Source organism: Biomphalaria glabrata, chromosome 11 (assembly GCF_947242115.1).
Source record: "Biomphalaria glabrata chromosome 11, xgBioGlab47.1, whole genome shotgun sequence".
In the NCBI taxonomy this organism is placed as follows: Eukaryota; Metazoa; Mollusca; class Gastropoda; family Planorbidae; genus Biomphalaria; species Biomphalaria glabrata.
This window is the reverse complement of record NC_074721.1, coordinates 5,832,493-5,889,751: the sequence shown is the minus strand read 5'-3', so window position 1 is coordinate 5,889,751 and position 57,259 is coordinate 5,832,493. Positions and strand designations below refer to the sequence as shown.

At 36.0% G+C, this 57,259-nt stretch overlaps 2 protein-coding genes across 4 annotated transcripts; both read right to left on the bottom strand.

Annotated features, from left to right (window-relative positions):
* Positions 1 to 4,632: 4,632 nt before the first annotated feature.
* On the bottom strand, positions 4,633 to 7,919 carry LOC106072484 (uncharacterized). The gene is made up of 2 exons (XM_056004558.1): positions 7,759 to 7,919; positions 4,633 to 6,737 (listed from the first exon to the last, which is right to left on the bottom strand). Exons 1-2 carry the CDS (start codon positions 7,917 to 7,919, stop codon positions 4,931 to 4,933), a joined length of 1,968 nt encoding a protein of 655 aa, XP_055860533.1. The 3' UTR covers positions 4,633 to 4,930.
* An 18,222-nt stretch (positions 7,920 to 26,141) lies between these two features.
* Positions 26,142 to 51,553, bottom strand: LOC106072493 (uncharacterized). 3 transcript variants are annotated; one of them, XM_056004360.1, is made up of 5 exons: positions 51,396 to 51,553; positions 48,830 to 48,972; positions 46,778 to 48,569; positions 31,180 to 31,351; positions 26,142 to 29,347 (listed from the first exon to the last, which is right to left on the bottom strand). In XM_056004360.1, the coding sequence occupies exons 2-3, from the start codon at positions 48,967 to 48,969 to the stop codon at positions 47,216 to 47,218; spliced, it is 1,494 nt and encodes a 497-aa protein (XP_055860335.1). In that variant the 5' UTR covers positions 48,970 to 48,972; positions 51,396 to 51,553; the 3' UTR covers positions 26,142 to 29,347; positions 31,180 to 31,351; positions 46,778 to 47,215. The 3 variants fall into 3 exon arrangements, with proteins under 3 accessions (XP_055860335.1, XP_055860334.1, XP_055860336.1); XM_056004359.1 differs by having other exon boundaries at positions 48,830 to 49,000; positions 51,396 to 51,552; XM_056004361.1 differs by lacking the exons at positions 46,778 to 48,569; positions 48,830 to 48,972; positions 51,396 to 51,553 and adding an exon at positions 34,260 to 34,794.
* Between the last annotated feature and the right edge of the window lie 5,706 nt (positions 51,554 to 57,259).

Here is a 57,259-nt window from a genome sequence, read left to right as displayed (position 1 = left end):
CTGCTTTGTTGTGTAATAGGTCTAGACTAGCAATAATAAAGCTGCTTTGTTGTGTAATAGGTCTAGACTAGCAATAATAAAGTTGCTTTGTTGTTGCGACCGTTGTAACATTCATCTGCAATTCCTTTGCAACTACCCTTCCCCTATTCTCCCCCCCCCCTCTTCATCATCTATTTAGGCAAAAAATGTAGGTCAAAGCTGGGGCTGCGCAGCCAAAGGAAATACTGCATTTCTCACAAATCTTTGGACTCGAAGACAAGCCTTATTAGTATTATTAGTCTAGCTGTAAGCCCAGATTGAAATTGCTTCCCTGTGTGTAATTGTAACCCTTGACTAGAACAACAAATGGTCCCAAAAGCGATTGTGAAGATTTTTACAACTGAGACAGAACCTTCTGTCTAAATGCATGAGATAAACAAGAAAAACATAAGAAATACTAAAAAAAAAGCTTTTATTTAAAAGTAATTGTATCATATTAGTTTGGATCAGTCATGTAATGAAATTTGTAAGAGGTCTAGACTAGCACTAATAAATCTGTGCGATTATCAATATTTATACCAATAGTTTTTGTTTATCGCGATTTCATACATTTACGCCATGATTACATGACCTGCCTGGACCTGTTGGAAAGGGTTGGGGTACCTGAGTGATCGGTTTTTTAAATGCATTAAAAAAAGAAATTGATAGACGACCTGAATTCGAACTCGATGGCTAGATCAAAGTTTTTTTTTTTATTATCTGTTGTTAGTTTCAAACTTTTCTCTCCACAAAGCATAAATCGGACTAATTTAACTTATACTACTTTATCAGTCAAGTAGGCCTACTCTTTTTTATTCTTATTTTGTCATGTAAAAGAAATAATTGTGCGAAATTTTAGCTTAATACGAGATTGGTTGTGGGAGAAATAACGTTTACAAACTGTTAACCAAACAGAGTGAGTCATGGGCGTAGCCGGGGGGGGGGGGTTCTTGGGGTTCAAACCCCCCCCGAAATGAATCCCCCCCCCGCCCTGGGGGGGGGGGGACGGAATTAAGTGACTTTTTTTTGCTTTCATGTTTATGTTAGGTGAGATTTTAATACTAAATCATCACTTACCACAGCACAGCCGAGGCAGTTTTGAGTTAAAAACCCTCTACCAGGGGATTTTGAGTTTAAATCCCCCTACCAGGGGGTTTTGAGATTTTAAAAACCACTATCAGGTGGTTTTGAGATACAAATCCCTCTACCAGGGGGCTTTGAGTTTAAACCCCCCTACAGGGGGTTTTGAATTTTAAACCCCCTACCAGAGGTTTTTGCAGTTAAATCCCCCTCTTCTATAAAACAAAACAAAAAAATGCAAACAACAATCCCGAAATTCCAACAGCACAGTTGAGGAAGATTTTGATTTTAAAAACCTCATCCAAAATTTACGATAACCCCATCTTCAATATAAAAAAAAAAGCAAATTACACACTCAAAATTCTATGAGCGTAGCCAAAGGGGTTTTGAGTTTAACCCCCCTCCCCCTTCCAGTTGGGGTTTGAAGCTAAAAAGTACCTCTTCGATATAAAAAAAAGCAAATTACACACTAAAAATTCTATGAGCGTAGCCAAAGGGGTTTTGAGTTTAACTCCCCCTCCTCCAGATGGCTTTTTCTTTAAAGTTTAAAACCCCTCCAGATGGTTTTGAGTTTAAAATTCCCCTACAGAGCGTTTAGAGTTGAAAACCTCTCTCTTCAATATTATTTTAAAGCAAACTACAGTCACCAAATTCTATGATCGTAGCTAAATGGGGTTTTGAATTAAAAACAAAACAAAAAAAAAACCAGAGATTTTTTAGTTTAAAACCCCTCAGATGATTTTGACGAAAAAACTTTACTTTTCGATATAAAATCTAAAGCGAAATACAGGCATTTAATTCCAAGAGCGTAGTCAAGAAAGGTTACAAATTTCTACCAGTGGCTTGGGCTCCATTAATTAAGTGTGAATAGTCTTCTGCCGAAATTGAAAATCATTAAATGTGTCTCAACAAAGATGGCTAAGACAGATTTTAGGAGTCAGTCATAGAGATCGGGTCTAAATCAAAGAAATCCTATGCCGAACTGTGAGTCGAATCCTTAGTAAGGTTGTGACAGAGCGTCGCATGAGGTTTTGCGGGACATGTTTTCCGACAAAATGAATTACGCAAAATAAGAGTTGCGGAAACAGCTTGCCGGAAAATGCGCCCAACGGCGCGAGAGGGTCTAAGTCAGTAAGAATAGCACATTAGGTTTTTGAAATAAATCTTTTTAATAGCAAGATAATGCACTGTAGATACCTCAGAATATGCATTTTGTTGGCTTTCAATACCAGAAATAGTGCTCGGCGGCGCTGCGAACTCCCCCAGACCCCCTTGCTAGCAAGGGCGGGGAGTCTACAATAAACAATAAACGTCTTCCGATAAGGTCAGAATGTAATAAAGATTAATTATGTACACACACACACACACACACATATAAAAAAAATTTCCGCGGGGGGGGGGTAGGTAGGGGGGGTATCCCCCCCTAAAACCCTCCCCGAAAAGAAATCTTGGCTACGCCCATGGAGTGAGTTGATATAAGTTTTGTAAAACAAATAAAGGCAGAAACAGAAATAGGTACCACCGCGATGACCTCACAAGGCGAATACAAAACTGTAAAGCAGATAAGCCTATTGAAAGATTGTGCACGCTTACAATCTTCTAACTTCAATCCGCTTATTCGGAGCAAACCCTATGATAACCGAAACCAATCCTATTTTACACTACTATTATATAGTTAAATCCGGTTAATTGGTGTGATGTGATTCTATTCACTGGATTCAACTATTTATATTTGAAGGAGAAGAAATAGAAAAACTAAGTTTTCGAAAAAGACTTGTAGATATCGTGTATTATATATAATGACTTTGACAAACTTTGTAAGAGGCAGAGACTATTGTCAACAACTCCTGGCACTTTTACTCAGTAAAATTTAAATGTTCCGTATAGAGTCTATAAAACAAGTCCATTCTAATTTGTCATATATGTCCAGAACGTTATACAGTAAAGTTTCTCAGACCTGGTGTTCTATAGGGCAGATGACCATTTGTTTCTATGGCCAACGGTTAATAAGCAGGGTGCCATGTGGTCAGCACAACAACCAACCATCTTTAGTTTCCACAACTAAAATCAGGTACCCATTAGAGTTGGGTGGAGTGGGGCGCCCTAGAAATCCCGAAAATCACAATCCCTAATTTCACCGAGATTCAAACCCAGGACCCACGATTTCGGAAGGCAAGCGCTTAACCACTCAGCCAGCGTCCCCTTTCAAAACGTTCTAATCACTTTACATATTTGAGTGCCAGATTAATCTTGAGTCAATTGATTAGTAAGACTCGTGTTTAAATAATGATAATAAAACAGCTAACGTGATCAGTATAGTTTTAGTGACAAGCCATACAGCGAGGCAACTATAAGAGAAGACAAAACAAGAGTTGACACCAATCAAGTATTTATAGCAAGGCGGCAGGTTAATTTATAATGTTAGGGAAATAATAGACAAAGGGAAGTAACTGAAAACTGACTTGATTATCTGCCCTTTGCTTTCAATGACAGAGAGCTAATATATGATTATAGAAATGCATATTTACTTCCTTCCACCTTCCAAAAAAATGACCAAAGATCATAGTTTATGGGCTGGTATGGGCTTGTCTAATAAAGCCATAATGTATCTACAGGTCTAAAGAGGACATTTAAAAAAAAAAATCAATCATTACAAATGTTGCATCGCTTTGAAACAAACAAATATCAGAGGTATGATGAACATTTAAGTAAAACCTTTTTTTTTTCCTTGATGACTAATTGACATGGCAAGAGCTCGATCTAATTACATTGCACAGTGTACAGGTGGATTGGACACACACGCACACACAAACATACACACTTATCAAAGAAAATTAGACTAATATTATTCCCCCTCCCCTCTCTCTCTCTCTCTCTGTCACTCTCGGTACATATAAATTCAATAATGAGGTCAGGATTCTTACATAAAACATAATTAAGTAAAAGTCATGACTTCTTTATAAAGTCGAGGATTAAAAGAACAAATATGTCGTTAAAAAGGTAGTAACAATGGTTGTATACAAGATTTGTTATAAATCCTCTCATAAAAATGTAGACAAGCTCCCCTTTCAGACCTTATCATCTATAGCAGCGGTTCTCAACCTTTTATGCATGGCGACCCCTTTTTACAATCCCCCACTCTGCCGCAACCCCTCCCCCCCCCCACATACACACACAGCAATGGAAGAGTAGATAAAAACAATCCATATTTTCGATGGTCTTAGGCGACCCCTGGCAAATCGTCAATCGACCCCCAAGGGGGTCGCGATCCACAGGTTGAGAACCCCTGATCTATAGGGCTGTTGATATTAAGTAATACAAGATTTAATATATATCGTCTTATAAAAATGGTTGTGTACACAATTTGTTTTAAATCTTCTTGTTTGCATTACAATAGTGAATCTACTGCTTCTTCGTAATCAGATATGAGTACCATATCCATTCTTAAGTTGACCAAAATGAATTTGAAATCCAAATCTCGTCTGTGCATGCTTATATTCAGGGCGGCAGGTGGGTGGGGGGTAGAGGTAGAGGCTCGTTCAGTATCATTATGTTCCTTTTTTATTTAGCGAATCTTCTAGTCTTAGTCCTATACAACTCAAAAGCTTCAATGTTGGCAGCTCCACGCAATGAAATGTCACAACGCCTAATACAAGGGCAACAGCTTATTACATCCTTATTTTTCGAAATAATGCAATAAGTTGCACTCCCGATAGGTCTACAGTTGAAACTATTTTTTAGCTTTAAGTGTATCAACAATTCTAAATTAAACTCTTCATACGGTGTATGAAATGAAGCTCGCAGGTACGATTAAGATTATGTATTCACCTGGTCAACACATTTTTTCTTCACTTAATGACCTGGTCAGAGAGAACGCATCTTTTTCTTTCTCTAGCTCGAAATAAATGTGCTTTTTGTTCGGCAAACTGGATGCAGCTAAAGCATCACCCGTGAAACTGGACATTGACGAGGCGCCACCTTCAGCCTGCATAGACGTCCAATTAGAAACCTCCCTTATCTCTGGTGGCATCTCCACCAGCAGTGTCCCGTATTTAAAATTGACGTAGCCTGACCTCATTGCGCTGTCACTAAGCAAGTCCGGATTTACAAGTTCGTTGCTGTAGAATTCTTCGCCCACTATAGACACGGAGGATTGAGCATAAAGGTGGGTAATCGAGTATGGTTTTAACCTTCTCTTGGAAGGATCAGTTGTGTCCCTTTCACTCTTGAGTTTGTTGTATGGGTTTGTTAAAACGCGAACTGTTTCGTTAAGTCTCGAATATGCATGAGGGAGTACAGTTATTTTTTCGCCGACCGTAGCATAAGAAGCTGATGTTACTGGCCGAGCCTGGAGCTCTCCACTGAATGAACCATCGTCCGTTATTGCTTTGTATTTCGCATGATTTGAAAAATCATAATCATCGTACAATAGATCTGTTCGATTAGTATCCACTTTGGCGTAAATCATTCCGTCTCCAGTCATGGAGATAGGGGTAACACTATTTTGGAAGCAATTGAAATTCCCAGATCCAGAAATTGAAGAAACACTCTGGGCCTCTGCATTATTATTTGTGGTTATCGGAAAAGTACACCCTTCAAATTTTGACTTTGCATTGCGATGATTTTGCCGATGGTAAGTATTAAAGGTGTTATCATTAATGTCAAACAGGAAGCCGTTGTTGACAACGCTGACGCTCTCTTTCGTAGCATTGGCGGCTTTTCTCTTAGCGATGAGCCACTCTTGGGAAGAACTGTGAGAATGAAGGTCTGAAGAAAACTCTGACAGTGAAGAGCTATCCCCTTGAGATAGAGATTGAAGAATATTTCTATGCTGGCCTCTTTGGTTCCCAGAGCGTAGTCTGTATTGCAAAGTCGTATTTGGATCAGCAGTTACTGTCAGGGATGGAGTTTTGTGCTTGTCCTGATTCTTGCGTCGCTTCCTACAGATTATAATTCCAATGGTGATTAATCCAAGTGTTAATAACAGAATAGCTATAATAATAACGATTAGAATGATAATTTTCCCATCTTTATTTACGCCTGGAAATGGCTGGTTGTTCTCTGTGTGTAATTTAGGAACTGTGTTCGAGCCTCGCAGCGCTGCGCTTGTGCCACTTATGTTGAACGCTCTGGTTGAGGTGTAGACGAAGCTCGGAGAAGTGGATGTCGCTATTTGGTTGGTCGAAAGCGTTTTTACTGTCGTGCGCAGGAAGGGTGGAGGTGTATTGATGACATTTTTGGGCAAGGAAGCATTGGTGCATTCTTGACTGCACTGGGAGAAAGACACATATCTGTTATCTATTTTCTGACGGATCCTCCCTGGGTAGAGCCAGTAAATCCCTGCGAACCCCACCTCGCAGTGGTCTCCGTGGACCAGGTTGACAGACTCGCATAGCTCCAGGTTGTCGCAGAGGTTCTCGCTCTTCTTCAGCCTGATGCAGCCAATCATCTGGTCCAAGTTGAAGGAGGTGGGAATGGTGCAGACAAAGTTTTTGGAGAAGATTTGTCTTTGGGTGCTGTTTGCAGAGCTTGGGAACCTGGACACGCTGATCATCCTTGTGATGTAGGTGAAGGCAATGTCTCTCTCCAGTAACACAGTACAGCTTTGATCTTGGTAATCACATAGACAAGTGTAGAACCTATCCACAAAATTAAAAAAAAACACTTTCTAAAACGTTAAAGTCTAGGATATTTAAATATAAGAAAACTTAAAAACCTAATCAAACATATAGGTTAACATTTTGCTAGATTTAATTCTTATTTAATTAATAGAAATTTTTGTTTATGTTAAATTCACTTTCCATTTTAGAAAATTTACGTAATTATAAAGTCAAAAAATATATTTCAGCTAGCATTCCAAACTAGATAACTTATATAAATTAAAAAATACAAAAACAACAAGGTAGCATCTTTTTACAAGGCTTATGTCAACTCACTTTATTCGCCTGTCTGGTAAAAAGTTTGAGTAAGTTATTTCTCCCTCACCCATGGTCGGATCAAGTAAACAAAATGCAACATTTTTTTTTATTGGCGTAGACAATACATGAATAAATAAATAAAAATAAGCTGTTATTGTCGATTGATTACTGGTTATTATTCATTTTGTTTGATACCAAATAGGTAAATAATCCCGTTGGTATTTACAGGTATGGCCACGTAAGCTAGTCCGTGCGTCAGGGGTGTCCGGCCATTGGAAATGAGCTTGGACCTCTTCCTCTTTGTTCAATAAGGCTTCCAAGCGTGACCTCCGTGAAGGTGCCATTCCAAGCCTAGAGGTTCAAGAGTTTTGGCTCAACTCTATTGACAGTAAAACAGATTTGCTTTCTCTTGTAAGAATAAGGTGAAGAGTTACACATAAGAAATAGCTATCTGTTGTTGTTTTTTTTTATTGCGCTTCTGTTACGGTCGAGTGCTAGAAGTGAAACTCGCAATAATCTTCTAACAAAATGCACTGTAAAAAGTAACAACCACCTTGAGTAGGCGAACAAATTTAAATATGAAATATCTATGATACAAAAATAAAATATATATGTCAACAGTCTAAAAATTCAAAATCACTCTCTATAGGCATTTCTATGTTAAAAATCCACATCGAGTAAGCCCACAAAAATACAAAATATGAAACAACTGTGGTAAAACAATCAGGTATTTGTATCCTACTGATTTAACATCTCCATGGAGAATTCAATGGTGTACAATTCATTCATGTGTAACGTGAACACAGCATCTGTACATCTGACGTGATCCAGCCGTGATAGATACAGCAGAGTCACGAGAGACCACGTCGACAGTCTAACCATGCTTAGAGCTTTCAAACGCATTTCTGAAACATAATGAGGAAAAACAATTTTATTAGATCTGGGAGTGCTGATGCAAATAATTAATAATCAGTACAACTATTACATTTGCTATTGCTGTAAACCTGTTCCTGCTAACTCATCATTTTTTTCCACGTGGGAACTAGTCTGATATGTGTTTATGCTGTAGTGTGTAAAATGTTGCAACAGTCTGGAGTGTGTTAGTGTGCTTAGGGACATTTGTTTTTGGATTTCTCGATTGAGGATTGTGGCAAGGCCTGCCTCGGATAATCGGAGGCCATAAGTGAATTGAATTTGGTGTCACTAAATAAAATATAAATCGCGTGATTACTGTCAATTTGTGGGAGAGAACTAGACAAAAGCCCATAGCCCAAGACATCATAAAACGAAAATGGAGCAGGATAGGACACACCCTGCGAAAACCAGCTACTAATGTTGCAAGGTAAGCACTCGATTGGAATCCGCAAGGAAAGAGGAAAGTGGGCAGACCCAAGCAAACCTGGAAGAGGTCAGTCATCAGTGAAGCTGAGAGTACTGGAATGACATGGGAACAGATAAATAAAGTTGCTCAGAAACCGAGTTCGGTGGAGAGGTGTGGTTGCGGCCCTATGCTAACCTGGGAGTGCACAGGGTTAAGTCAATTAAGCCAGTCACGCAATTTATAAAAAAAAAAACCTGCCTGGTTCAATTTCTAAATCGACAAATAACTAAAATTTTGATAACACAGTTTCCGTATAAGAGACAGCGTTACACTAGAGAACATAAAAGTCACAGTACTCCACTTTATGTTAAGAGATCTGTTCCAAGTTTCGCAATTTTCTGTCTAGTTTCTCGTAGTTCTATGCAAGGCCCTCACTAATTGGAGGCCCTAGGCGGCTGACTAGTTTACCTATGCCTAAGACTGGCCCTGATTGAAGATTGTTTTCTTTTTGTGTTTGTTGATCACTGGATGTGAATTCGATTTGAAGTAATTTAAAGTATTTCTTTTAAAGGAATTATTGACTCATTTGGCTACAACTGGATAGTACTTCGACGAGAGGTCTGCAATAGGAGTGGTAGCGGCGTCCGAGGAATCGGTGAGTTATTTTTACAAAGCTTATATCAACTCACTCTGTCTATATGTCCCTCTGTCTGGTAAAAGATGTGTATACGTTATTTCTCCCACACCCATTCACGGATCTAGTTGAAACTTTGCACAACTATTTATTGGCATAGATCAGCGATGCCCAAAGTACGGCCCGCGGGCCAGAACCTGCCCGTGACGTGGTTCCATCCGGCCCGCTGAAACGTCGGCACAAAAAAGTAGAAAATCCCCCCCCCCCCGCTTTTTAAAAAAAGTTGAAGATGTATAATTACTTTCGTTAGGGCCCTCACTTTTTCTTTGATGGATTGGTACCGTAACCTTTAACGAGTATGCGACTATGAGTTAATGAAATGGAACTCTGAATGTAGAATCTACCAGGGAAAGTGAATGGATCTTTTTTTGTGGAATATGATAATAAGCCAACATATTTGTTTTGTAAATAAACTCTGGCTGTTTCAAACACAACAACATATACAGCGGCATTATAAAACAAATATGAAGGCCTTCTTGGTGTGTGCCACGTAGGCCTATAAAAGGTTGGTTCAACTACGCCCAAGAGATTGGAGGATCGATGGCAATATTTACCAAAAAGAGACAAGAAAATAAGTTGATGGTAAATGTTGCTCACATTTTAAGTAGAGAAATGAAGCCATTTTTAGAAGCGTAAAAAAAAGACAGACTTTAAATATCCCATTAATTAATGTAAGTACTAAATCCATTAGTTTCAAATAGTTGATGTCGCTTTTTGGACCTTTTTGTTGATGTGGCCTGCAACACGCATGTCTAAAGTTAAAATGGCCCCTCAGGTCAAATTAGATTGAGCATCACTGGCATAGATGATAAATGAATCAATAAAAAGTAACCAGTGTTGTTTGATACCAGCAAGAGAAACTAATCCATCAGCATTCGCAGATAGGGCTAACATTGTTGTGTTTAGTCCCCTTAAATAATTGTTAACGCAATTCTCCCTCACACATTCTCCGTTCTAGTTGATACTTTAAACAATTATTTATTGCAACTGACAAAACGTGAGTCAATAAACAAAAATGCTCAATTAGTCCATTAATTATTGGTAATTAATTATTTTGTTTGATATTGAATAAGGGAAATTACTGGTACCTTAATGATAGATATATTTTTAAGGGCGAGTTCTACCCCTATAGTTAAGCTTTTTTTAAACAGTGGATTGAATCTTGTTTTATTGTTTCAACCCATGGCCTAACAGTATTTCAAGTTAGTAATTCTCTTAAGGTTCTTGCAATCATACTGTTTCAGTCTTGCCATAATTGTGTAGGTAAAACTAATGAAACTCAAAATACTTTCATGTAGATTTATATTTAATGTTTTTTTTGTTTTTTTTTAAAGGAAATGTCAGAATTTGCGCTATTCAATTTTAGCTTAATCATCATTAGGCCTCTTTTCTTTGCCTCTTTTTTGGGCTTTATGTGCCTCTTTTATGGGCCGTCTTGCCTCTTTTGTGGGCTTTTTTTAATAGGTTTTTATTTGTAAGTTCTCATAATTCACAAGTATTAAATCATAAACAATTGAAAAGTGATTAACCTAAAAATATAATAATAGTAATAGAAATATTATTTCATATCAAAGACATACTACCTATCCATTGAAACCACTAGAGATAGAAAAATGATACAAGTATTCTCTACCCCAGAACAATCAACACAATATCAAATATCCCTGACCCCCAACACCCCATTTCTGGAATACTACCTGAGTATTGTACAAGTATATGAAAATCAAACTAGATAATTAATTACCCTAATATCCACTATTTACCTAAATGTCAATTCTAAGTGATTAGGATCAAACACCTTATTATTATGTAGAGCTTTGAGCCAGCTAGCCCAAACAAGATTCCTGTATTCGGAAACAGCCACGTTTAATTTTTTAGTTTTGGCAGCTTGTTTAAAACAATAGACTAGTTAACATTTACATAGTTGCCACAGTTAGCTTATAGTAAGTCCCTTACAGTACTTTTAATTTTAAGGAATAATGGACATTCCAAATACATGTTTCTCATTATCTGCATTTTCAAGATGGCATAATTTAATGTTACATTTGGAAAAGATTTTTTAATGAAAGAAGATTAAAATGCAATTAAAGAAAATTTGCTTAATAAACTAAAATTATTAATATTAATAAACTTAAAACAGGTATTTGAAATGACAACAAATTTCAATTTAAAAAAACTATCAAGGTTTAAGTGAAACAAAGCCATGACTTGTTAAGTAAATATTTGGATAAAGGTGTAATATAGGGCATCAGCGAAATAATGGTAATTGCATATTTATCAATGAAAGCTTTCTGTTGGTTTATAACTGCATTGTTCGTTTTGATTAGTAAGACCCAAGAAAATAGTTTTTCAGTTTAGAAAGAGATAATCCTATGAAATATAGAAAACAAAAATACAAACTTGACCATACAAATACATAGACTTACGTGACTGGTTTTCGAACTCTAAACATCTAAAAGCACCTTAACAACTTTATCACTCAAGTCTTGGTAACTTTGGGACATTTTCTAAACATCAGTCCTGCTAATTAAACAACAAACGGACATTTCTTTTTGTTTGGGACAAACTCGCTTCTGTTTGAAATACGCATTCTTTTTTTTTTTTTTTTTAACCCTCCCCTGTTTCTATACTTACCTGATGGAGTGAGGCGAAATAGGGTCACAGAGGGGAAGAGAGGGCCGCATGGGAGGACAATCCTAGGTACGTGACTTGAGACTGGGCCCTTCATCAGGTGAATGGTCAGCGGTGAATAGACCCTCACCCCGTGCTACTAGACGCGCTTTTTGTCTGGCCTACTTTGCTGAAAGATAAATAAATGGGGGTCTCTGATTTCGTGCACACTTCCTTTACATTTTTTTAACTCAAAAAGACAAGATGAATGAATTTGATAGAGGGGGCGCGTCTCGGGGAATAAGGGGGATATGTACAGACTACATTTTGTGACTTTCATTGATAGCCTCCAAGTCTATTTCACAATATTTCACATCCTTCACATTTTGTGTCTCGCTGTCCAAGGGGCGCGTCTCGGGGAATAAGGGGATATGTACAGACTACATTTTGTGACTTTCATTGATAGCCTCCAAGTCTATTTCACAATATTTCACATCCTTCACATTTTGTGTCTCGCTGTCCAATGCCACAGTCTTTCCCCTGACTATCACACCGACTCTGAAATGTTTACAGCCAATAGGTTATTGTTTGTAGACTCGGCAACAATCAACTGTAAACTTGTCTGACTTATTTAACATCTCGATCTAATAGAGCAGTGTTTCCCAAACTGTGATATGTGGAAGAGTCGTGTTCCTTGAGGCCTGAATAGGTGTTCAACGAACGACTGGAATAATGAATTAGTTTGGCCATCACGTGAATTAATCTCTCTAAAACATAAGCAAAGAGTACCACTAAATACTAGGAAGGTGCGAAGTGGTCCGTTAAGAAAAAGTTTGGGAAACACTGTCTTAGAGTATATAAGTCCCAAGATTAAGAAGGAGTTCAGTAATTAAAGAGCCTACCCAGTCCTAGCTGTGATTTACATGTTTGTACACATCCAGCAGAGACATTACCGTTGTCAGCCGGTGGTCGGTTTAGTTGAAAGCGTGTTCTAGTAGTCTATTTTTTTTTTTACAAAGATTAAATCAGCTCACTCTGTCTGTCTACCTGTCTGTCCGTCTGTCAGGTAAATAGTTTAAACACGTTATTTCTCCTGTTCTGGCTAGCATTTAGTGTAACTTCACTGCTATTTCATTCACTATTCCACATTAGCTAAACAACATTAAAGGTTAACAATATAAACTTGATCAAGACTTTCTACTGCTGTGAATGGTGTGGGAAGCGTGGTCGAGAGGCCAAGTGCGCTTGAGCTTGGCTTGGCTTGGCTACCTAGAAGGGGGCTCGAGGTTCGAGGTTACTGAGCTCCTAAAAGCAGCACGGAACACCAACTCCTAGATACCCCCTCCCCCTCCCCCCACTGGTCCACAATTGAGATTGGACCAAAAGCGCTCTGAGCATGCTATAAGCATTAAAGTAGCGCTATGTAAAAAGCTATAATAATGATACATTTATTCATAACTGGGAAGTATGTCTCGTCTTCTTATGAGTCGCTATTTATTTCTCTATACTCACTAAACAACCTTCCTCTACGCTATCGCCAAATTGTTCTTCTTGTTCGCCTAGTCTGCTACGTCATTCGTCTGTCTTACTACGTCACTACTTTTACCGTCGATAAAAACAATACACACTATATTTGTCTTCCGAAACTAAGATACTCTCTAACTGAACTAGTACACAACACTCCTACACCCAATCTCGGATCAAGCTGAAATTGTGCACAATTACATTTACCTGACAACACAAAAAATCAATAAGAAAATAACCAAACAATTAGTTAACTATTGGAAATTAATTATTTTGTTTAGTATCTCGAATAAGGGAAAGAAATTGTACTCGACTCTAGTGAGTATAAGCTGAATTAGTCCGATTAATTGGTCATCCTATGAGTCTTAGTGAACACAAACATGAAATTCAAACAATAAATAACTATTCATGTGTCCATGTTCATATGCTCCTCGCTAGCAGAGGGGTTACCGTAACGGCTTAAAAGGCATGAGAAGGCTTTAGCCCACGAGTTAAAATTCAGGTCGTTCATTTTTTTTTATAAAAACATTTAAAAACGATCTCTCCCCCCCCCCCCCCACTTTCAACTGGTACAGACAATCGTTGATGGAATCATAGCATATGTGATGATGTCTATGTGTCTTGTAGTTATTTGGTGTCTGTCTGACTTGGAGTTATTTTGTGTCTGTCTGACTTGTAGTTATTTGGTGTCTGTCTGACTTGTAGTTATTTGGTGTCTGTCTGACTTGTAGTTATTTGGTGTCTGTCTGACTTGTAGTTATTTGGTGTCTGTCTGACTTGTAGTTATTTGGTGTCTGTCTGACTTGTAGTTATTTGGTGTCTGTCTGACTTGTAGTTATTTGGTGTCTGTCTGACTTGTAGTTATTTGGTGTCTGTCTGACTTACTCTGGAGATGTCTGGGTTTTCTTGTGCGGGTGTATTTCAATGTGACTAACCAACAGGACAGATGACACTCACGATTAACAAGTAGAGAAACGAAGTCCAATTCATATAAAAGTTTAATCCAGCAAAAGGGACACAGTCGATGTCTCTGTCGATAAAATATGTTCTACCCTTATGAAATCGTATCCCCAACTACTTTTATGTCTCTAGGTAGCCTCTAACCCCAACTAAATCCTAACGTCACTATTGCGTTCAAAGTTCGTCAATTCTTGTTCGTCATTATACAAACTAAAAATACTAACTAAGTGTCTAACACATATTGAGAAATCTAAAAGCATGAAATTGCGCTAAACAAAAAAAAAATGGTAAAAATATTTCTAATCAAACAGATTTTTTATTATTAGTCTAGATCTATAAAAAAAATTTAATTACATGACTGATCCAAACTAATTGATACACTTTGATAGGCTTTTTTAAAAAGTATTTTTTTTTTGTATTTTGGTTTATGTACAGATTTGCGAAGCGTGAATGATATCTTCTTGAATAGTCTGCATCTTTGTCTTAGTTTCTCGTAAGTAATCTAACACGCATGTAATAAGAAACAATAGAAGAGTTTGAAGCATTTTTATTGCTTTTTCGCTGTTCTACTTCTTTTTCCTTGTTCCCATTATTATGTTGGAGTGTTCAGATGACTAGACCAATATGTGAGATGAACTGTTGGAGTGTTCAGATGACTAGACCAATATGTGAGATGAACTGTTGGAGTGTTCAGATGACTAGACCAATATGTCAGATGAACTGTTGGAGTGTTCAGATGACTAGACCAATATGTGAGATGAACTGTTGGAGTGTTCAGATGACTAGACCAATATGTGAGATGAACTGTTGGAGTGTTCAGATGACTAGACCAATATGTGAGATGAACTGTTGGAGTGTTCAGATGACTAGACCAATATGTGAGATGAACTGTTGGAGTGTTCAGATGACTAGACCAATATGTGAGATGAACTGTTGGAGTGTTCAGATGACTAGACCAATATGTGAGATGAACTGTTGGAGTGTTCAGATGACTAGACCAATATGTGAGATGAACTGTTGGAGTGTTCAGATGACTAGACCAATATGTGAGATGAACTGTTGGAGTGTTCAGATGACTAGACCAATATGTGAGATGAACTGTTGGAGTGTTCAGATGACTAGACCAATATGTGAGATGAACTGTTGGAGTGTTTAGATGACTAGACCAATATGTGAGATGAACTGCACAGTGGTTTCCAAATCAGGGATCTCTCCATATAGTTTTCTTTCTATTGGGGTGTTTTGGGGCCAGTGTCCTGTACGGGCCTCGTGGTAAAGAGAACAGCATTCTCTGGTGACACTCCGCATGGGTATATTTCACTGGTTTCAATTATGAGCTTCCAGTACATATGTTGTCTCTTTCTGTTGTGTATGGTACTGAGCCAAAGAAGCGGGCGATAATCTTGTCGGGATAGCTTATAATAGGTATTATCTTTCTTGTGATCTGGATGAGAGCTTGTCCATTTCTTATTTATTTTATTTACTATTAGTTTCTTCATTTCTTCTGGATAGTTGTGAGTTGTGAATTTTTCGCTGTGATAAATTCGTTTTTTATTTAAGAAAAAAAAATTACAGCAAATATGGGAGATAACTTAGATAAGATGTATGATACAAATAATACCTGGTTACTTCCCTTTATGTTGCATATATTGACTATGGTTTCATTTTCGTGAGTTTAGTATAAAAGTAAATGTGGGAGACTACTTAGAAATGAAATATTATATCATACAAGTAAGAATTTACTTGATTACTTCCCCTTATGTTTCATATTCGTGAGTTTAGTATACAAGTAAATGTGGGAGATAACTTAGAAATGAAACACGGTGTGATACAAATTAGAATTTTACTTATTACTTCCCCTTACATTTCATATTTGTGAGCTCAGTCGAAAAGTAAATACTAAATATATATTCAAACCTAATGGGAAGATGGTAAAGGTAGATATGATAGACAGCTAGGAGTGACATTGTCTAGCTATCTCAGTTATAGAAATGAACAAAATTATAATAGCGTCAAGATGATGTCTTTGATATATATTTTATAGGTACGAATAAGGAGTGGGAAAAAAAAAACGCGTGTATATATTAGACTTGCGAACGTCGATTTACATTAATCCTACCGCGATGTAAATATGGCCGCTCCTGCCACCCGATATATTACAAGGACCCTTGCAGCTCGGACATGCCTTCTTTTAAAAACAACATTTGAATTAGTACTCCATTCAATGTGTTAGTTAATAAATGGAAAATATATTTTATCATGGTCCATTGACACTTTTTCGATTATGACATTAGTTGCAAATATGGGAGATAACTTAGGTAGGCAACACGGTGTGATACAAATAATAATTTACCCAATTACCTCCCCCTTATGTTTCATTTCAGTGAGTTCAGTCTAAAAGTAAATACTAAATATATTCACACCTAAAGGGAGATGATAAAGGTAGATAACAAGGAAATGAAACACGGTGTGAATTGTCTAGCTCTGTTAGATATTTAAATGACCACAATTATAATAGCGCGATGTAAATCTTATCTTATCTTATCTTATCTTATATAATACAGACGTTACTTCAAAAAAGAAGATGATTACGTCCTACGCGTCATGCATTCAGTCATGCATATTAACCAATGACTTAAATTCTGCCAAGTCACTGGTTTTCCTGGCCACTCCTGCCACCCGATATATTACAAGGATGCTAGCAGCTCGGACATGCCTTATGTAGTTAAAAAAAAACAGATGAATGCAGTTTTAGGGCTCCTACACAGGACGTGGCTGGGATTAAGGTAGAATTTATAAAACTAGGAATCGAAAATAGGATATAAATATCACGTGCGCATTCGACCTTCTTTACGCCCACACCTTTACATATCTCGAGTGAAACAGTCAACAATATTTGTACTAGATTTGACCCTAGTGTCTCGTGTGCTATCTGTCATGTACTTTTGAGTGTGTCTGACGCAGACGTTATCTATGAGAAGGTTGACACAAATGGTCTGTGCAACGGACCATGACAATAACAATAAAGCATATTTTGGTAGCCTCGAGCGATTTTAGGATATTGTTATATTTAAGCCTAGAATGTAAATTGTATACACAATAATAATGCAATGGTAGACAATACAGACTTTCGGTTGATTTTAGGAACTATGCAGGCACAGTTTTAGCGGCCCCCGAAAGCGTAAAAGCCCCCAGACTTCGGCCTGGCCATCCGGTCTTTCTGTTACGTTTTGATATCAAAAAGTGACAGCTATAAAAGTTTGAAAATCCTTTTTTTTTGTGGCCCACAAAAGGGGAAAAGACGCTATTAGTTTTGTGTGGAATGTCTGTTCGTCTGTTCGTCCGTCATACTGTTTTGATTTCGTCAACTAGAAAAGATAGTGAAAATCTGACACCAGAATATTTTAGACCATTCAAAGTTCTGATGCAACGGATACTTTTTTCTTCTCTGAAAGCGAAAAATTTATTTAATTTTTTAAATCACTTATGGAAGTATTTTTTTTTTCATTAAAATACACCACTTTTACAACTATTCACTATTAATATTAACAAACACTGGATCTTCTTTAGAAGGGTAGCCGACCATCTATCATATTTTAACACATTTATGCAAATGGTTTAAGATTTTTTTGTCAACATTTTTTAAATTACATTTGTATTGCTAAGTTATGTAAGTTCTGTCATACTAACCACCACATTTGTGTTGACACAAACTCTCTCTGAAACCTTGTTAATTTTCAAATATAAAAGGGATTTCTTTTGTCAGTCACTACAAACAATATTGATTTTGATTTTCTGTAATGAATGTATAACATATGCAATCTTCCTCATACTGCAGTCCTTATTTTAAAACTAATCAAGCGTGGACAATTTTAGGTGGGGAAATAGAACCTCGGGGGTTCTCATTCTTTCGCGACGCAGCCCCATAGACTTAATTTTAAATATTCGTCCTCCTCTTATTTATCTTCGATGTAATATAACATTACGAAACACGTATAGAAATTATATGACGTATCTATCTATCTATCTATCTATCTATCTATCTATCTATCTATCTATCTATCTATCTATCTATCTATCTATCTATCTATCTATCTTTCTATCTATCTATCTATCTATCTATCTATCTATCTATCCATCTATCTATCTATCTATCTATCTATCTATCTATCTATCTATCTATCTGTTTATGTGGCCGCTAGTTAACGAGGGTGTTATTAGGCAAGAACAACGGCCGAATGACTAAACATTTCCACAAGAAATGTCAGCTACCCATTAGGGTTTGGTAGACTCAAAGACACCCAACAAAATCCGAAATAAAAATTCCAGTCTCTACCCGGATTCAAACTCATGACCGTCTCGGTTCGAAAGATAAGTTAAGAAAATATAAAATGAATATTAAAAGTCCTGCGATATTTGTTCACACTCTACCCCTGCTTTGCCACAAAATACGCGAGTTTTAGATGCATTTTTAAAACTATGTATAATACAAACACTAAAGTATGCTTCCTAAACGTAATCTAAAGTATTAAGATATATTACTGTAAATGCGGCGTTTTTCCCCTTACAAAAGCTTTGTTTTTTTTACAAAGTATTTTTTATTTTTATTTTGCTTATTATACATGAGATTACCAAACGCTACATAAGAAACTTGAGCACTAAAATGGTTCAGGTAATCTTAGAACGTCGTAAACATGTTGTTCCCTAGACCACAAATACACTTTTAAACACCGAGTAACAGCGAGTCTATCAGCGTTCCTTAAAATGGAACACACGTAGCCATTCAGCAGGATGTTTCGTGGTATATGACTTTTAAAGTAACAAAGACATTAAAGAATAACGATTGCAATAGAATAACAAGTTAAATATAACATAAATATAATTTTTATAGACCTCGCTAATATTAAGTAAAATTGCATCATTTATTTGGAATCTGTCAGGAATTTGATCAACTAGACCTGGAAGAAGGCTTTCATGTTCTGGCCATGCTCTAAACCAGTGATTCCCAAAGTGGTCTATATAGACCCCCAGGGGTCTACGAAGACTTCCAAGGGGGTCTACGAGACAAAAATGTTTGGGAACCACTGCTCTAAACCTTACTGGTAGTGTAACGATTGACTGCAGTCAACTTTTTTTTTTTTGATATGCTCAAGAAATATATAATTTCTTTTACAGTTTCATTTTCTCACAATCGGCATACTTCTTAAACCATGTAAATATCAGTAAATCATATTTCGTACTGGAGACGTGGTGGCTGAGCCGTAAAGCGCTTGGCTTCCCAATCGGAATTCCCGGGTTCGAACCCTGTTGAAGACTGGGATATTTAATTTCGGGATCCTTGGGCGCACCAGAGTCCACCCAGCTCTAATGGGTACCTGACATTTGTGGAGGGAAAGTAAAGGCGGTTGGTTTTTGTGCCGGCCACATGACACCCTCATTCAACACAGAAACGGATGAACTTTGCACCATCTGCTCTTTAGACCCCAATGTCTGAAATGGGAGCATAACTGCTTACATATTTTATACTGACTTATAATATCAGGAAATATAAAGTCCTCCTTATCTCGAAAATTTTAGGGCGTTCTCAAGTCCGTACCTGTCCTACATCTGGAAGAAGGTTTTCCTGCTGCATTTTCAAAAACAATTTAAAAGAAAAAAAAAGGTTTTCTCGAGTGGGAATTCGAAATCGAGCCTCCTTAATGAGAAGCTAATGTGTTTAGTAACTGAGCTATTTAAATACATATAAAGGTATTATTCCATTGTGGGTTTCAAATTTGTATCAGACGAATCAGTTCTTTACAGTAGCCCTCTGTTTAACTTTTATAATTTACTACATTTTCTGTATAAAACAAAATTAATTAATCACCACTAATTGATGAAGTAATTGGTTAATCTTTTTGATTCATGTGTTGCCATTGACAGCATGTAATTGTGCACAGTTTCTACTTGACCCCAGAATGGTGAGTGGGAAAAAAAACGTGCAAAAGAGTCTACCCAGACAGACAGACAGAGTGACTTGATATAAGCTTTGTAAAAAGAAGAATCCAGAGCTTTGCTAACAGATGCCTACGCCGGATATTAGGAATTAGGTGGCCAGAAAAGATAACTGCACTGTCAATCTGTGGGAGAGAACTAGACAAAAGCCCAAAGCCCAACATATCAAAAAGCGAAAGTGGAGCTGGATAATGCACACCCTGCGAAAACCAGCTACCAATGTTGTAAGGCAGGCACTTGATTGGAACCCACAAGGAAAGTGGAAAGTGGGCAGACCCAAGCAAACCTGGAAGACATCAGTCATCACTGAAGCTTAAGATACTGTAAAGACATAGGAGCAGAAGAAGAAAGCTGCTCAGAACCGAGTTCGGTGGAGAGGTGTGGTTGCGGCACTGTGCTTCCCTGGGAGTGCACAGGATTAAGTCAGGTAAGTCAAAAAGAATAATCTTTACGGTATGCACTGGACATTTGGAGCCCAGAATGATTCAGCTTTATTTTCCTCTATTGAAACACACACATCTAGTCTTAAAACATTAAAAAGCACAAAAAAAACAACAACGCCGTAATGAATCAACTTCAGTTTTTTTTTCTTTACATACACAACTATTTACACACACACACACACACACGCACAATGATCTCACTTTATTATCAATTGGAATATTTTCGTTCTAAATACTGCAAGTAAAATTATCAACGACACAGGAAATAAGCTATTCAATATTAAGTGGTTAGATTGCACAAGGCGATACTACTTCCTTCTCTAATCGTATGGTGCTTTCTAATGTTAAGCCTCTCAAATGAAGGAAATTAAGACATGTTTTGACTGAACGATTTTGAAAAAAAAATGTTTACAAACAAAATAACGAAACGGGGTGGCCAAGAGGTTTGAGTTTAAGCTTCCTTGTGCAGGGTTCCAGTACAATCCCGTATGAATCAGTGTATTATTTTGTATCTAGAGGTTGGGTATCATGACAAATAACTAAGGTGAGAACTTGGAAACTTAAGTTTGAATATTGCAATGAGCTTATGATACCCTCTTATCTTCTTATCTTATATAATACAGTATAATACAGACGTTACTTCAAAAAAGAAGATGATTACGTCCTACGCGTCATGCATTTAGTCATGCATATTAACCAATGACTATTGACCTCGTAGACATCTGGTCAAAATAAAATAATTCAATGGCTACGTTTATAGATACTTTATAGAAACTCACTGGTTAATAAATTGTTAGAATGCACTGGTTTATATACTTTAGTGTCTGCTGTCTTATAGATATTTTTGTCACTGGTTTATAGATTCTTAAAACTCAAAGGTTCATAGATATTTGAACTCACTGATTTATAGATATTTCAATTCACTGTTTTATAGATATACGAAAATAACACTCACTGGTTTATTGTCATTTAGGAGTCTCCGAATTAGATTTATAGGTAATATGTACACAATACCAGGTATATATATATATATATATATATATATATAATAATAATAATAATAATAATAATAATAATCTTTATTATCCGTAAGGAAATTTGTCTTACAATTTGTGCATTACACCAAACAAAAGACATTATAACTATAAGAAACCAAAGTGTACATTCACACCAGACTCACTCATAATTTACATGTGACAAAGTTTATACCAGATTGTTCTTATTTAATGATTTGATTGCCAGGGGAACAAAAGAGTGTTTGTGTCTGTTTGTCTTTGCTATCGGTGTCTTGTATCTCTTTTGTGATGGTAAAATCACAAAGTCCTGACACAAAGGGTGATTCTTTATTTCGAGGATCTTGTTAGCTTTTTTATAGATGTTTGTCTCAAACAACTGCCCAAATGGGGTTTGTTTTTTGCCAATGATTTTGCCAGCAGCATTTAGGATTCTATTAAGTTTATTTTTATTTTTAAATACTAATAGAATTTCTTTAAAAAAAAACTGAGAGTAACTTTTTGATATTTCTATTCTCTCAGTAGTCTCACCTTTATCGTTCATTTTCTGTCATTTTAGACTTTGGCGACTGATAAATAACTTTATTCACTGTCTTCAATCAACCTATAGCCTTGTTATTACAAAGAAAAGACTAAGATAAACTGCTTTATTTATCTCAAATGTAAATATATTGAACTAAACAGACTGTTTTTCAATTAAAAGCAACTTCGTCCTAAAGACAACATCAAAAGAAAACAGACACAAAAGACAATTCAATGTAATGCAAAGCCTCAGAGAAATTCCCTCAACGTTAAGAAATCTAGCAGCATATCATATGTGTAAAGCAACAAATAGGATACTTATGATTGAAATCTCATTTTTGCTCATTTTCTTATATTAAATATACACATTTCTTTTATAAAAGAATAGTTTTGAGTTTGCGGAGCCTTCCTGGTGAGGTCCCTGTCAATGACACAGTCTCCACAGACGTAAATCCGGCGCTGACCTAAAAGTAGTTAATCTTTTTCACGCTCCCCAGTCAATGAGCAGCGCTGATACAGTCTGAAAGACCAACAATATTTTTTGAGTTTTTCTGTAATGGACGATATGTCATCCTTTTTGTGGTCATATCCTCCGATCGGTTTTACCTGTGTTGTTAACCTTTTATTTTTTTTTTTGGGGGGAGGGGGGGGCCTTATGCCTCTTTTGGGGGCTTCATGCCTCAGATTATACTAACCTCATACCAATTTCTTTGGACACCTTGGACCCCTACTTTGATATTAATTTGTCCAATTAACGTTAGGGAAGTTAAAGTATGCTGTTTACTGCCACGACTATGTTATTGAGGAGTTCACTGTAGATGTCCATGATATCTTATAAATCAGAATCGTACATAAAACTTAATTTTTTATTTTTGTTTTTGTACCAGGGATCAGGCATTTTGTTTTCAACACAAACTGTCTTTGTGTCCACAAAATATCGCACACCCCCACCCAAAGATCTGGATCCGCTAGTGGTCCACACCTACCTAAACCCTCAGTAGGCTATCATCCAGCGGCTTACAGTAGATAATATGTCAATAAGTTTCTCAGGTTATTAAACATAATCCGTCACATATTTCTGTCATGTCCTGAAACACTTCTGTTTAGAGTGCATGGCTACTTAAGGTGTTCCAGGAACAATATACATAGGAGCGCTAGTCCCATATCCTATTATCACTTGACGTCATACAGCTCCTATAAAACTTTATTCACAAATGTACTTTTTGTATTCTATCAAACCTGATACGTTTATATGTATAAAGTGCATCCTTTATTGCATATTAATTAATTATGTAAGTAAGTATGTTCCCCTTTCAGACCATGCGATCTATGGGACAGATGAGGTCAAGGTCTTCTGCATCTGTGGCCCACGGTTGACGAGCGTGTCATGTGGCCAGCACAAAGACCAACCGCCTTTACTAATTGGACGGACTCAGAGGCACCCAAAGATCTCAAAACTAAAAAATCCCAGACTTCACCAGGATTCAAAGCCGGGATCCCTGGTTCGGAAGTCAAGCACTTTACCATTCAGCCACCGCGCCTCCTAACTAAGTATGTGATATATAATAATAATAATAAGGCTTGTCATTGAGTCCGAAGATCAGTGAGGAATGCAGTATTTCCCGTGGCTGCGCAGCCCCAACTGCGACCTACATATTTTGCCACACCCAGAGCAAGCATAACCATTGTCCGCAGGTGGTCGATTTACATTTTCCTTTCGCCGTATGCCTCTGTCCTCCGCAGCGGATTTTCTTTTGGTCTCAAATGTGTATGTGAGTGACCTCCAGCTGTCTCGTTCTGAGGCTGCACGTCTAAGCTGGTCTTTGAAGCGTTTCCGTGGTGCGCCTCTGTTACGTCGATGTGATATATAGATCAGCACTTAGACCTATTTAGTATTTAAATTCCTATTAGCCATTAATGTTTGGTTAACAGAAGTTCGCTCTTCAAATTAAACAGTATAAAGCTGTTCTAGTAGTATGCCTCCCCCCCCCCATTTCTTTTACAGTCCAACATCAATATATAAATGCAGCCAGGGCCGGTCCTTACAAATGGCGGGGCCCAATTTAATGAATGCTTGGCAGGCCCCTCTTCAAAATTTTGTTTACAATAACAACTAGTGCTATTAATAAGGTCATTATCTCAACATCTATTATACAACTGCATGGGAAGCAACTCAAACGCAATACGCGCCGGTGGGTAAATTGAAACTACGTCAATCGTACGATACACTAAATATGTTCACCCTTTAAGTCATACATCTTTCAAAGCCCGTGACAAGAGCAACAGCTCATAGTCATACACCTTCAACTTAACCTATTCCTTAGTCTGTTACACCATTGGGGCACCATACAAGAACTGTTAGTATTTTTTATCCAGTCCTCTCTGTCCTATGCATAGGTATATGCTTGATGCAAATAGCGGGTGCCCTGCTAGCCTCGGGGCTCAATTTAGAACAATCGGTCAAATCGGCCTAACGCCGGGCCCGAATGCAGCTAACAATATGAATAAGCCTACGTCTAGAAGCATGTCATATTTGCGAAGACATTAATACAGAACTTGTACATTTAAAGTTATTGACCTTGTTTTATTTACATATTTTGTCACACATTTTTGAAATGTGGACGCCCCACATTTGTAAATCTGGACTTACCTTCCCCTGAAAAAATAATAATAAGGTTTTGCATTGTCTAGCTTTTCAATACGGAATCATTTAAATGAGAAATGTCATAAAAGAGACATATAGTCTTATTCTACCAGGAATAATAAAGGTAATACCCTTCCTTTTAAGTGTCTCGCCAAGTTAAGAAATACACTTTTTACAAAGATAAATATCATTTCTGTCTTTCTGTCTGGCAAAATTTGTACAAGTGCTTTCTTCCACACCCAATATCGAATAAAGATGAAATTGTGCACAGTTATTTCTTTTATTGACAACGCAAGAATTAATAAAATAAATATCAAACAGACAAATATTAAGTAATATTTTTTTTTTGATATCTCGATCAGAGGAAAGAAATTGTAATTGACAGAAATGGTGACATATAAGCTGAATTAGTTCCCTTTTTTGTTCGTCGTTGTCTGAGATTTAGTGAACACAAACCTGAAAAATAGGGCGAGATTTTAGAAACAATAGATAACCAGACAATCTTCCTTGTTCATAGGCTCTCCTCTAGCAGAGTGTTGGATTGAGAAGCCTGAGAAGGATTTAGACAGGAGTACGAGTTTAGGTCGTCTCCCCTCCCCCCTTTTTTTTTACTGTTATAAATGCTTTTTTATTTTTTTTTATATAATTTCTCTCTCTCTCTGTCTTTCTCCCTATCTAATATCTCTATCTATCTATCTATCTATCTATCTATCTATCTATCTATCTATCTATCTATCTATCTGTCTGTCTATCTATCTATCTATCTGTCTGTCTGTCTGTCTGTCTGTCTATCTATCTATCTATCTATCTATCTGTCTGTCTGTCTGTCTGTCTGTCTGTCTGTCTGTCTATCTATCTATCTGTCTGTCTGTCTGTCTGTCTGTCTGTCTATCTATCTATCTATCTGTCTGTCTGTCTGTCTGTCTGTCTGTCTGTCTGTCTGTCTATCTATCTATCTATCTATCTATCTATCTATCTGTCTGTCTGTCTGTCTGTCTGTCTGTCTGTCTGTCTGTCTGTCTATCTATCTGTCTGTCTGTCTGTCTGTCTGTCTGTCTGTCTGTCTGTCTGTCTGTCTGTCTGTCTCTCTATCTATCTATCTATCTATCTATCTATCTATGTAATCTCTATCTTTTTTCTATTTTTGTATCTATGTATCTATCTCTATATCTATCTAATCTATCTCTCTATCTATCTCTCTCTCTCTCTGTGTGTGTATATATATATATATATATATATACAGAAGAGAGAGAGAGAGAGAGAGAGAGAGAGAGAGAGAGAGAAGATTCTGTAATACTTTAATACATTAGAAGAACAAGAAAAAGAAACTAGAACACCAGTACAAGAGAAGCGTGAGAGAATGCAAGAGAAAAAGAGACAGGAAGAGAAACAATGATCAATGATATTTCAACAAAGATTTATTTACAAGGACATTCAACATAATTTAATAGAAACAGACAGCAGTTGATTTTCCTTTGTTCTGAAATACTCAGACACTTTATCCGGAAGTCATAAAATAAGTACAATACCTTTGTAACACAAAATGTGATTTTTGTAATTTTTGTATTAATTTTTGTTTTAGAGCGTAATAGGTTTGTATTGATGTCGATACTAATATCGTGAATACTGTGAATACTTTTTAGGGGTGTTAAGGGTATCTGTAAGGTCAGTTGTCATCATCCCCTTAGTTGATATAGCAACATGGTATATAGTTATTTTAGATAACTTTCATAACCGCTTTATCTACAAGCTTACGTTCCCATATTTTCTATGAATTTCTATTACAGTTCTCCTTATATTATAGGATAGTGACACGACGATGTCAGTGATGGTAGCGTTTTTTTTTTCTTTTTTGTCAAAAAAAAAGCAGATCAGGGCGATTATACATAAAACACTGAACCATAATCTTCAAATACAAAAACAAAACTTAATAAAATACTCTGAAAGACACAAAGATAAAGTCACACCCTTCGTCCAGTATGCTAGGACAAATTTGTACAAATACTCCTTCTTCCCTAGTGCTATTAGAGCATGGAATGGGTTGGCTGAGCTGGCCAGGAAAATCAGTGACTTGGCAGAATTTAAGTCATTGGTTAATATGCATGACGCGTAGGACGTAATCATCTTCTTTTTTTGAAGTAACGTCTGTATTATATAAGATAAGATGAGATTAAAATCCACCAAAATAGTCCTATGGTAGAATAGTAAGTGATCGGCTGACTCGAGAAACTCTTATTATTGTTATTATTATTATTATAATGATAAACTTGTGTATAACTAGAGATCTTAATAAACGTTAATGTAAATGTCAAAATTAAACATAATGACATTTTGATTCAGGAAGGTTAACTAGAATCACATTAACAATGCTAGGAGAAATATAATCTGTTATTGAAATAGCTATTAGTCTTTTGGTCTTTTGATGTTAGATACAACCCTATACAATTCAACTTAACCAGCTACAAAGGGCCATAATCACTTTGGGAGACACCCGACAAGTAGGAGTTGTCAGGCAGTGTTTATCTTCCGTTTTTATGTTTTAAACTTTTGACATGTTTTGACATTATAATATACATTTTTACATACAATTTAATTCCAACTTCTGAAAATGTTTTCTTTTTTAATATACAAAAAGGCAATCACTTTTTTTAAACATCACATCAATCTATAGGCACTAACAAAAAATCCATGAATGAATCACGTGATAAAGCACCATATCTTATACCATTTAATAAGTATTAAATGTATCAGGCTACTCATTTAACCTACATAGTGATACTAATTTCGCTAAACCCTTGGCTAATATAACCCGCATACATCATTGGAAGATACCCCATTTTTAGTTTTTAAGAAGACAAGCATTAAATCTCGTGATACTGTTACTTGTAAAATGGTGGTACATATCTGGAATGCCGTTGCAAACGATACAGTATGACTCGTTTTGTTGGGTGGGGATTGAGGCGCCGTCATATTCCTGAACCCGGGTTTACTGATACGTTTCTACGCCATTGATTTATGAAGAGTATGTTTCACATATTCAACAGAGCATAATACAACATTGGATGTAGGAATCAAGAATTTTCACAATTGAAACAATGTCAAGTACACTATATATTAAAAAATCACTGTCACCAACTAAAGAATTCCAATTAGTTTGTTCTACAATCCAAAGTGCTTAGAAATTTGATTTTACGGGAATAAAAAGTGCATAAAAAGTACCGTATACATTCTAAAAATACATTGCTAATCATCACTTCCAAGTTTTTGCATACCGGAGACACCAAATAGCCAGCTATTTATAGTTATCCGCCATACTTGAAAATACTCAATTATTTCTATGCTTTACAATCCTAGTAGTTAGACATGTGAATAAGACTCATAGTCATGGTCCTCACAATGAGGTTCCTGTTCCTCATCACTAGCTTCTTCGTCTGAACAATCTTCTCTCTCTAATTCGAAATAGACACTATCAGTTTTACTGTCATCGTTTGAGGCTACAGGATCTACATCTGAGGTAGACACAGCCGATGCCATACTTGCAGGTGACTGAAGCTGTGTTTGAGATAAACCTTGCTCTAGTAAGAGTGCATTCAAATAAATGTGTTGATCTATATTCAACGTGGTTTTGCTATTGCTTAGTGGGAACGTGGCCCTATTTCTGGGATCGGGAGTTACCGAAGCACTGGCGGAAATATCCGAGGGGATATCTTCGTATAGTTTGTCGTGGTTAAATCCCGAAATAATCCGGCCGTAATTTTCTGAAGAGTTTTGGAGTTTTGATGTAGACCTAGAGTTCGAGTCGATAGTTTCTACACCGTCCCCGGAAATGTTGTTATTTAAACTAGTTATAACTTTAGATGATTTGTTCTCTTGCTTTAACAAGTCTGGCAATTCATACGTAAGTCCATCTTCATTATCCAATTCCTGTTCAAATGATAAATTGTCCTGACCGTTGGATACAACATTTGAATACACGCTCCTCTCCTTTGTTCTGTCTTCTTTAGTATTTGTTATCCATGAACTAGTACCATCTTTGTTTTTACCATCTTTGGTCATGTTAGAAGATGGCTTTGTAATATCATTGCACAAATAGGACTTAGGGGGCGCCACAGCGCGTTTTTTAATAGACTTCTGCTTTTTTCTTCTCCAAGCGAGAACTACCACGATGCTGACGATTGTAGCCGAACCTAAGACGACGCCGACAATGATTCCGATTGTACTGTCGGACAAAGCCTCGTGAGGCTGGATGTACGCTGTTGTGTTTTTGATGAACGAGTCGTTTAAATTATCTGAACATGAAATGAAATAGATGGTAGAAGACTTGTTATCGTTAGGCTCTAAGTTTGAGGTATCCGAAAAAAAACACTGAAATATCTGACTGCTGTTTGCGAAAATCGTCTGGCTGTCAATGCACGTGAAGCGTAAGAATATATTACAACGAGATTCACACGAGACGTTAAAGGTTTCCCGAGAGGATGAGTCTAGTACTTCACAACTAGTGTTGAGTTCAGGAAATTCCAGCTCTGGTGTTGATGTTTTATCATTAGTTTCATTTGTAAAAATTTCACATGTTAACAGGATTCTTTTATGCAGACAATCAACTGAACTGTCGATTTAAAAAAAAAGGAGCGATCATAAAATATGAAAACTAAGTAATAATAATAATAATATATATTATTATCCAAAAGGAAATTAGTCTTACAATGTGTGTATTGCACCAAGCAAAACATTATAACCATAGAATACCAGAATATGCATTCACAACAGACTCACTCATAATCTACATGTGAAAAGTTTATATCAGTTTAACTTTATTTAATGATACGATTGCCAGGAAGGCAAAAATAGTATTTGTGTCTGTCTGTCTCTGCAATCAGTGTCTTGTCTCACTTTTGTGAAAAATCACAAAACCCTGACTCAAAGGGTGATTTTTTTTTCTAGAATCTTTCTAGCTTTCTTCTGAATATTTTTCTCCAAGAGCTCCCCAATTGTGGCTTTCTTTTTTTTTTTTTGAGGGTGGGGGGAGGTTAATAACCTTACCAACAGCATATAGGATTTTATAAAGTTTATTTTTATTTTTAGTGTTGAAATAGAAATGATAATAAAAAAAAAGATTGAAAAAAAGAAAAAGTTAAGTAATACATTATAACGTAGATAATTTCTTTTATTTTGTGTGTTGTTTGTATTAGGATTGAAGCCTATTTATTACTTTGTTATTTCTCAATGAGCTGCTTCATTACTGTGCGCTTGAACTTGGCTTGGCTTGGCTACCTATGAAGGGGGCTCGAGGTTCGACACCCGACTGGGGCAGAGTTGTGTTTACTGAGCGCCTAAAAGCAGTACGGAAAACCAACTCCTGGATACCCCCTCCCCCCACTGGTCCACAAAAGAGATTGGACCAAAAGCGCTCTGAGCATGCTATAAGCATGAAAGTAGCGCTATATAAAAGCTATAATAATAATAATAATAATAAATACTTATTGTCGATGACCAAACATGGCAGAAAAAAAAATCTATAAATCGCTAGCTTTTTGGTGCATCAGGTATTTTAAAAAATTATTTTGGGACAATTTCTATAGAATCCAATGGTCTAAGCTCTTCTGGTCGTAGTAAAAAGAATCGTTCTTTCAGACCTTGCAGATCTGTTTCTTTGGCAAAAGGTTAACGAGCATGGTGTCATGTGGCCAGCACAACGACCTACCGCCTTTACTTTCCCCAACTGAAGTCAGGTACCCATTAGTGTTGAGTGGAATATTGGCGCCCTAAAAACCCGAAATTGAGAAATCCCAGTCTTCTCGGAGATTCGAACCCAGGGCCCCAGCTTCTAAGCCAAGTGTTTTACCACTCTGCCATTCTTCCGTTCGTAACGCAAAATAATGTAAATAAGGTGGGAGCAATAGACTTTCTGCCAACGAGTAAAAACTTATTATCTTAAACATCTTCTAGAATCTAGATACTTAAAAGGCGGAACTATTTCAATGCTGTTGTTTTTCCAGCGACCGAAATAAAAGTGCTATTTTCTCCAAGTAATAAAATAACCCTACGATTAATTATCGTTGACAATGAACTTCAGTATGAACTGTATGTACATATTAACTCTTTCTCTCCGTTATTATTTTTCCAACTTTCGAAGGAATTCTCCAGTTTTGTTAATTACTATTTCACTACCCTGTTATGATTAGGCTTCAATAACTTTGTTGTTTGTTATCAGAAAATGTTGTATTTGATATAGCATTAAAGGGAAATGCATGCTCTCTTTATATAACACAAAGTAAAGTTTATACAATCCATTAACTTGTTTTAATGAGGTCAAATCAACGATGGTATCGTCGATTAGGAGAGAAAGAGTTAAGAATAGGTTTCATTTCAATACTTGGTACTAGATATTTTTAACAAATCATTTTGTTTTTTAAATTTATAAATAAAATATTGACTTACTCATCAGAGATACTTTGACCATTGGACGCTGTGTTTTGGGGATTTGTTTGTGAGGCTACACTTGCTACAATTACGAGCAGAATAGTTCCGACTCGTACTGCCGTGCCAAGCATGACTTGAATTCCAAGTATCAGGAACGAATAGAAAACAAATGGTGTTTAGCTTTCTAATGCTGGTAGAAGAGAGGAACAGTTTAAAAAAAAATTAATTAATTTATATTTTATAATCAATAATATATTAAAGTGTAAGAAAACAAAAGAAGAAAATAATAATTGGCCAGAATCGATCCATGCCATTTGATTTATTATTGCAACGCTCTGTTAAGTTAGCTAACCAGCCATACTAATATGTTCGAGATCTTAGATTGAAATCGGATCTATTCTGATCGGATATTATTGAGTCGGAGTTAAGGGGTTGCGGTGGCTGAATGGTTAAGCACTTCCGAACGTTGGGTCCTGGGTTCAAATCTCAGTGAAGACTGAAATTTTAAATTTCAGGATTTCAAGGGCGCCCCTGAGTCCACCCAACTCTAATGGGTAACTGAATTTACTTAGGGAAAGTAAAGGCGGTTGGTCGTTGTGCTGGCCACATAACATCCTGCTTGTTAACCGTTGGCCATAAAAACAGATGACCTTAACATCATCTGCCTCATAGATCACAATGCTTGAAAGAGAAACTTAATTTTTTTTTTTACCGAGTGAGTCCTTTTATAATTTTTTTTTCTTCTTTCTGCGTGTTTACACTTGAAGAGAATGTACGCTCACATGAATCGCATTATGAATAACACATCAGCACTAAAGGCCTTTTTAATTTGAGGATATCTTGAAATATAGACATAAAGTTAAAATATAAGGCTAGCTTATTTCATGTACTCCAGCCATTGTCTACCTTAACAATCCAATTATATTGACGCTATTAACATCTACATTGGAATTGAAACATATAGAAATATATTTTCATTGAAAAAAGAGGGAAAATAAAATGTACTTATTGAAAAACTAAGTAAAGTTATAAAGAACTCCTTTCAGACCTTGCGATCTATACGGCAAGCGATGTAAAGGTCATCTGTTTCCGTGGCCCACGGTAAACAGCACAATGTCCAACAGTCTTTATTTTTCCCCAAATAATGTCAGGTAGCTTTTAGATCTGCGCGGTCTCAGGATCATCTTAGAAAAATCCGAAATTCAGAAATTCTAGAACCACAGACCCCTCGTCCGACGGCTCGAAAGCAAATCGCTTTGTCACTTAACCACTACACCATCATTCCAAAGTAGAGTTGTTTTCAAGATGTCCATCATCTCTTTCTCTGGTACTTTTAATTTCAGCGTTGAGAGAGAGAGAGAGAGAGAGAGAAGAGAGAGAGTGAGAGAGAGAGAGAAGAGAGAGAGAGAGTGAGAGAGATAGAGCAGAGAGAGAAGAGAGAGAGAGAGAAGAGAGAGAAGAGAGAGAGAGAGAGATGTAAAATGTGTATTTGAACCTGCTGGTTTACTATTGGTTTCTTCATTCAAACCAATCAATCGACTGGCCTGCTGATGTGTTTCCATCCGTCACGATTTTCACGCAATTAAACACGTTTAGCTGAAAGGGACAAACACTTCACAGTTTACATACACACCTAAATGTGATCTTATAACACAAGACAGAACTGGACATAAGAATATTATGACTACTATGTGCACATACTCACATATCCTGTTATATTCTTAAAAGACAGGTAGGAATACCTTAAAGGTTGTTTTTTTTTCCCTGAAGGAGTGTTGCTTTTAGTTGGAGATACACTAAACGATGGTGTGTTTTAAAGGTTCTTTTGCATTTTGTTGATTAGTTAGTTTTGAAATCATGTATTGGTAGTAGTCTTTTGAAGATGCCTCACCTAGCCCTCCCCCCCCCCCCCAAAAAAAAAATGTACACATGAATGTGAATGCCTCCCGGGAATTTCGTGGTTTTCTAAAGATAGAAAAATTTCAACTTTTTATTGAACGTTTTGAAATAATTTTTTTGTTTGTTATGCAGGGGACAGTACCAGGGGATACAAGAAGAATCAGAAAATTGAGCGACAGAAATGTAGGAGGCTATCGATCCTTGAAAAATAGCCGATAGAGATAATAAGTGGCGTCCTGTAGCTTCAATAAACTAAGAAAATAACTAATACTCACAGAGAACTGAGATCGAAATCTAGGACATATCTAAAATTGTTATGTGGATTTGACGTCCCACACGCCTGAGAACTTAAAATATTGATTTATCTTACTGACATTCACTGCTGTTTATAAATGTTTGTATGATTACATTTTTTTGCGCAACAGTCCTCTAGTATTTCATATCGTCAAACCCAAGATTCTGAAATTACTAAATGTGCCCTTGAGTGTTAGAACATGCCAAAAATTATCATTTTCATTTTGTTAATTTTTATAATTGTTTTATGATTCGGGTTCGTCGAACACTGACTACTTCTTATACTGTATTATCTTATCTTATTAAATGCAGACATTACTTCAAAAAAGTGTCACAAGATCAATCTAGTCATGCATCTTAATAAAAGACTTAAGTTCTGTCAAGTCACTGTTTTTTTTTTTCTGTTGTCATAGCGTATTTTAAATTCCGCAGCCTTATGAAATCTTGCGAATCTCCAAACTACTTAGGCTTGTGTTATGGTATGATTAGGAATTAATTATTTGTTTCATAGGAACTTTTTGTCAATAGTCAATAGTCATTTCCTATGGACTCGAAGATGACTGTAAAGTCCAATCCTCGCTTTGAAAAGCCGGCCGCATACGTGGCATGGGTGGGTTGGGTCAGTTGCAGATAGGCATGCTTCTTCTCTCAGCTTTCTGTTGGTTCGGCTTTCTTTCACCCTGGCCACTCTTCCTGCTTCAAATCTTGAGACTCCGAGAGTCACAGCTTCAAGCCATGAGGAGCGATCGAGAGCTAGTGCTTCCCAGCCGTGAATGTCGCTATTTCATTTCTTAAAGGAGCTATTGAGAGTCTTTATAAACTACAGTAATCTAAATAAAATTGAACAATATCCAATGCTTTCAAGGTATTGCCACCTTGCATATATTTAAATTAATTTTACTTACTTTTAAAAATGTTTCCATAAAGCGCATCTTAGAATCCTCTAGAAAAGTGAATGACTAGACTAAAGCGGTGCATTGAAAGAAGTCATATGTGCATATTAAACTGGATTATATATATTTAAAAAAAACGAAAACAAAACACGCAGACAATAATTACTGCAATACTATTAACACTTGATTCAGTATAATTTTCTAAATACACACACTCTTGATTGGATTTTATCACTTCAATTTCGCACATAAAACACCATCAATCTTTTACGGAAATCTTTAAAAAAAACTATTACTATATATAAATATTATTTCTGAACAATTAAACCTCACAAATATGAATGGCGTCTATAAATATCCGCATTAAACCTTTTCCACCTAATTACTTAAGATACGATATCGGTAGCTCGATAACTCAATCCAAGAGGAAGGTTCGGAAAGTCCTGTCCCTTTAACTAGAGGGAAAGGGCGGGAGAAGCATAAACTCGTCGTCTGCCGCACAGCGCATGACATTTCATTGGGAGATTTTGTTTGACTAGTCCAATCTTTAGTGACTGCATTCAACTGTGTCACAAGGGAAGCAGGGAGTGGTGAACAGAGCGGAAAGCTAACAACAGGATTTATCCAAAGGTTTCAGTTTTCCTGGAATCTTCGACTTCCAAAAAAAAAAGAAAACCAATACTTTAAATCGCAGTCATATAACTGGATTAAATATTATGATTTACACGAAACAATTTTTTATATATTTTTTATTTCTTGATAAAATATCAAATGGAAGCTAGTTAAATAATTATATATATATATATATACGATTTAATTAGATAAATAAGCCTTAATTGTTTGACTGTTGTATTTGTTGATTTTAGTTCTAATGATGATTGCGACACGTCTTTACAAGTTGATTCTTACTTAACAACATAACAACCTATTTCAAGGGCGTAGCCAGGGGTAAGGGCTCGGGGTTCATTAACATTAAAATCTCACCTACAATAATTAAAATTAAAGCTAAAAATCAGTCACAAAATTCCCCGCCCCCCTCGAAGTACAGTGAATAACTGATTTGGTTTTTGAACTAAAATTTTTTAATGGCAGGATAATGCACTGTAGATACCTCAGAATATGCTTTTTTTTGGTTTTAAATACCGAAAATAGTGCTCGGACCCCACTGAGGAGCTCACAGCCCTCCTCAGACCTCTTGCCTGGCGAGGACTGAGTGTATTCTGTCTTTCCACTAGCTCCAGCAAGAACCTTTTCTAGGGTACAAAAAACGTCCCCCACAAGAATGTAATAACGATTAATTAAGTAAACACACACACACAAATACATACATGCATACATATGTATATATATATAATATGGGGGAGGATCCTCCCCCCACCAAAAAGAAAATCCTGCCTATGCTTTTCGTTAATTAAATTTTTTTTTGGGTGTGTGACTCTTCTATAATTATATAAGTCCATAATTTAGTTTGTCTAATTTTATTACAACCGCATTTAAAGATACCACAGAAATATAATAAATTCTGATTAGGTTTTATAAATCAATGTTTAAATGGTTTCTCACCTGAACTATGGATTTCCCTAGAATATATGTGTTTTGACTTGAGATGTGATTGATGAAGTCTGCTGACGACAAGTTTGTAGGTACGATGTTTAGCCATTACAGGAAAGATGACAGAACGGATAGAGAAAACAATGCTAATGATTTGCATGAAGGTGTGTTGCGTGCATATATGTTAATGTGAGTGGTTTTGTATATGAATGTGTGTGTTCTTATGTGCGCTGCACGCGTGTGTGTATGTCTGTACATACGTGTAAATGTGTATGTCTACATGTGTTATGTGTGTATATTGAGCGAGTAAATGTATGTGTGTGTATGATTTGGCTATTTGTATGTGTGTCACCTATGTATGTATGCATGTGCTAATGTGAGTATGCATGTCTTTGCGTATGTATGTGAGTGTGTTATGTGTATGAGAATGTGTGTATGTATTTGTGTGTATATGTGTCTACGTGCAGAGGTATGTAGATAAACTTAGTCTAAAATGAACAATGGCGTTGAGCAGTCAAAGCAGACGAGAAGTCAACAAAAAATATAAACACAACCATATTTGGTTCATACATATGCAATATCTATAGGCCTTGTTTCTAGGTCACAATCCTCATACCCACATGAACCAATGCATTCTTAACTGCTCTTTTCTGATTTCATGACATCAGTGGTTCTCCATCTGTATTGAAGACTTTTATTTAACTTATTGAGACCTTTTTCTTTTCTGATTTCATACCATTAATGGTTTCCCTTCGATATTCAAGACACTTACTGAGACCTACTTCTTTTCAGTAGTTTTCCTACGGTATTCTTCCTACTGTGACCCTATCCAGAACATTAAACAATCTAAAAAAAAATGTTGGTTCACATTTGGCCAATAATGATTTTTCAAATCACACTTTTTCGCTATGAATAACCACACACATAGAAACCTAAGCGCTTATCGACACGCCTCATTTCATTTTCTGACCACGCCTACATATTAATAAAAAAAGAAAGAATACAACGTGTGCAATGTTTCAACAAGCGTGGTCGAGAGTGCGCTTGAACTTGGCTTGGCTTGGCTACCTAGAAGGGGGCTCGAGGTTCGACACCCGACTCGGGCAGAGTTGTGTTTACTGAGCGCCTAAAGGCAGCACGGAAAACCAACTCCTTGATTCCCCCCCCCCCCTCCCCACTGGTCCACAAATGAGATAGGACCAAAAGCGCTCTGAGCATGCTATCAGCATGAAAGTAGCGCTATATAAAAGCTATAATAATTAATCGGTAAGCATTGGGCAACATTTGTTGGGCAGTGTGCTGTGATAGGTCTCCAATGTACAGATAATAAAAGATGTTTTTTGGTTTCTTTGTAAAATACTTACTTCTGGCTTGCATTTCATCTACTTCCTGGTCCAAACCTCTCCCAGCATGCATGGACTTAGGAGACCAGGTCGCCATCCGTTTGTAATTTAATGTTGTTGTTTTCTTCATTATAACCCCTGAATTTTAGACGTTATTCACTTTAAATCTCACTATCACACAAGACAAACATGTCAACGGATTCAAGTCCAGACTGTCTGACACGGCCAAGAAGTCAACATTATCGAGAAGCTTTATTTCGTTCCAGTGTTTCTAAGGTGTTTAAATATCATTTTTAGAAAGCCACTCGCAGGGGTTGCTGTCATACTCTTCCGATGTAGATTTTTATAGTCTTGAAGTTTAGTATAAAAAAAATATAATAATAATGAGAACCTCTTAATAAAGAGGGGTGGGGACTTCATTGATAGTTGTTGTCATGCGATATGTCGTAGCGTGACATGGGCGTGTGATGGGAAATGAATGTTGGATGACCCCCCCCAGGGGCGGACTAGGTATTAAAATCGACCTTTACATTTGAATTAAATATATCCGGCCCCAAATTGCGTGTTATGATATGCATTCGTTCATCCGTGTCATTATAGAAAACAGAACAGACGCATTCCAAAAACATATTGTGTTTCTACCAGTAGGTAGTGTGGTAGACTTCACGGTATGTAAATGCATTAAAAATAATAATAATAATAATTTAATTTATAGAGCACTGTTAACAAACAAACTGTAGGTTCAGTGGGCTGTGATAACATCACAAACATAAACACGAGAAGTAAAATGACAAACTGATCTATAAAAAGTTTTAAATAGGTCTTAATGTTCTTCTTGAATGTTGTCTGTCTTAAGTTCAATGGAAAACGAGTACCAAACCCTTGGTCCGTGTATTCAATTAAACTATTGTACAATTGAGGTCTTAATTAGTAAAAAAGTAAGTTAAGTTCCCCTTTCAGACCTTCTGATCTATAGGGCAGATGATGTAAGTCTTAATTAGTAAAAAAGTAAGTTAGGTTCCCCTTTCAGACCTTCTGATCTATAGGGCAGATGATGTAAGTCTTAATTAGTAAAAAAGTAAGTTAAGTTCCCCTTTCAGACCTCCTGATCTATAGGGCAGATGATGTAAAATGTTTGTAAAATGTTTGTAAAATGTTTTACAAGTTTCGGATGTTCCTTCAGAGTTGAAGATAGTTTATTTCCTAGTCCAAACCTCCCGCAGGACGACGGGGGATGGGAGCGGGCAGGGTTTGAACCCTCGACCATCGATAAATCTGAACGACAGTCCAGCGCGCAAACCGCACGACCAGGCAGCCATGTTTTTTGTTTACGGTTAACGGGTGTGGCAAGCATAACGACCAACCGCCTTTACTTTTCCCCAAACTAATGTCAGGTAACCCATTAGCTAGGTGGTCTCAGAGGCGCCCAAAGGTCCCGAAATTAAAAACATGTCTTTACCAGGGTTCGAACCCGGGACCCTCGCTTCAGAAGCCAGGCGCTCTACCGCTCAGGCACTGAGCCTCCCTCTTTATTAGCTGGAATTATATTCTTACAATATGATTCTCAAATTGCTATGGCTTCCTTCAATCGCGAAGCGACTATGATTCATCTAATGAAAATCTCAATTTTTTTTTTACAAATTACTAAAATTTTGTATTTTATTTAAATTTTTATATCGACATCGCTTTCCCCGCCCCTCACACACTATTTGTTTATCAATATTATTCTCAATCTATCGCTGTGTTTAATACGATAATGATTAAGCATGGCCTCTAAATAAATTGTATAACACAAGGGAGAGAAATCATTTTTTCCACTGCAACCTTTCATTAGCAGTTGTCTACCATGAAATAAAAAAAAAATAACACAATATCTGGCGAGTCTATCTTATCTTAGAGTCTACGTAATTCAGCATCCTGGATTACGAGAGAGGTTATCATCTGATTGCTATGGGTTAACATACATAAATAGACATGCATAAATAGATATATAATATTAGTTTATGGCTTCAACAAATGATTATTAGTAAGTTTTTGTTTGTAAAATGTTTAAAAGTTTCTGGCAGAAAATCTACTTCCCCAGTCAGAACCTCTCGCAAATGTGGCAGCGTGCACGGACTTTTGAGAAGACAGATTGACCAGGTCGTCATCCGTTTGTAATTATTTATTTTTTTCGACGTTCATTATACATTTTTAAGCCCTTGAATTTCATCTTTACTCAGTTTAAATCTCACCGAATTACACTAACTCACAAGACTAACAGGTTAAAGGATCCGCGTCCAGTTTGTATGACACGGTCAAGAGGTCAACATTATCGAGAAGCTTTATTTTGTTCATTTATTTTTTTTAATATTATTTTTAGAAGACAATTGTGCGAACATACCGTACAAGCAAATTATAAGTAAAAGAAATTATATTGAAGTATATTAATAATAAAAGTATGGTGAATAAGTCTGTGAATGTCTCTTTACATGCATTTTCAGATACGTTTAAACAAATGAGAAATTTTAATATTTTTTCAAACAAACTTTTATTTACAAAAGTGTTATTAAGAAATCTTTTGTCTCAAATGTTAACGGAACGCCATGGGCTGCTTAGTGACAAGTAATAGACAAACTCAATCACAAACTCTATCACAAACAAGCAGGAAATAAACAGTCATACTGATGGACTAGATTTCCCAATATCGGACCACAAAGATATTGATAGCATGATGCGTCGATAAACTAAAATGTCTCTTAAATGCTACATGGACTGGCTAGTAATGTGGGTCAAGATTTGTGTATGTGTAGATGACCAGACCCAGACCCTTCCGATGGTCATAAAGAAATGTTTTAATAGACAAGTAGGTAAGGACAGAATAGTTTTATTCATACAAAACAAAAGTACACTACTGTAAAGTATATATCATGTGGGTACAATGAGAGAGAAATGAGAGTCTAGTCCAGTGATTCCCAAAGTGGTCTATATAGACCCCCAGCGAAGACTTCCAAGGGGTCTACGAAAGTGAAAAAACAAATTGGGGGTCTATGAGATGTCCAAAGGGGTCTATGATAATAGATATCATTTAAGCAGGTCGTGACTTTAATTTTTACATCCCATTAATGTAATTCTTCACGCTAATATATAATGTGTACCGAAGTAAATCCTTTAAATATTTATCATTCTATTCAAACGAAAAATTGTAGTATTTAATTTCAATAATTATTTAAATAACTTAATTTTATCTGCATCGATTATTTAAAATTGTTCATTCATTCCTCATAAAATATGACGATATGAAACTTATTTATTTTAATTGGTTTAAATTTGAATTTCATCAATAACAAAAAAGATAGATCTCTATAACTTTGTATGTAGCTTTAAATTACTTTTTCACTTTTCAACTCACTACAGATAGAAATTAGTTATAAAAAATGTTGATCAATTTGAAAAAAAAAAGAAAAAAAAATTAAACAGTGGGTCTACCGAAAACCAGAAACATGGCAAGGGATCTACGAGACAAAAAAATTTGGGAACCACTGGACTCTAGTCCAACCACAGTTTTACATCTGATGGTAATAGTTGTCAATAATGCTGCTATTGGAGAAGATATAAAAAAAATGACAGTTTGAACTATGTGAGAAAATAAATCGCACTTTGATTGGTTGAAGATTTTAAAATATAAACAAGAAAGACAACAAAAAAATTCTTTTAAAAAAAGCATATACGAAGCGTGGATGTATTAATTAGTTTGGATCAGTTATGTAATTAAATTTATAAAAGATCTAGACCGACAAGAATAAATCCTTGCGATTAAAATTTTTTTTTAACAATTTGTTTTTGTTAAGCGCTTTTTTCTTGCTTTTCATCATCAGGGTTTAATCCACGAAAGTGGAGTGTGGCAGGAGACCTTTTTTTGTAACCACCAGTTTAGAGTCCGCAAATTTTAATGGCTTGACCCTCCACTAGTTGACACTAGTCTCCAGGGCGGCAGCTGATCTGTTCAACATAGGCTATAGACCCCGACAGACACAATCCCTACACCAGACGAGCGTGCAGGGGGTTATGTCAATCAGAGCTTAGCATTTTCCCCAAACCTCACCAGCAGAACTCTGCACCAGGAGAGCGTGAAAGCCTGCTAGGAAAGTTGGAACGCCCTCAACGTTAGCCCTTTTCGGAACACCCCGAGAGCAAAGAGTGAACTCACGCCAGTTACCAGAGGACATCACGAGGAGGTCGGCGGGCTCTGTCACCCTTTCTCATGCTTTTAGCTTTCTCACTACGCTATGATCCTATCACTTGTCTGAACCAGTTGGAAAAACGGGGGAGGGGGGGGGGTAAAGAACGCGACCTCTGGGTAAATTTTATCGTAATCACTTTTTAAAAGTATTTACACACACAGAAAAAAATGTTGTTGGTCTAGATCTTTTACAAATTTAATTCCATGACGGATCCAAAATAATTGATGCATACGTTTTTTTTAAAGTTTTTTTTTTGTTTTTTCTTGTAAAAGTTGTATAACATTGTATAGTTTGTTATGTATGCTATATGTGACGATATATTTGTAAATATATTTTGACTATTTGATCACGTTTATTTTGGCCTCACTAACGTGTAATATGAGCTTAATGAATTGTAATAATAAGTATTAAGAATAAACTAGGAATAAAAGAGCCACGGGGCATTTACATCATTGGTGTCAGAAGAGCTAATTTAAAATACGTATTGACAAAAATGTCAAAATTGCTATTGGATACACGAAACAAAAATCAATCTACGTACTAGAAAGAGTAATAGGAATAATCATGAAATGTAAAGTGTAATTAAGGTCATGGAATATGTCGGTCTCGTCAACATGTTCATATGTGTGTCCCGAGCCTGTAGCAGGCGTTTGAAACAGCCGAACACATGTGCTAGTCGTGTGTGTGTTGACGTGCAAATAAAATGACTGTGTAGTATTCAGCGTGTATGACGCGATGGATGCACATGCGATTAGATCTATCTATGATGGGATGTATTGATTATGTCCTACTTTTTGAGGTTTTATTTTTGCTTTAGCTCTAGCGTAATTAAGAGAGACTCGCCTGTTTGAAAGCGTTAAAGAACACGAGACATTATCACAGACAGCCGCGGAGTGTTATCTTGTGCACATTAACTCTTATTTTGTAGTATGTACTGAGACACAAGATCAGGGCCGGACTTAGGCAGTGGGCCCCGCATTTTCTTAGGCCCCGCACTAATTCTAAGTGTAAATTATTAAATTTAACCATTATAACTTATATATAATAACAAGGTTTCCTGAAAATATCCTGAAATTATTAAAATTATTCGAAAAACCATAAAAATCTCCTGAAAAATAGACAAAATTATCATTTTGGGGTGCCAATGTTACACGCGATAAGAAAAATAAAAGGACATAGTCGGCTTTCATTTAATCAAATGTATTGCAAAGACGAATGCATTTTCTAATACCAAATCTTAATTTTGATGTTATGCTAATCCTTATCCAGGTCCCAGACCGGGCCCCGTGCAATCCGTTTCACATAGGGCCCCACAATTGTTAGGGCCGGTCCCTACATAGGATAATCCAACACTGAAACTCATTTACAGACAACTTTAATAGGTTTTATTATTAGACATATTTTAAATAGATAATAAAATAAAAGGAATAACAACATGACAACATGATTACAAATGTATTATGAGACATCATAATGACAATGTAGAATAACAATTATGTATGAAAGATTCTTGATACAGAAAAAAGTCTTTATTCACATATATATATATATATTTATATACAGATTTAAAAAAAACAACTTTTTTTCAATCTTTGGCTTTAATACAATAATATTTTTATTAGAATACTGTAAAAGGTATAACAGAGCATTTAGTATTATTATACATGAATAAATAAATATTGCAGAAGAAGTACATATCATGACATGAGAGTGAGTTAAATCGGTAATGTGGCACACATTACGAGAATGACTCGAAGGGTTAAATTAGGTTTAAGCATCACTTAGATAGAGAATGTAGAGTTTATGAGCTAGAGTAGTGGATATATAACCCACGAGACAGAGTAGTGTATAAATAGACCATGAGATAGAGTAGTGGATCTATAACCCATTAGAGAGTAGTGAATATATAACCCACGAGATAGAGTAGTGAATATATAACCCATGAGATAGAGTAATGGATGTATAACCCATGAGATAGAGTAATGGATGTATAACCCATGAGATAGAGTAGTGAATATATAACCCATGAGATAAAGTAGTGGATATATAACCCATGAGATAGAGTAATGGATGTATAACCCATGAGATAAAGTAGTGGATGTATAACCCATGAGATAAAGTAGTGGATGTATAACCCATGAGATACCAAAGTTCCTATTAAAGTTGAGATCTAAAAATTTTGACGTTTAAAAATCTGCCAAGTCATCACGAAGATTCAAACCCTAAAATCCTCGGTTCAGAAGCTAAGCACTTCACCTCTCGCCCACCGCGCCCCTAATAGCATGATGCACGGGTGTTCTATTTTAAAAGGATTATGTGCTCTATATTGGTTTACCCAGAAATTATCTTCTTGGATTTCATAGAATGAAGTCTTCGTTCATCGGAGGCCTATGAAGTAACCTATCTACCTTCACCTTGATGATTGGTAGGCACTTATTTCGTATGGGGGACGACCGTAGACCAAATGCAATCTTTTTTTTTCATGATCAGATAGGTGGTCGGCGTATCAGAGGAGGTCCTTAAACACGCTTTAGGGACAGGTCAGGTGCCAGCTTGCGTTAGCAGTTATAGAGATATTCTGATAGCTAGTGGATTTTGAAAGACAATCTTTCAAAAGCACTATTGAGACATAAAATGTTCACAAACAAGCAAAAAAAAAAAAAAACGCGAAAAGAGAACTTACATCCAACACCGATAAACATTGGTTCAGTTTATATATATATATATATATAGTTCGTCCATCGTGGTTCGATGATGACCACTTTGTCATCCAGGGGGCTGAGGGCTTTGCACTGGGGTTTTATGCCTCCTCATGTGGCTGGTGAGACCTATGTGAGCCCGGAATGTTCGGCCGCACACTGGGCAGGTTATTCCAGCTGGAGCTAGTGTCGTTTGTCTTGCTTTTCTTTTCTGACGTTTTTCTTCTGCCAGCGTTGTTCTTTTTTCCTCAGCAACCTATGCGCCAGTTTTCACAGGTTCAGTCTACATTGGGTGTAGCAGCTTATTGGTAAAAGGCGTTTTGGCGCAGCCGTTTTCACGCGAACCGTTTGGGCTTAAGAATTTATGACGGTAACTTAAAAAATACTTTTTATAAAATAAAACTTTACTATACTATACTTTAGTAAAATAAAAAGTATGCATTCTGCCCTCCACCACCCCTTTACCGCGGAAAAAAAAAAGGTCTAATAGTTTCGACTATTCATTGAACGCATATTACAAATAAAAAAGGTAGCTGACGGGTCACGTGGTATGTTCTCGGGGGCTTTTGTGTCCATGGGAAGTTTGGACATGGATGCAATCATCTTCATATATGGAGAAACATGAAAAAAAAACCCACAAATGATGAAAGGTCAGATTTCTACTTCAGACCAAGACTATGACATGATTTTTCACCCAGGCCGACATCGAGGTGTGCGGAACAAACAAGTTGGCATTCCCCAGACTTTTCTGGTTTTTTTTTTAGTCTGATACACCATGCATTAAATAAACAATTCTCGTGTATTAACTAATTGTGTTAACTGTTTCATGTTTCTTCTTTGTTTGTTTCTTTGACAATATTCAAACCCAGACACCCATTATTATATTATAATATTAGTTTCATACAAATTATTTCACAGCAAACTTAAACCCCATATCTAGTGAATTTTTTTTTTTCATTTACATATTATGTGCATTTGAATAGAAGCACACATACACAATATAGATATGTATCACATTTTTCTAATTACATAATAAAATTAACTTATATAATGTGACTAAAACGTATTGCGCCAAAATGTCCAGCGCTAAAACTGTTGCGCCATTAAGGCCGCGCAAGGGCGTCCTAGTTCTCCAAAAAATATGTGTGGTCTAGGTAATGACTGGGTCAGCATAGCATTCTTTTTACAAAGCTTTTATCAACTCACTCTGTCTGTCTGTCTGTCTGGTACAAAGTGTGTACACGTTATTTTTCTCCCACCCTTTATCGGATCAAATTTAAATTTTTTGCACAAATATTCACTGGCATACACAAAACATGAATAAAAAAAAATAAACACACAATCTGTCAAATAACTACTGGTAATTAGTTATTCTGTATGATACCGATAAGGGAAAATAATTCTTCAGTATTCACAGGTATGGCTAAATATCTAGAGCTTGTCCTCTTATATAGTTGTTCACATTATTTCTCTCACACCCATTTAAGTTGAAATTTGAAGCAATTTTGTATTGTACCTAACAAAACATGAATCAATTTAAAAAAATGCCAATTAGTAAATTAATAATTGGTTATTAATAATTTTCTGCGGTATCAAATTAGGGAAATAACTTAGTATTGATAGATGTATTTGTATGTGCGGAGTTCTTCCCTTTAGATAAGCTTCTTTTTTTATATTTTTATAAAGTATTTATTATATTTTGCATATGCTTAAACAATTAACAAGCCTTATTATTGAAAGTTGAAATTATGTTTAGTGTGGAGGTAATCTTGCAATACATAAGAGCCTCTGTAGCTTTGCATGGGTGTACGGATAGTTTGGTCTTACATCCATTTTTAATTCATACAGATTCATGATATAGAACGATTTTTCTTAAACTGAACAATGTCTGGATTGTACATACTTTAGAATCAATGTTGCATCATAATTTAGTGCTTTTATTATTTTATTAATGTAACAATAGCAAAATATATCCTGTTTATGAATAACAGTGTTAATTTAATAAATATGATATTGAAGTCTATTTAGTTATAATTCTGGCGATAGGATATGCGAATGTCTATTTAGATTTTTCTCGAAAAATGTTATTTTCAATGTAGATTTTTTTAAAACAAAGTTTTACACATAAATTATTTTTTTAATATTTCATTTTTGAAAGGTTAAAGAAACAATGAGCTTGATGGACTGCTTTCGTGCCAAGTGATGGACGACGAACTCTATATCACAAAACAAAGCGGAAAAGAAAAGTCATATTGATCAAATTACACTGACCACTAACTGATATTGATCATCCAGATTTTACACTAACGGACCACAAGAATATTGACACAGTGACAGCATGATGGGAAAAGCAAAGAGACTTAGTACTGCCTAATCTGATAACTTCTCAGATGACTTCAAATATGTCATTAATTGGAGTACAATGAGAGACATGTATCTTTAATTACTTAGAATGACTTCACTGTTTTCAAACTGATTAATGTTCAGTTGATGCTCACTATAAAAGAAAACATCCGTACATGTATAATCATTTAGCGAAATAACAGCCCCAAAAAGATTTCTAAAACGCCTGCGCAATGGGCACCCATTGTACTTTCACTAATACCAATCAATCAATAGACATTCCTTGCATGTATGTATTACTATTTGCTAAAACCTAACTATAGGCCTTATGTACAACTCATTATACACATATAATATACATGTATACTTACAGATACAATACAAGGTTACAATTTTTAATAGACCTTTTAGTGAATTGTCCTGGGATGACACTTAGTGAGACACATTGATGAGTCTTTATCAACACTTTAAAATGGAATCACATCTTTCGTGGAAACACTTTCAATATTCATTCATACATATAATTGGAACACATTGTGTTATTCAATAGAGATAATAAATACATTACCCTAATCAGTAGAGTTATTCAGATCAAGTATGACTTGTCCAAGTTTAGCAGTTCAAATGTCAGACCAAGTCATTTATCCAACTCAAGGGTTAAGCATTTTTAAACATGTGAAAGGATCTTATTTAGCCAAGACTGTAGGTCAGTAAGAACACATATAATCCCACATAGCTCTTTGGTTTAGTAGTTTATCATTACAGTTGTACATGGTACTACACTGAGAATAAGCTTTACCTTTGTCTGTTTATTTCGAGTTGTCTTCTAGGTGATCATATTCATGCATTAATTCTTTCGTTTCTTCTCCTAACTTGTTGTACTCATGAATAGACAGAGTGTCTTTCTTTTTATTTTTTTCCGGAGCACCCACCTTAGGATCACTGTACACTGGCGGGGTGTTGCTGAGTTTATAAGGAAGTTCTTGATCATTCATAGAGTAAGTAGTACTCTCTAATTCTGTGTATTTATTAGTGTAATTATTACAGGAAGAGATTTCAGAATCATGTAAACTTCTCGGAACGTGGTAACTGTCGTCTGGGTTACTATATTCTGATGTTTCTGGTGCATAATCCGACTTTTTCCTTTTCCAGAATGCGCGTTTACAAGAAAGAGAAGACGACTCCAGTTCTGTATATTTGTCACCACTGTTTGAATTGATTTGACGGGGATCATAATAGCTGTCCACGGGATTGCTGTAATCAGATAGGCTGGGGTCGTTTGGGATATCACCATTTGGTTTTTTATCCTGTTTCTTATTCACGCTGTAAGGAAATGGGTAACTGTAAATGTTGCTTATTCCGCTGAAGTTACCATCATTAATCCTTCCGGGGTGGGGTCTTCCACAATTAACCCCACTGAAATTAACATGATTACCGTTGGTATTACTTCCGGGGTGTGGCATTTCATTATCTGGTAAAAACCGAACTTCTTCGTATCGCGGGATTGTCTTCCCTGAAGGGTTTAAATTTGAACTTCTTCTTTGTCTCCTTCTACAAACAAGACAGTAAATTAACACAGAGGCACCAGTTATCACGATCAAAGCCACTACGATGGAAGCAACTATCACAGCCACAGAGGCATCGGAAGCCACCTCTTTACTTTCTGTTGTATGGACATTTTTTAAAGAGGAAGTCTCTACGCCGGTAAAATCTGACAGGGTATCGTCGTAATTTAACCCCGGGGTAGTTCTGAACATCCTTTGCTCTTCAAGTGCGTTGTCAGAGTTAAAATCTATGGGATCTCGCTTTTCTTCAATCTTCTTGTAAAATGTGATAGACCAAACAGAATCGGATTCACCCTTGCAAGTACGTGTAGTGCTAGACAATGAGGTGTCATTAAAGAACTCCCCAGGTTTCAACTTTAAGCCAAACAAGTCCGTATTTTGCGAGGCGGGGCATGTCATTAAGACCTGAATTCTTCGACATTTGAACGACCTGTCTTTCGAATAGTATTCACAAATGTATTTAGGGGTCTCTGCATTGCTCGTTGGCTCATGACTGTATTCTATACCAACAGACTGAACGGTGAAAGTTAATCCTTTTTTGTCTGCCCCATCCATCGTAACTACGTTTGCCCTTGGGTCACTTAGATGGGTCAGAATTCTGAAAAAAAAAAAGTTAAATAAAAAATTAATGTATAATATAACAAGTACACCGATAAATATTTTCTTTTTCTCTCTATAAATATGTATAGTTTTCTTAGTCTTATATATATAATAAGAGACTACCTTCTAAAAAAGTAAACTATTAATTTATAATGAGCCTGTAAAAAGAAATTAAATGAAGGGGGCGACTCTTTCAAGTTCCTATAGTAACACAAGAAATAAATGGGGAAAAAAAGTTGTTAGAAAGTTAGCAATTACTTTTCAAACATTCCTTGCGTGAACTCGATGTCAAAATAGTATCCCACAACGCCATAGTCTAGTCTCATCACAGCACAGTGTATCGGCTGCGAGAGTCCTAGCAGGAGCAATGTAACGATCATCCGCAGTCCCATCATCATAGCCTGTATCCAGGAAATAACCGAGAGTCCCCTGTTAAGTCAATGCAAACAATAAAACATCAGCTATAGTATCCTACAAATAATGAAATAATGATGCTTAATCTACGCCCGTTGGCCCTCATCCGGCCCTTGTCCTGTCACGCCGAAGCATCAGAAGCTCAGCTCCAATGAACTCGATCGAGCTTTTACAGTGATACGTCCCGTGACACGGTTTCCGGAGCTGCATACGACCCCCCTCCCTCCCAGGCCGCAAAAAGGTTGGGCCCCAATGAGGCGCAAACACCGGAGGGCAGATCTCACAATGGAAGCGAATTTAAGCGAGACCAGTCGTTAGAAGGCCTGAACACTGAACTGCAACGTCACAACGTATGGGCAGTTTAGACCAGTAGCTCTTTGTCACGTCGTACAGACTATAACGAATGGCATTGATTTAAAACGTGCAGAGGCATACATAAAGGGAAATGCTCAATACATTAAGCGCGATGCGTTTGGAACAACTAGAAATAAGGGCCTAGGAAGCCTTAATGTTGTCAACGTTGTCAATGTCTGTCTTTTAATGGTAGCTAACGAAGGCTTCTTGACTCAGACTTGCTTTGCTTTTCCTTTGGTACAACAGGATTCCCTAGATCTATACCGCTCAGCCCCCTCCCTCATTTAAAACAAACAAAATAAAAACAAATACTTAAAAAAAAAAGCAAAGCTTATCTTAGGTGTAGTTGTATCAATTAGTTTAGATCAGTCATGTAATTAAATTTGTAATAGATATGGACTAACAATAATACATCTGTGCGATTAGAAATATTTTTACAATTTTTTTTTTGTTTTTGTTTAGCGCAATTGCTTTTAGCTTTCTCGGTACGTTATGATACTATCACTTGTCTGGACCATTTGGAAAGGGGTATTGGGTGAAAGACGGGGGTATCTGGGTGATCGCTTTTTAAATGTATTTCTTTTAAAGTGAGCGACCTGAATTTGACCTCGAGAGCTAAGGCCTCATCAAGCCAACACGGTAACCACTGAGCCAAGAAGCTGCTTTTGAAAATATGAGTTATTGTTATTTACAAACTTGTCTTTCTACTAACAATAAAGGGGACTAATGCAGCTTATACCAACTTATCTGTCAAGAAAAATTTCTTGCCCTTGTTCGAGATACCAAACATAATAATTAATTAGCTGTTTTTTTGTTTTGTTTTTTTTCTTGCGTTGGCATCTAAAAGAAATGAATGTACAATTTGAACTTAATCCGAGGTTGGGTGTCGGAGATATAACGTGTCAAATCTTGTTACTAATCAGACAGACAGAGTTGATATAAACTTTGTTTAAAAAAAAAGACTTTTATCTATATCTAAATTTATATGTATATGTAGCCTATATCTATATCTATATGTATATCTATCTATATGTATATGTATATCTATATCTAAATTTATATCTATGTCTAAATATATATCTATATCTAAATCTATATCTAAATCTCTATCTATATCTATATCTAAATCTATATTTAAATCTCTATCTAAATCTCTATCTATATTTATATCTAAATCTATATTTTAATCTCTATCTAAATCTATATCTAAATCTATATCTAAATCTATATCTAAATCTCTATCTCTATCTCTATCTATATCTAAATCTATATCTAAATCTATATCTAAATCTATATCTAAATCTATTTCTAAATCTAAATCTATATCTAAATCTATATCTAAATCTATTTCTAAATCTATATCTATATCTAAATCTATATCTAAATCTATTTCTAAATCTATATCTAAATCTATATCTATATCTAAATCTATTTCTAAATCTATATCTAAATCTAAATCTAAATCTATATCTATAGATGGTCCAATGTTCCAACACTGCAGTCCTGGTTTAGACCTAATGATCCTCATTTCTGAACATTGACAGTTGCATCATCACAGGCTATAATTAGGACACCAACAAACATCTGCTACATATGCGACCTACGTAACTAGTAGACCTAGGTACATTTAAAACCGCACATCTTTTATCAGCATAAAATAATATGGTACTATAGTGTAGTTATATTAGACATTCATATTGTAACAAATAGACCTAGATGTTTTAAAATTACATCCAATTACATTGATCCAGATCTAGGCTAGTTGATGAGTTAAAAATAATGTATCCAGCAATGTCCATTATATAGATAAAGATCTTGATCCAGATGTATTAAGACGTCAGGATTCAGTAACTGTATGACACGCAGTTTATATTTCGATGCATACTCATACAATAACAATGATAAAATAATATGGTTCAACTAGTCTAACTTATAACAATTGTATAGTTCAGTAATTTTATGATATAAATGAAAATGTATTCATGCATTTCGTGTAGAAATACAAAGTCATACAGATTTTAGATTTAAGGTCTAATTATCTAAAATATTGTCTAACCTGTAAACGAGTTGAATAACATGTAAACAAATCTAATTTTAAGGTGTGTTGTGTTTATAGATCTAAGACGAAAAGCACAGCAGTCGAAGCAAGGGGGATAAGCTGATATAATCGACAGTAGTAGATGCAGACATGAATCACATGCATAACACAGCTGTGCTATAGCCTAAATCTAGAGCTAGTATTTTAGACGGCTCCTAACTCCTGTAAAAGTAGGTCACAAAACGTCTGAGACACACAGGAAGACTTAGCCATGTTTTCGTGTTATTGCGCGCCAGTGGAGGTTTCAGTTTTAAATTAGGTCAATACAAGGGCGGTAACACTTTATAAATTTTACACATAGAGACATTTATTTTATGTTTTGTTATCTACCTTGATCAGTGTAAAATATACACATTCTAAATAATAATAATTGTTACTAGATGAGCAATCATAATTTAACAATTTATAATTCTATTGATCAACATTTCTTTTTCGATAAACTTCAATGTTATATACATATAGCTCCTCCTTCGTAATCTGTTCTAGTCTCCACTTTTTATGTATCAGCCCTTGTCTACACGTTAGGTGCACCCACACATGCATGATGCGCGTCTAAGCCGATTGTAATTTACACATTTAAATCCTTATTGCTGGCGTAGCCGATATTAAGTTAGTAATTTTTATAACATTTTAGTTGAGACTCTACTAGTCATGAATATCCTGTACTAATAGTACACCACCGGCTAAGTCAATTGATTTGTTCCAATGGCCTGGACGTCCAATGCCTTTTTTTTTAAAATTAATAAACGAGCCACATTTAAACGTACTTTTAGCGAGTGAATCAATGGATTTGTTACAATGAAATTTAAAACGTCTATCTCTCCACTTTTATCTCTCCACCTCTCTCTCTCCATCTCTATCTCTTCCTAGAACCATTTTTTTTTCTCCATGCGTATTGTAATTTCTCCGACATAGACTTTTAACTGGATTGAGAAACAGCCTCTCCAAACACTCATACGCACATATGTTTTTTGTTTTTTTTTCCATTTATTCTAGAAGGGCTTATCAATTTTACTTATCTGCTTCCTCCTCCCCTTTGAACTACCTCCCGCAACAACAATAAAAGTTAGTCCTACACTATAATGCTCTCCCGCCTTGACTACTGCAATGCCGTACTAGCAGGTATACCCTTTGATCGTCTAAGAGCTGAGCCGAAGGATCTTCGAGCTCTAAGTTTGAAAAAAAAAACCTGTTTGTGCGTCACACAGTAAAAAAAACAAACCTGTCTGAACCACCGTTCTGTCTGGAAGAGACCCAAGTCAATTACTATATAAAGCATTGCTATTTCCGACATAACTGGCCACCGGACGCATGGCCAAAGGACCGAGTTTACCGGGAGCCTCCGACATTTTCCTATGCGGTACCAAACTAACCCTGGGGGAACTCGCCATTAATGTAACGGTCCCTTGAGGAACGGTGCATGGATTATCGACAGGGTCGTGAGAGCTCTTAACTCCGTCCGTGCACTGGGTCCACTCTCGCGTACACTTGGACACCCCCACGGGAGTTTTGTTTTACCATTCATTTAGCCTAGTTACCCCCTCAAGTAACCGTTTCCACACGGGCGCCACTTTGAGGCAGAATAGCATGCCCGTGCATACCTGATGACAAAATCTCCAAGGTGAAAAGAATTCAGAACAACGCTGCACTAAAAGTCCTATGAAAAAGTAGACGAGATTAAGCTACTACTTTCTTGTGAACACGCCACTGGCTTCCCGTGAAAGCGAGAACCGACAACAAGCCGTACTAGGTGGCCACACTTTGTCATCAGTGTTATGTATAATAAATAAATGCCCTTGTACTTAAGCCAACTGATCACTTCATATGTCCCCCAGAGAACCCTGCGCTCAATGGACTCAACGGTTCTAGTGGTGCCACGATTCTCCCTCAAAAGCTACGGTCTGCGTGATTTTTTTAGTGCACGGACAAAAGGTTTGGAACTCACTCCCCATTGATAGACAACATGCTACAGTACTTTCAAGAAGAACATTAAGACCTACCTGTTTAAAACATTTTTAGTTTTGTTAGTCATTTTAACTCTCGTGATTATGGTTAGAATGTTATCACAGCGGCCTGAACCTACATTTTATTTGTTAACAGCGCTCTATAAATTAAATTATTATTATTATTATTGTATTCACATTTCAAGGGCAAGGAAATGTCTTTGTAATAATAACATCTTTAAAGGATTCGTCCTGTCAAAGATGCAATTACTGCCATGCTTTGATACTCCCTTTTCTTCGCCTATACCTTCATCTAATAAACTATAGGGGCACCATACATGATCTGTCAACCGTCTTTCTCCTTTCTCTCGTTTGCCTTGGATAGAATCTCTTTTAACGTTAGGACTCTCCATTCTTTTATGTTGTCTTTTATTGCTTTCTCTGTCTGCCTCTTCAACTTTTTCCTGGTACTGTTCCCTGGAGGAAGGTCTTTGGGAGACCTGTTGTCCCTGTGATACGGTTTGATTTTATTAAATTTGTATAATGATGTCTTTTTTTTTCATTGAGTTTTTTCTATCCCACAAAGCAAATGACGATTTAACGATTTTCTTGAACTCAAAATATTTACTTTTTCCCATAATCCCTTCTTATCGTCTGTCAAAACAACCCCCGTGTAAGTCTACCTAATAACCAATAATCAATGGCATTATATTTGGGCCCATTCAGTACACTTATGATGATAAGTTATATTCTCTTATGTCATTATATTAAAGCCCATTCAGTACACTTATGATGATAAGTTATATTCTCTTATGTCATTATATTAAAGCCCATTCAGTACACTTATGATGATAAGTTATATTCTCTTATGTCATTATATTAAAGCCCATTCAGTACACTTATGATGATAAGTTATATTCTCTTATGTCATTATATTAAAGCCCATTCAGTACACTTATGATGATAAGTTATATTCTCTTATGTCATTATATTAAAGCCCATTCAGTACACTTATGATGATAAGTTATATTCTCTTATGTCATTATATTAAAGCCCATTCAGTACACTTATGATGATAAGTTATATTCTCTTATGTCATTATATTAAAGCCCATTCAGTACACTTATGATGATAAGTTATATTCTCTTATGTCATTATATTAAAGCCCATTCATTACACTTATGATGATAAGTTATATTCTCTTATGTCATTATATTAAAGCCCATTCAGTACACTTATGATGTTAAGTTATATTCTCTTATGTCATTATATTAAAGCCCATTCAGTACACTTATGATGTTAAGTTATATTATCTTATGTCATTATATTAAAGCCCATTCAGTACACTTATGATGTTAAGTTATATTCTCTTATGTCATTATATTAAAGCCCATTCAGTACACTTATGATGTTAAGTTATATTCTCTTATGTCATTAATATTATAGCCCATTCATTACACTTATGATGATAAGGTATATTCCCTAATATTAAGATATATCTTGTGGTATTGAAAAAACGATTAATGACTTCATATTTGCATATACCTAATGCACTTTTTCTTAACGTAAGGATCTCTAGACTAAATCTTCTATGAACTATAAGAAGATACTTACCTTATTGTTACTTTTGAGTTAAGTGAGGTCACATCTAGTAACAAGAAACACGTAAATAATTGTATCGATACAATACAAACATCCCTTTTTACTGCGACCTATGCAGAAACAGAAGGGAGCTCGGTGGCCGAATAGTTGAGCATTTGGCTTCCGAACCCAGGGTCCTGGATTTGAATCTCGGTGAAGACTGGGCTTTTGAATTTTGGGAGTTTTAGGTACAAATTGTTTATAACAGCTAAGAACATTTATTTAACCTTTTTATTTAAGTTACAGAACAAAAAGAATTTATAATGTAATAACAGAATGTGATAACAATATTAAACAATTTAAAATTATTTTTAATTCCATGTTGGTACCTTAACCTTGGTTTTCCAAAAAGTATATTTTTGATAAAACAATAAATAAATAAAAAAAACGCCGTCTAGAGACTAATTAATTAATACACACTTATAGTTCAAGTTTTACAAAATGATCATAGTAAAATTACTTTGAAGGTTAAAATATTTTAACAATGATATACAAAAGTCTTTGGTATCCTACGCAGCTGTATGTTGGAGTCTCTTTTTTTTTAAACCTGAACATCCTTTGCCAGAATACAAAGGTGTGATGGCATAGTCATCTAGAAAACCTAATCATCCTTTCCTAGGTTTAAGGTTTAGTCTGAGAATCTATAAATGAGATCCGAAAATCTTTAGGCTGGGAATAAATATCTGTTGGGGCATCTATCACTGAAACTTGAACATTTTTAGCCTAGGTATAGGGATTTGTTGGAGCATCTAGCACTAAGACCTGAACTTCTTGACGTATCTATCATTGAAGGATAGCTACCCCGAGAAATAGTATCTTCCAATACATCTTCAAGTGGTAGTTTGAAAGTTTTAACAGTTTGTGTACAGACCTCAGAAATTTTGCGCGCTCAGAGGCGCCATTTGGGATAGGAGAGAATCATAATCATTGAAATGTAATCTAACGTTGTCGCCAATTCTGGCATACTCTGTCCCGTCTTTTGTGTTACTATTTGTAGAAGAGAAAGAGGTAGATCTTGTTTGGAAATTCGAAGTTTCTTTCCCGTCTTCGGTGTTTACATAGTTAATAAATTTGTTACACTTTTGTTCGCATGCTTGATAGCCATTCACGTCCATATCACTGATGACAGAAGTATTATAAGGTATAAGGTGTATTTGACTAAATCATACCAATCGTAGTGATTTTATTCTTGTTTTCATTCATTGTTATATCATTGACATTTTAACCAGTTTTTCTTCTTTAAGTATTTTTAGTATAAAAACAATAAACTGCTAGAGCAGCAAATGTAAATGACAGAATTACAAACCACGATTATGATCACATTTGTGTTAGTCGAGTGAGTGGTATTCACTGAAAGACTTTTGTTCAACTTTTGTTGATTTTCAAATACTGTAGATGTGACATATGTTGACTGAGCTGATGGTTTTATATATTGTCTGAAATTGGTTGTATTGTAGGTAGCTGAATTAAGAAACAATGTTGCGTTGCAGTGCAGCTACAGTCAGACAATGAGGAACAATTGAGATAACTGCCAGCGTGATTCAACGTTGTTTCTAATTCATTCATAACTTCAAAAATCAGCAGACGACAAAGAATATTTTCTATTCGGGAACATTCCATACTTATAGTTATAGTATTTAAATATTTTTGCAAATCACATTGAAATTTGGGACTTGTTTGAAATTGAATATCAGCTTTATCAAAATAATTGTACGTTGTACATTTTTGATAATCCACCAACGTTACCATAAATTTTAAATAAACTTCATTCATTGAAGAGGTTTTCATTGCCAGACAATTGTAATATCTGTGAATAAAAAATGTGATGATCTTTAGAAGGCTTATATCATCTCTGTCTGTCTATCTGTCTGTCTATCTGGTAAAAAGTTTTCTTTCACACCCATTCACAGATCAAGTTGAGACTTTGCACAATTATTCATTGGCATAGACAAAACACGAATCAATAAAAAATAATCAATTAATCACTGGTAATTCATTATTTTGTTTATATACCAAAAAGGGAAATTCAAAATTCAGTACTAAAATATGACTAAAATATGTAGAGTTTTGTCACCTTAGATAATTGAACAGATTATTTATTATTATATTATATATTATTATGTGTTACCTAACTGAAATATCTACAATACATTTTGTTGCGCCTCTCTGCGTATTGCGCCACTTGATGGCGGCGCCCTGGACATCGTGCCTCCCTTTCCCTTCCCTCACTACGCTTCT

Coding starts and splice junctions, on each gene's coding strand:
- LOC106072484 (XM_056004558.1), bottom strand. CDS start 7,919: ATGCGTTTGAAAGCTCTAAGCATGGTTAGACTGTCGACGTGGTCTCTC. Junction 6,738..7,758: donor TCCATGGAGATGTTAAATCA/GTAGGATACAAA, acceptor TTTTGTGGATAG/GTTCTACACTTGTCTATGTG.
- LOC106072493 (XM_056004360.1), bottom strand. CDS start 48,969: ATGATGATGGGACTGCGGATGATCGTTACATTGCTCCTGCTAGGACTC. Junction 48,570..48,829: donor ACGCAAGGAATGTTTGAAAA/GTAATTGCTAAC, acceptor TTTTTTTTTCAG/AATTCTGACCCATCTAAGTG.